At 38.0% G+C, this 59443-nt stretch overlaps 4 protein-coding genes and 3 long non-coding RNA genes across 14 annotated transcripts; 2 read left to right on the forward strand and 5 right to left on the reverse strand.

Annotated features, from left to right (window-relative positions):
- Positions 1–318: 318 nt before the first annotated feature.
- Positions 319–1715, reverse strand: LOC126610633 (uncharacterized). Its single transcript, XR_007618594.1, has 2 exons — positions 1158–1715; positions 319–1124 (listed from the first exon to the last, which is right to left on the reverse strand). It is a non-coding gene; the product is annotated as an uncharacterized LOC126610633 (long non-coding RNA).
- A 19209-nt stretch (positions 1716–20924) lies between these two features.
- On the forward strand, positions 20925–22127 carry LOC126585941 (transcription repressor OFP7-like). The gene has a single exon (XM_050250567.1). It carries the CDS (start codon positions 21079–21081, stop codon positions 22039–22041), a length of 963 nt encoding a protein of 320 aa, XP_050106524.1. The 5' UTR covers positions 20925–21078; the 3' UTR covers positions 22042–22127.
- Positions 22128–27079: 4952 nt separating this feature from the next.
- Positions 27080–28151, forward strand: LOC126610339 (uncharacterized). Its single transcript, XR_007618489.1, has 2 exons — positions 27080–27733; positions 27824–28151. It is a non-coding gene; the product is annotated as an uncharacterized LOC126610339 (long non-coding RNA).
- Positions 28152–31253: 3102 nt separating this feature from the next.
- LOC126590456 (uncharacterized) lies at positions 31254–32998 on the reverse strand. The gene is made up of 3 exons (XR_007612084.1): positions 32100–32998; positions 31727–31877; positions 31254–31587 (listed from the first exon to the last, which is right to left on the reverse strand). It is a non-coding gene; the product is annotated as an uncharacterized LOC126590456 (long non-coding RNA).
- A 581-nt stretch (positions 32999–33579) lies between these two features.
- Positions 33580–35293, reverse strand: LOC126590449 (pentatricopeptide repeat-containing protein At4g36680, mitochondrial-like). The gene has a single exon (XM_050255909.1). It carries the CDS (start codon positions 35199–35201, stop codon positions 33984–33986), a length of 1218 nt encoding a protein of 405 aa, XP_050111866.1. The 5' UTR covers positions 35202–35293; the 3' UTR covers positions 33580–33983.
- A 748-nt stretch (positions 35294–36041) lies between these two features.
- On the reverse strand, positions 36042–41275 carry LOC126590399 (splicing factor U2af large subunit A-like). Of its 8 annotated transcripts, none has more exons than XM_050255872.1 (13): positions 41004–41274; positions 40071–40384; positions 39740–39859; positions 39114–39187; positions 38395–38465; positions 38247–38291; positions 38074–38133; positions 37879–37939; positions 37679–37791; positions 37114–37560; positions 36826–36967; positions 36492–36559; positions 36042–36383 (listed from the first exon to the last, which is right to left on the reverse strand). In XM_050255872.1, exons 1-13 carry the CDS (start codon positions 41154–41156, stop codon positions 36246–36248), a joined length of 1806 nt encoding a protein of 601 aa, XP_050111829.1. In that variant the 5' UTR covers positions 41157–41274; the 3' UTR covers positions 36042–36245. The 8 variants fall into 8 exon arrangements, with proteins under 8 accessions (XP_050111829.1, XP_050111823.1, XP_050111861.1 ...); XM_050255866.1 differs by having other exon boundaries at positions 38247–38294; XM_050255904.1 differs by having other exon boundaries at positions 41022–41272.
- Positions 41276–43380: 2105 nt separating this feature from the next.
- LOC126611123 (uncharacterized) lies at positions 43381–50409 on the reverse strand. The gene is made up of 12 exons (XM_050279302.1): positions 49948–50409; positions 49687–49863; positions 49496–49564; positions 48297–48461; positions 48027–48074; positions 46584–46690; positions 46432–46485; positions 46128–46179; positions 45298–45950; positions 44437–44652; positions 44062–44182; positions 43381–43669 (listed from the first exon to the last, which is right to left on the reverse strand). The coding sequence occupies exons 1-12, from the start codon at positions 50302–50304 to the stop codon at positions 43601–43603; spliced, it is 2088 nt and encodes a 695-aa protein (XP_050135259.1). The 5' UTR covers positions 50305–50409; the 3' UTR covers positions 43381–43600.
- Between the last annotated feature and the right edge of the window lie 9034 nt (positions 50410–59443).

Here is a 59443-nt window from a genome sequence, read left to right on the forward strand (position 1 = left end):
CTGCCTTCTGTTTCATTCTTTCCCTTTTCTTCTAATCCGTCCTCCTTGGATCCTTTTAGCTGTCTCTCACTCATCTCTCCACCTCACGCTGCACAAGCACTTGTTATTTTCTTTTCTTCCAAAAGAAACAAATTTTAGTGCAGAAAATAATAAACATACATGAGTGGACAAGATGGCCACAACTTGGACGGCAATAGTAAAAGAAAAAAATCATAGAATTAATATTCTAAGGCACTACAACATAAACAGACCATACAATTAAAATTATAACAGCTAACTCATGACAGAATGAGAACGACTAAAGCAATTTTCGACGAATTTATTATTTAAAACTCATTTGTGCCATTTTTATTTTCTTTGCATGACAAATCCTATAAACACAAAAATAACGTAAATAGCTCAAAAATATAAGGAACTAACTAAGAAAAGACGAGTGAATTTGAAGTAAAAAATATATGTAAATATGATCCGATCAAATACCCCCACACTTAGCTTTTGCTAGTCCTCGAGCAAAACAAAGAAAACATGAAAAAGTACTAACATGAAAAACATTAGTTTCCCCCGATGTGACCCTCATAGAATTTCATTTGAGAACATAAATCATCAAGAACCATAGCTAGCACCAAAGAAGTTAATCCAAGTTCATCTTCCTGTTTCAAATATTAGCAGTAATCTTTGAATCATCCTTGAAGTGTAGTGTGTGAGATAGCCATGCTAATGCAATTTCAAGTTTTTATTTTTAAAATCATCATATGCAAACTAGCAACCTTCTCACGGGATATGCACTCAATCACACATGTGTTTAGTTTTAATGTGTTTCGCTCAAAGAATCAAATATGAAATTTCTACCATAAGCTTGCATAAAGATCTCATCTCCACAATCATAATTGCAAAACTTAAATCAAGAGGACTTTTATTGGACGTAATGAGGTTTAGGGAGAGGGTTATTGAAATGAAAGAATAGGTAAACACAAGTTCCAAGCTACATTGCAAGCAATTCTTTTCTTTAGATTTATAAGAACTCAACCTTTCCAACGATTCTTTTAGCACCTCCAACCACACTCTTAAACTGAAACTTGAACAACTTTTTATTTTCTTTGTGTACAATCTTTCTTTTTTCTTTTCTCTTTTTTTTTTTTTTTTTTTTTTTTTTATACAAACATGAAATACCCCCACACTTATTCTTTTGCCAAACACCTTCAAAGTACTTCACAAACATTTCTCATAAGACAATCTCACATTGCTCACTAGCTTGCTTGGAAAGGGTAAGGAAAAATGTTTCAGGTATAAGGGTAGACATATCTGGTGATAAGAAATAAAAGGCTCAACAAAGACGGCTCAAATTGGCAATCTAATGATATCATTTTTCTTTGGGAAACATGGTTATTTGGGCCATAGTGGTAAACCTAATGCCTCCATCATTTCCAAGTTCATGCAATCAATGACAAACATTTCGAAAGATCGTTACGCAAGTTCTAGAGATGTATCTCACATAAGTTCATCACACATGAAAGAATAGGAGTGTATGAAAAATGCACACACTTTCAATCGGCTCAAAAACTCACATAGGATGTATATGGTCACTAAATTCACATATGAAGCTTTAAGTCATGCTTTAGTTTCACATTAACAAGGCTATGTGCATTTGGTTTTTCAAAGATGATCAAACATGTACAAAACTAACAAGAGAATTAGGAATTTCACAAAACAAATGTTAACTAAGTTCTTGATGATCATGGTTCAAATTTTATCCAATTATATCATTGGGTCGGGAAACTAACAAAAATCTAATTCAAAACAATAAGGGAAACAAGACAATATTTTTGGATTTTTTTAAATTTTCCGATTTTTTTTTTTTTTTTTTTTTTTAAATTTAATTTTTTTTTTTTTTTTTTTTTTTTAAAAGAAAACAAAACTAATTAAGAACACAAAAAACAACAACACAGAAACAAATGAAATTCTGGAGAACACAAAAAACTAATTGATTTTTTTTTTTTTTTTTTTTTTTTAAAGAAAACAAAACTAATTAAGAACACAAAAAACAACAACACAGTTTTTTTTTTTTTATATAGTTTTGTTTTTTTTTTTTTTGTTTTTTTATTATTTTTTTTAAAAGAAAACAAAACTAATTAAGAACACAAAAAAAAACAAAACTAATTAAGAACACAAAAAACAACAACACAGAAACAAATGAAATTCTGGAGATTTCTACCCCCACACTTAAACTTGACATTGTCCCCAATGTCAGAAAACACTATAATGCAAATAAAAAAAAATAATAAATAAATAAATAAATAAATAAATAATAAGAAACAAAAGAACGCAATTGGACTGAAAACTTCCCTAATTTGCAGTAAAATAAAGCGATGACCCCCAAGCTAAAATTCTGCAATCAACTTCAAGGGTGGAAATAACCAAAAGTTCCTGCAAAGAAAAGAAATAATTCAGTTAAGTACGCAAGAAAATTAATTAAAAAAAAATTGCAAACGAAAAATTGAAAATTACGATAAAAGATAATGAATAAAACTAATAAGTAATCATTGGTCGTGCTTGTTGACTTTCCACAGCTTTCCTCTTGAACGGGGTGACACTTAGCTTTTTACTATTTGATGATATTGTACGGCGGAGCTTTGCTCTTTGGGAATATTGCAGTTCCTTATTTGTTCTCCAAGCAGATGTGGCAGCTTCTCTTGTTCTTCATCTCAGACTCCTTCTGCTGGGATGATTGTGCAAGCTGCATTCTTCTCTGCTTGTTTCCTCTGCATGGCGGGCAGGCACGAGGGAGAGGTGTTGGTTTGTTTCTTTCTTCAATCTTTCCAAGTGCCCACCTCTTGCTCTCTTTCTCCTTGTCCTTAGTTGAGGATGAATCAGCACGTTGTCTCCACATGCTTCGAGGTATCATCTTCACTTCCCTTATACGTAAGAGACGAAGAGGAAACACAAGATGATGAGTACTCGAGAGCAAGTGCTGGCTGGAGAAAGGACAGGGAGAAAGCATGATATGAGATACTCTTGCTTTCAACCTTTATGATATGAAATACTTTTGCTTTGAAATGGGTTGTTCACAAGAGTATCCCAAGGAATTATGAACACAGAGTAACTTAGGAGGATTCTTTGGGAATGCATTTTCAGAGATGAAGAAGTGCTGAGAGAGAAGTGCTGAGAGAGTGTGCCTTTGCTGTGGAAAGCGAAGGTAGAAACTTATAGGACTTCTCTTCACAACCGGAACTGTTATCTCACTCATTGTCGGCAGCCGGTAGATGGATGAATAGTACAAATTACGCGCTTTCTGACAAAGCTGCCCGTAATTTCCGCAAAGCAGATTCCTCATTGATATCTGGAATCGGCGCTTCGAGCTCTGAGCATCGTCGATTGTAGAGGTAGCATGTGACACGTGCGGATAAATCTGGAAAAGAAGATTTGCCCGTGGGTTGAAGCCCAGCTTTTGAGAAAGCTAGCGTGTCTTTGACTGTTGAATTTCCCTCTTCGATTTCTGAATTGGTGCTTCGACAAACTGCCCGAGAATTTCGCAAAGCAATTTACGTGTGACAAGTGACGACACGTCTGGACAAATTGATCTTTTGAAATCCGGGGTTCGGCTCGTGGTTTCTGAGCAAGCCCAGCCTTTAAGAAATGAAACGCCTCTTTTGAGAAAAGAATCCGGCTTTTGAGAAAGGAGCCCCGACTCTTCGATTTGCGAGAGGACGCTTCTCTGAGGAGCGCCTCTCCGATTTCTTCTTTTTATAGAGGCGTTAAGCTTGTTCCACAACACACTTGAGCACCCTCCTGTAAACACTCCCTTCTTGCACTTGTTTAATCTTGATCATTCCGACTCTCTTCTTTCTTCACCACCTCTGAAAAATGTCTGGCCCTTCTGATCGTCGTTTTGACTTGAACATTGGTGAAGAGGCAGCTCCGCCTTCACCAGACAACATATGGCGCCCATCTTTCATATCCCCTACCGGTCCTCTTACCGTGGGGGATTCGGTGATGAAAAATGACATGACTGCTGCGGTGGTGGCCCGGAATCTTGTCACCCCTAGAGATAACAGACTGCTCGCTAGGCGGTCTGATGAATTGGCGGTTAAGGAGTCTCTGGCTCTTAGCGTGCAGTGTGCCGGTTCCGTGTCCAACATGGCCCAACGCCTATTTGCCCGAACCCGTCATGTTGAATCGTTGGTGGCTGAAATACAGAGTCTCAAAGAGGAGATTAAAGGACTCAAGCATGAAAATAAACAATTGCACAAGCTTGCACACAATTATGCCACCAGCATGAAGAGAAAGATTGACCAGATGCAGGACACCGATGGTCAAATTTTACTTGATCATCGGAGGTTTGTGGGTTTGTTCCAACCACATCTGCCTTCGTCTTCTGGAGCGGCACCGCGTAGTGAAGCTCCAACTGATCAACCTCTGCCGCCTCCTCCTTCTGTGGCCCCGCCGACTGCTGAAGCCCCGCCTACTACTGAAGCACCACCCGACCAATGAATACTATTAGTTTACATTATTGTAAAATATTTGTACTTTTTTTTTTTTTTTTTTTTTAATTTTTATTTTTTTTTTAATTTTTTTTATGTATTTTTTTTTTATCATTAATTTTAAATTTTATCTTTTTTTTTTTTTTTTATGTAAATTAATGTAAAGAGACTTTGGTTAATCTTCCCCCACACTTAAACTAAATAACACAAACTCACAGAAATCAACCAAATAACACAACTAACTAAACAAAACAAAATGAAAGCAGTAAAGATAAGGTTGGAAGAATGCAAAGCTGATTGGGTTAGCGATTCCAAAGTCTCCCTTCGTTGAATGCTTGGGTTGCCTCCCAAGAAGCGCTTGATTTAACGTCTTTAGCCGGACGCATCTTTCCTTTAAATTTCCCTCGGCTCCATTTGAACCTAAAATCAAAGAAAGAAAAATAAATCAAATATCAAAAGTAAAATACACAAACACCAATATAAACATAAACAAAAACAAAAATAAAAGGATTAGCAAAGTTGCTAATCCCCGGCAACGGCGCCAAAATTTTGATGTGAAAATTTCTTGACACACAAATTAAACCCTCTTTTTGACAATTGTAGTATAGATGTAAGTAGGGTATCGTTCTAAGCCGGGGATTAGGAGGGATTGCTAATCTATTCTAAATTAATTTAAAAATATTAAACAAGACTCAAGGACACAAAACTAGGCTAAAAACTCTAATAACTCGAAACACACTTAAAATGACTCAAAATAATGAAAACAATTAAATTAAACACTAGGAACTGAAATGGATGGAAATTAAATTAAAAGACTAACAATAAAGAAAACTAAATAAATAATATAATTTAATAATGGATGGGTGTTTGGTTTTGATGAAAAGTAAATTAAACTTAATTAAATTACAGAATTTACAAAAACATGAAATTAAAATGAAAAGATAAATGACGGACTAGCTAGAGGGTTCTTCTCCACACATGACACATAAGCAACCTAAATTGATTTTCAGTTGTTCTTTCAATAAATTGTGAATTTCAACACTTCAGATTAACCGTGAACAGCACTTTTTTAATCTTCAAGTTTTCCTTAAGTTATTGAATTGGACGGGAAAACGCATACAACAATTCAAAACATTCTTCAAAAGTCCCCTACGTGAAAAGCACAATAGAGATACAATCAAAGATCATTAAACTTTGTGAAAACTATAAGCATTGACGAGGCATTCGTAACTATGAAAAGCATGATACTCTTGCCAAGAATTTACTTAACGTGATTGTGACTAGCAACCTTTACTACTTGTGAAAATAAGTTCATAACGATTAGGTGAAATTCACTTATATTCTAGCATCAAATTCATGCATGTAAATTAAGCGTGCACTCTCAACCAACATACACAAATCAGTTTTTATACGAACGGATAAGTAAATTGAATTCACAACTTATAACTCACAACTGAAGGTAATCAATTCATATTACAAATATATTCATGGTTTCGAATTAACCTCTAACCAACATAAATTTAATTACACATTATTAAAAACAGAAATAAAAGAGAAGTTTGGAAAAATTAAACCGAAAGAGAAGATCTGCCGTGCTTATGTGCTTCTGCCCTCTGTCTTCCTTAATTCCGTTTTTCCCTCTCCCTGCTCTGCACGTCAGCTCTCCTGCCTCATCTTTCTCTCCGCACAGTTTTCTGTGCTTCTGTCGCCTGGACAGTCTCTCTCACCCCTCTGACCTCGCTGCTCTCTCACTCCCGTCCCTTCTATATCTTTTTTTTTGTTTTTTTTTCTTTCCGCACAGTTTTTCCTGTGCTCCTATCTGCGTCTCTGCGAGCTGCCCAAAGGGCAGCCCCTTTCTCCCGCTCCCAGACCCCAATTATCCTCTCTGACCCCGTGCTGCCAAAGGCAGCTCCATCCCCCAGCTGCCAAGACAGCATTTCACGCCGCCAACTGGACGTCAACTCATGCTCAAGCTGCCAAATGGCAGCTTTCTTTCTTAACCTCTTTCTTCAGTCACGCTGCCAAGGCAGCGTCTCTTCTCCCGCCTCTGTCTCTCTTTCACGCCTTGGATTCTCCTTTTTCTTCTTCTTTCGTATATCTTTCTTTGGATCCCTCCTTTCCTGATTATTTCTCCCCCGTATGCCTTTGCTTTCCATACTTTTATTCCCCTTTTTTCTTGCTGCGCCCCACAGTCTCTTTTTTTTATATTTCCTGCACGCTGCCTTCTGTTTCATTCTTTCCCTTTTCTTCTAATCCGTCCTCCTTGGATCCTTTTAGCTGTCTCTCACTCATCTCTCCACCTCACGCTGCACAAGCACTTGTTATTTTCTTTTCTTCCAAAAGAAACAAATTTTAGTGCAGAAAATAATAAACATACATGAGTGGACAAGATGGCCACAACTTGGACGGCAATAGTAAAAGAAAAAAATCATAGAATTAATATTCTAAGGCACTACAACATAAACAGACCATACAATTAAAATTATAACAGCTAACTCATGACAGAATGAGAACGACTAAAGCAATTTTCGACGAATTTATTATTTAAAACTCATTTGTGCCATTTTTATTTTCTTTGCATGACAAATCCTATAAACACAAAAATAACGTAAATAGCTCAAAAATATAAGGAACTAACTAAGAAAAGACGAGTGAATTTGAAGTAAAAAATATATGTAAATATGATCCGATCAAATGTCTATGGGCATATCGCACCACTAAAAGACAAGCAACTGGTGAGATTCCTTTCTCTTTAGCATTTGGTTCAAAAGCAATCATTCTTTCCAACATAATCGTGCCGAGCATCAACACTTTACTGCCAAACATTAAGTAGAATAGTAAGGAGATAGCCACAAGTTTATATCTGGCAGAGGAGAAGTGCAAGTAGACCATTACCCGCATCATAGCCTATCAGCAGCAGCTCATCTCCAGCTACAACAAAAGGGCCAAGATCTGGCAGTTCCAACCCGAAGATCTAGTCCTAAGAAAAGCTTTCATCACTGCCCGCGCTCCAAGAAGATGGATCCCATTTAGGAAGGTCCGTAGAAGATCAGCAGAGTATGAGGTAATGGTAATTACACCCTTGCCACCATGAACGACAAAGAGATCGAGAAGTAATGGAACGCCTACAACCTGAAGAAGCACCATGTGTGACCTTCCACTATATTAAAACCCGAAGACTTAAGCAGCTCAACGGGCACCACCTCACAAGCCGATGACTATCCAGTTGTTATGTAGTCTTTATAATTAAGTTAGTCGTTCGTTTCACTCATTTTTCAATGAGGAATTCAAAAGTAATTTATAACTTGGCTCGACTACATGTCTACAACAACTTATATTTCCTGCACTTCAAAAGAAGATCGCGCCCTTCTTAAGGACTCACCACAGGAATTGCACCCCTCGAGGGACCAACCATACTCTTTAATGCGAGAGGATAAACTAATTTCCCGACACCCATATGGGTCTGCTCTCCAAAATGGGAGGATAAACTCTACACTTTGAATATCTAGACGTGGATGAGTCGGGCTACCTGTTATGCATTTAGCAACCTAAATATTAAGCTACTAATTGCACGTTTTAAACTCGCAAGTGCACAAGATCAAACACATAGTATTGTTTGTACCACACTTAGGGCCTCCGTATTTAGATCCAGTATAAATACTCAGGGGACTCAAATATAATTATGTAATAAATGAAGGGGCAAATATGTAAAAAGGGGATGAGCCCTTAGTCTACAAAAGGGCATCTTCACCCTCACAATCCTCTCACAAACAGAGAAATACAATATCAATGTGGATGTAGCCCAAACATTAGGGTGTACCACGATACATCTTGTGTTCTTTACTTTCTTGCAGATTCACGGTCGGATTTACGTTGTTCCAAGACCCCTCCGGTTTTGAGCATTAACATTTGGCGCCATCTGTAGAAACCAACACGAAAAGCTATGTCGGTCATCTCTCACTTTTTCATCTCACCACCATGAAACCTCACCACAATATCCACCGTGAATCTGCTCACCTAAAAACCACATATCCAAATTTCTCAATCCCAAAACCCAAACTCAAAATATCTCGCGCTCTCTCCGTCTCTTTTTCTTTCCTTCTCCTCCCATTCTTCTTCGTCTCCACTGTCACTGATTCTATGTTCCTCCCCTTCTTCTTCGTCTCCACTATCACTGATTCCGTGTTATTCACATTCCCGAAAGACCCAAGCTTTCAGTGGCTACACCAGAGAGCTCCTCGTTTGGATAGTGTCTGCGAAAGTGGCAATGAGGGCCTCCGGTACCAAGCGTGTAAGCCAGTGTTAGAGGTTGGCACGTGCGAACCAAACCATCAACTAAATACGGTTGCAAGAGGAGCTGAAGCAACTGGCGGAAGAGATAATAATCATGATCACCAGGGGATGAGTGAATGGGTTATGCTCGACTGCCTGGTTACTTCTCATGACCTTGGAAATTATCAAGATTCATCGTCCAAATGAGCAACCAGGTATGATGATGCGAATGCACCCTCTTCTGTCAACCAAATTAACCCACAGCACATCTCGTTGCTTGGAGAGATGGATTTTTGGGGCTATGCAAAATAATATGGATTAGAGCTTGGCTCGAGATCCGGGCCAAACACAGAAGAAACAGATTTACCGCCCTTCACAAGCTCGCTGTTTGCTGCCCTGGCTTCCTTCATTCCAGCGTCCTCTTCGAATCCTCCGACCGAGGCTTCCACGAGCCAAATTGAAGCGAATCAGGAGGTGTGTTCTTCTGGAAATGATTGTTGGTCAGGGCATCCTCTTCGAGTACTCTTCAAATTGACGCAGTCCAGAGCATTAACATCTGGTACAACAAACATATTTGAGAAAGTAGTACAGTTATCGAAGCGATCCCTCAACATTGCTTTTGTGCCATCCAAGGCACAGTGAATAAAGAGAAAGCAAAAGCAAAAAACGAAAAGAAAGGAAGTGGGAAATTATGCTCTAACATGTGAAAAGCCACAAACAAAAAAGGATGTCGACCACTGGAAGAAGATAACTTTATTATCTTTATTATCAGTGCATCAACATTTTGTCGACCACCAAAGAAGATGCCTACCAACAATGAAATTTTCATCATGAAAGGGAATGCATGTTCCCTGCCCATTCCCTGAGAAAGCTACGGGAAGACCCAGGAGGAAGATAAGGGTTCCTTACTTTAAATGATGTAATTTATTTTTCTTATCTTTCGGAAACATCTGTATAACCCCATCAGATAAAAATAAATAAATAAATAAAGGCAAGCCCAAAATAATGGGCTGGAACATTATGTGGAAGGCGAATGCCCATATGCCCAAAAGAGCCAGGCCCTCTATTATCACCAACCAGGTGATCAAAAGTAAGCTCGGTACTCCAAAATTATTCGGCAACCTGCCGCTATTATCACCAACCAGGTGATCAAAAGTACGTCCAGTACTCTAAAAATTATTCGGCAGCCTGCCGCTATTATCACCAACCATGTGATAAAAAGTACGCCCAGTACTCCAAAATTATTCGGCAGCCTGCCGCTATTATCACCAACCAGGTGATCAAAAGTACGTCCAGTACTCCAAAATTATACATGAACATCACTCATGTCAAACATAAATAAACAATCATGAGCATCACACATGTCAATCATACATAAACATTCATAAGCATCACTCATGTTAACATTCATGAGCATCACTCATGTCAACATCCATGAGCATCACTCATGTCAATCAACATAAACATTCATGAGCATCACTCATGTCAATCAGCTTCGAAAGCTTCATTTACAGAGCTCCCGCTTCAAAAGCTTCATTTACAAAAGCTCCAACTTCAAAGCTTCACTTGTAAAGCTTTACCTACAAAGCTTCAGTGCAGAGTATACAAATACTGCCTCCGAACAACCGCCACTTCAGCCCATACATGGATTCAATTTGAAGTCTCCAGCGAACATACTCTATTGACTGAAGACTTGGGGGACTACATTATGTACCATATATTGGGCCTCAATTGGGCCTCATGAAAAATACTTGGGGGACTTAGCCCATTATTTATGTATTGAGGAGCGAGCCCTTATCTATAAAATGGACTCCCTCACTTTCATTAGAGAGCACCCATTCTTCATGTATTGATGAGCAAGCCCTTATTTTATAAAAGGGACTCCCTCATTTTCATTGGAGAACATCGACGCCTGCTGAGCAACCGTCTCGTCGCGAGCATCACTCTTAACCCATCACTTATGTATTGAAGAGCGAGCCCTTATTCTATAAAAGGGACTCCCTCACCATCATTAGAGAGCATCAACTCTAACCCATCATTCATGTATTGAGGAATGAGCCCTTATTCTATAAAAGGGACTCCCTCACCTTCAACACCACAAGTTGAGCCAACCAAGGCAACATAAGCCATAAGCCGAGCAGCCTCGCAACATGTGCTACTTCTAGTTGAGCATCGTTTCAGATTAAGCACCACCTCATATCGAGTATCAGTTCTAGACGACATCTAGTTACTTCGGCCCATGCATGGACTGAATTTCAAGTCTCCAGCCAAAAGACTCTTTTGACTGAAGACTTGAGGGACTACTGTTTGTACCATACTTAGGGCCTCCGTATTTAGATCTCGTATAAATACTCAGGGGACTTAAATATAATTATGTAATAAATGAAGGGGCAAATATGTAAAAAGGGAGGAGCCCTTAGTCTATAAAAGGGCCTCCTCACCCTCACAATCCTCAAGCCTCACTCCCATATTCAAAAGCCTCACTCTCACATTACAAGGCTCTCACCCTCACAATCCTCTCACAAATAGAAAAATACAATATCAGTGTGGACGTAGCCCAAACATTGGGGTGAACCCCGATACATTTTGTGTTCTTTACTTTCTTGAAGATTCACGGTCGAATTTACGTTGTTTCAAGACCCCTCCAGTTTTGAGCATCAACAAGTATAGAAAGTAAGTACGAAATCATTCCCATGAGGATTGCACTAATATGTATCTAGAGTATGATTCCTAACAATTTAAATTAATTAATTCACAAAACTAACAAATATGCAAGTAAAGGTTTAACAAAATAGTTTGAGATGTCTTAAGTTTAAGTATAAAAGCACAATATAAAGAACGTAGGCAAATAAAAGTAATTAGCAATAAGAATTTTGAAAACAATGTTTGAACGGTTAGGACTTTGACTTCCATCTCTAACCATTTTTGCCTAAGCCTATGATACAAAACAGATTTTTTATGCTTTATGTTTGTCAACCTAAAGGCATGGTATCTACTCTTTAAGCTATTGATTTCCATAAACAACGAATTAGGCATGGGTGTCTACATTAACTCTTTTCATTCTCAAAGTATTTAGCATGGTATCTACTAAGTTGCACTCCGAAAAAGCATAATACAATGGAAATTGACAAACACACGAATCCTAGAATATGGTATCTATTCCGGTTATTCGTGATAATTAATTCCAAGAACCATTACTAGTTCTCTTGTTACTCGGCATAGGTACAAGATTCGATCATCCAAATTTACCCATGTAACAATTTCAATTACAAAGCTTTTCTACGGTGATCAATTACAAACTCAATTACAAAGTCTCATTATATTAAAAAGACTTTTAATTTACTTTCTCTCTAACTTTTTGGCTTTCTTCAATTGGTTAAAACTCCTAATAAATAGGAATTTTAATCTTCTTTTAATCTGCCACATTGATACACGTTTCTAGAAAACTTTGTATTCGCATGTAGCCCGACCTTCATGTACTAAAACTGCCATAACTCCCTCTAGAAAAATGATATTCACGAACTGTAAAATTCTACGAAAAATAGACATACGTGGCTTTCCAAGCATATATGACAAATCTCCTGGCTCTTCCTGAGTAAATACTGTTTAACCCATGAACTCAGCTGATCTGCACAGGCTGTGCTGAAGACATAGGATTGTAAAAGCTTTTTTAGCTCCTTTTGCACTCTTTGCTTGTTACAACCTACAAAAACACAAATATAATGTAAAACCTATATAGAAGTGTAAGACAAAGGTGTAAACAAGGAGAATTATTATATATATAATAGCGAATTTACGAGCATAACACTGCCCTAGTATAACTAGATGCACGATGGCTTGCACCAAGATTCCTAGAAATGGCCACAATGGTTTTTTTCAAGGCTTAACTAACTAAAGGATTTTGGGTCTCTTGGCCTAATCCGCAGGGAACAGGGCCCTAGAGACGGAGAGGGCACATTACGCAGTACGCCCTATGGACGGCTGCCCTGGAAACCTAAAGCTGCTACCGAGTGCACTAAGGTAGCTTACGGTTTCTAGAAAACTACCTACGGCTTGCCCTTCGAGTAGTAAAGTCGCGCTAGACTTATACAACTACACATTCTTATGAAAGATTAAACAAGCTAGCGTGCATATATGAAGCCTTATCCATTGCCAACATGCTACGTAGTCGATAAGCTTCACTACTGCCGAGCACAGAACAACCTACACCAAGTCCTAAAGTGTTGTGCTACTTGCTACCCAACCTACAAAATTGGAGAAAGCCAAGGTTAATAGCCTAGTGGTTACGCAGACTTATCTGCTTCTATAAGTAAGGCATCCGGCTGCCAACCCTATGGCTAACAACTTTGCAAAGTTCTACACCAACACCTACGGCTGCGTAGGCTACGCAGGCCTGTCTACTTCTAGAAAAACAGCACGTCCACCACTGGCCTATAAAGTCTAAAGGTTAAGGCATGAACAAAAGAAGCGAAAATGGAGAAAAGCGAAGGAAACAAGTTTATTAAATTCTCTAGCAAATTTGATAAACAACTAGCAAAGTTCGAAGGAGTTCAAGTAAAGCAAAAGCAAACAAGGAAAAACAAAGAAAATCCTAAATGATACCTAGAAGACTACATTTCAGCAGCTTAAACATTCCACGACTACTCGGTCACCATACCTTCAGCAGCCGCGACGCCCTCAGTAGTGGCATTATCCGGTGCTTCACCCCCAGCTGCCCTAGCCTGGGCACCAACCTCTCTAACTACTTCACCAATAGAATATTCGAAAGTGAAGGTGAGCAAGTCTTCCGAAAAAATATAGAAGGTCTCGAAGTCTTACCAGAAAACTCAAAGTCAGACGGCCGCCCTAAGAGATGGTCTACATAATCTAGCTTGTAGAAATTAGCCTGACTCTGAGTAAGCGAAGCCTCGATTTCGTGCAGCTCTTCCATTTCTTTCTTCAAATCGTCATTGATCTTCAAAGCACCTTGGAGTTCCAACACTTGAGGCTCAATCCTATCAACAACCTTCTTGAAGTGGATCACTTGGTTGTAAGCAGTGATCAATTCTTCATCCTTTGCGTAAGCAGTGGAGCGAAGTTCAAAGACAGCACGCTTAAGGTCTTGAATCTGAGGTATGTAACACCCGATCTCCTTCTTTTCACTTTCATACTTTACTTGGATTGCATCAAGCCTAGTCTTTAAATTCATGATCTCTTGGCGAGCGGTCTCAAGCTGCAGAGAAGTGGAGGTAGAGATATTAAACCCCTTCAAAGCAGCAAGCTCATATTCCAACTTCTTGACTTTCTCGGCCGAGGAGTAAGCTTCGGTTGCCACAATTTTTGCCACCTCATTGGCAGTCTTGGTATCCTCTCGATCCAGAAGCATACACTTGGCTGCCAGAATCGTCATTTTCTGCATCATGGCTAGCAGAGCAGTCATCCTATACTTGGTCGTGTGTTTCGGAAAAGAACTTGGGCTAACAACCCCTTTGACACCATTAACAAACTTGGCACATACATCCATGTCCTCAAGCAGATCTGGTTTCAAAACCGCACAAATCTCAGCAACTTCTCCAGAAACAAACTTGGTGGATTTCTCACGAATGCCTGCATGAGCAATCTCATTCTTCTCAGCAGATAAATCGGTCTTAGCAGTAAAGGGAACGGGTTTCGACGCCACTTTAGCAGGTAGGGGCACCTTGTCACTCTTCATAGTAGCAAGCATCTCCAAAGGTGAACCAAACTTAGCCCCAGACAAATGGTTTTGCAAGAATTTCGGTACCGGAAGCACGAAGGAACTTCTACGCTAGGCAATCCTATCGGCAATCGAACTAGCAGTCTTCGGAACGGCAAACACCACTAGCACAGATCTAGCAGCCTCCTCTTTTTTGCCCTTGGATGAGATCAACTCAATCACAAACTTGGGAGCAGCCGCTGAACCCTCGCGAGCAATGGAAGAAGTCTTCAGCTTCTTCTTAGCGGGTGGGGGAGGTCTCTTTTTCCCACCTTCATTTACGGCAAGCTCCACCACAGTGATAGGACGAGCCAACGCCTCAGCCTTGATTTGTTTTATCTTATCTCTCGGGGGTTGCCCATATCTCTCCTTACGAAGAGGACTAAGCAACTAATGCCACTCGTAGTACTCGGAGGGGATACCTAGAACGACATGCACTTTCTTCATGTCCGGAGAAGTCTTAGGAGTGGAACCGAATTTCAAATCTACAGAAGCAGCGGGAGATAATCAGAAAATTAAAGAGCACCTTAACACAAATACAAAGCATCTGAGAGATTAAGCAACTTACTTACCGGATATGAAGACCGTTGGAACATGCAGCTCGGGGGAAGAATCAGACTCATATTCTCCACTTATCTCCAAAGTCTTCTTAGCTCAGTCATGATCTCCCTTGCTCAAGTTATCAAAAAGCTTATGGCGAGATCGCAACTGCCCAACTCCCTCAATATGACCTATGTCAAAGAAGTACCAAAATTCTTTGGCGGTTAGATCTAAGTCAAAGAATTGGCTTAGATTGTGGAATCCTACCATCACGCAGACCGCATTCGGAGAACATTGGGCGGGGGCACATCTTATGGAGCAGAGCACTTCTTGGAAGAAATGTAAAATAGGAAAAGTAAACCCCAACACAAAATAGTAGGGGTGGAACTTGATGGCTCTCTTAGCCCCATCTCATGGCTCATGGCTGCTACCATCCTTAACACGCTTCACACGCACTCCCGATGAAATGGTGTGCCAATATACCTCAAGGAAGTCTCTAAACAAGTCATCAGAGATAATCTTGAAGTAAGCAGCCTTGAAGTAACCAACCTTGCTCAAAGACCTGCCTTGACGATACAAGGGGGCACACCATCGTCATTCTTATGGCTCGAGGAAGACATGCTTGAAGAAATTCTACAAAGATGCAAAGAAAATTCGTTAGACAGCTGCACAACTTGAGAAAAGGCACAACGCAACAGGCCCCAAGGCCCAAGAGGGCTCTCGGCCTCTCTCTCTCTCTCTCTCTCTCTCTCCTCTTTCAAACACGGGCTCAAGTTAAAAAAAAAAACGAAAGCAGCTCTCGACCCTATGGCCCAATAGGGCACTCGGCTCATCTTTCTCTTCTCCCTGGCACGGGCTCGAGCCCAGCCTAAAAAAAAACTGAATAAAAAATAAAAAGCCCAAGCCGCAAAAGCCGAGTAGCCATGCCAGGCCCTACAGCCTGGCCTAGTCTCTCTCGCCCCCGTGCCAGCTGCACCAACACTCGGCCCAAGCCAAGCCGAGCCGCCAACATACCACATCTCACCACCCACGACAACAATGTCGTGGCCTCCTCCCACCTATTCTTTGCACATCCTTAACCCCTGTCGAGCCAAGTTTCAAGCCCCGAGGCTCCCAAAAATTAAGAAGACAAGAAAATTAATTTTTTTCTTACCTAGAAGTAATGAGAAGACAAAGTAAGCAACGAAAGACGATCATTTGCACGGGCAAGATGTAGAAGATTGCTGGAGGAGAGGGAACAAATATCATCTAAGCTCTTTCTCTTGTAGGGTAGAATAAATCGCTCTCCAAAGTTGATTTAATAACCCACTTAAGGTGGACTTAAATAAGCTTTGAGAGAAATTTATTTCTCTTTCCTAGAAGGATCTAAATTCCTATTAAAGAGGGAATCTACATCAAAATAGGAAACAATCCTAAGTTTCCTAAAGCAAGAAAAGTTTTGTACCTGTTGCCCTTTTCTACGAGCAACCCAACAGGTGTGGGGGCATTTGTGGAGCAAAAAATAATCAAGAGGCGATACGTGGATTTTTGGATAAAAATGACAAGATTACTCTTGAGGCACACCGAGACTTCTACATGTGAGCAGCGGGCAATCATCCCTCAACCAAGTCAAAAGTGCCCAAAATAAGTATTAATCCAAAACCTATTTCATCCTTCCTCATCAAATCCTCTCCACAAGGTAACCCCCAAATCATTCCTTTTTAATTATATTAATTAGCTAATTAATTGATTTATTATTCAATTAATTTACTAATTAGCTACAAATCAAGAATCTAACCCAAAAAGCCATCCAAGTGGCCAGTCCATCTCTCCTCCCAAGGGGGCCGACCACACCCCTATATAAACACCCCCATTCTCTCTAAAACTCAATTCCAATTCTCTTGCTAAATTCTCCAAACACTTTTCTCTTAAAATTCTAACTTTGGCATTGGAGGTTCTTCGGCCAAGCCACCCCCCTCCATTCATCGTGGGCGCATGAGGCTCTTGGCCTTGACCTAAGGTATTATTTGTTTTGTAGGTGCAATTTTATCGAAGAATAAGGAGGAAGAAATTTGCCTCCACAATGACAATATATATAGCATAGCAATTATCAAAAAGCACGACAAAAGATATATGGTAATTAGGTAAGATGTCATTTTAACTGATCAAACCAGGAAATTAGTCGCAAACTTGACCCATAATCTTGTTCCAGTTTTATGTAGCAGCATTATGGAATACTACTTAACCTTTCTGTTCAAAGTTTCTGACGGAGCAAATGATATGCAATATAGAAGAGAATAGCTCAAAATTGCTATAGGCTTTCCACAATATTTTGAATGAGTATGATCCTTATATCTAGTAATTAAGCAAGTAACACTACTACATTAGTGTGAGTGCAATATATTGATATCATACTTATGATTTTAATACATCACACTTATGAGTTTAATATATTGAACTTATGAGTCCACACTCAAATTTTTTAGCCCATTGTATAAGTGTATTCTTATATGATTTAATTTATAGGAAAACTAATGAAAATGGCTTGAAAACTTTGAGTTTTAATGATAAGGACAAAATAAAGGGTAAAGTGAATAGTACCAGGATTGACTTTTTAATGTAAAAATGTGGTTTTTCGTTAAAGTGAACAGTACCAGGTGCTTTTCGTTAAAGTTCCCTTAATTTATTGGTATCACACTCACTTTTTTCGACCTATTGTGGAAGGCCTAAGTAGAGTTAAGTTTGGGCCAAGAGACAGCGATTCTTAGTAGAATTGGTCTGCCATGTAATTTTGAAGAGAACAACCCAAATGTAGAAGAGACAAAAATTCAAGTAAGCACAAGTTTTTTACTACGAGAAGTTTTTGAGTGTGAATATTAATTGCACAATCATGCAGTATTATCCATATAGTCATGTTATAGAACATATATTTATTTATGATTAATTTTCCGTTTTGTTCATAAACTTTTAACTTTGCATCAAATTGGGACTTTGAACCTTTTTTTTTTACTCAAATGGTGGCCACACGACACTTTGGACAGCATATGGAAGAAATGCTAAAAACTTAACAGTAAATCCCGACTTAACTTAGTTCCAAAATTGATTGAATAAAGAAGCTTATGCCCCAACACTAAGAAAAAATTCATGGAGAAAAAAATGAAAAATCAGCCTGTATTTGTTAATGTTATACTTTAGTTTCACTAAATATAAATTATGCGATGCACCATTATTATAGCATGCAAATAAGTACTTATTGGGTGTGACTCATACACAGAATAATTTCTTTTAGGACATATAGTTAGTGTATGGAGAAATTTTCGCATGTGAGGTGTAATATGTGATTCAAATGGTTTCTTTAATTAGCGGTTTAGCAATGAAGAACAATCTTACTGCCTTTCCCACTTCAAGAAGAAGCCGTAGAGATGCTACAAGGTTTGCTAATGGTGACAAAGAAGGGGGTATCAACAATTTACGAGTGGAGGGCGATTAACTCATGATGGCACTGCAGGATTCGTCACCAAGCATGTCTAATATTGGGCAGTTGGTAAGGATGCAAGGCTTTGGCATTAGAGATCACTGGAGTTAGTATCACCCATATTCGTTGTCGAGCTAATCAAGTGGATCAGAGACTTGCATGCTATGGACTACTTAATGGTTTTACAAGCACGTGTTTGAAGAGCTCCTAGACTTAACTCTTTATATTTTAATTGAAGAAGGTAATTTATGATTTGGACTGGATAAGCCGCTTGAGAGGAGGGGATCTTGATTGGGAGGTTGGTACTTTCTAATTGCTATGAGTGTGAAGGAAGTAACCTACAATAATTGTTGACAACCAAATTACATGGTCTTGGCTCTTTCTAATCGTCTGGTGTGCGGGATAAGAGTACGGTCCGTAGGGCTACGTTAGTAGTGCAATGCCTAACTTTCATCTCTTAGCAACTACTCTTTGCTTCCAGTTTTTCTCTTTTGTAATGGAGTGCTAAATGTCTTCCATAATATCATATCGATCTTTCCTTCAAAAATATAAAACTGTCCCACAAAAATTATAACAGGGTATTCAAATTTCAAATTCAGAAAGACAAAAAAAGTACAAGCAAGCTGAATAAAAAGAGAAACAAAGGTCATTAGTTTAAGCATGCATGCAAAGCAAAATGAATCGAGCTCCACGAGTCACGACTGGGATGTGCTCAGAGCGCGCCATGCTGATTGCTGCTGTGCTTGGGGGACATCTGAGATACGGAGAGACTACTGTATACTCAAAAAGGAGCATTAACTTTGCTTGCCAAAGAGCATTGAGCCAAATTTAGGACAGAGAAAAAAAAAAATAGGGAAACAGGAAGAGACACTTGCATGCAAATATGATTTTATTTCCTTCGATCCCCACCACGTGTATGATGAAATACTTTAAATATGAGAGGGTTGACTTTTCTTTGACTTTACAGTCTGCCTACACATTCAATCTCAAGCATTAAAATGCTTAGGCTCCTTTATGTTTCACAATTTGGTAACGTTGTACGTAAATTCAATTTCAATGCTAGCAATAGTAAGTTTGCATGGAGGGACAAGACTAGCTTGCTTTTACTAGTCTTTTTGACTATGAATCCACCACCAGCTGCAGTAGTGCTGGGGCCTAGCAGCCTGGAAGTGAACATTTTCACCCATCTGGGTTATAAAATTTGAAGTTTGTCTCTTAAGATGGCTCCTGGGTCCTAATCTGGACACACACTGCTCACAGACTCTAACCTTGTTTGTTAGTTAGTCCCCGAACTTTGAACCCTACTTAACTGCGAATCCACCCCAGGTTCAATATCTCTTGTGATAGATAACATAGGAAAAAAGTAAATTATTTTTAATTAATCCAATTCAATCTCCATTTAACTAACCAAATTTAAGAATGCATCAGTAGGTGTGTGTATTAACTTTGTGTGTCTACATGGTGTCCTTGAACCAAAATAGTCCACTCCAACTTCTTATTCCGTACAAAAAAAGGGGGTGCCATAGCCTTTTTCCATTCACATAGCAAGATAATTAGAAGCATGGCCTCATGAGCTTATTATAAAACTCAATGGCGATTAAGGGTAGGGGCTGGGGCAGATCGGCTATTGATCCACCGTACAATTTTACAGTATGCAAGCTCTGCAAGGTGCAAAATGGGACTCTATAGATATGAACTTTGTCATGACTCTATTGACTCTTCTCACCAAAGAGAATATAATGTAGAATATAATACTATTAATTTATCTAATAATACTAATATCAACATTTTTGTAATCCATGATATCATCTGCCAAGAATCCATCATCGTACGGCGGGATACTACTGCATGCATACTGCACTGGTTACATTACATGCACCCAGCTCTTTGGTCTCGTGTAATTATGACTGTGTCTTACTCTCTTGGAAGTCGGCTCCCTTGGGCCTCAGCCTTTTATGTAAGATCAGATGATCGTCTCCCGAAAATAATACAAGAAGAGAGAAATGCCAGCAACACAGCAATCCGCAGAGAAAAAGAGAGGCACCCACCCCTTTACTTTGAGTATAAGGCCTAAGAGAATATACAGGCTACCCTGTTAACATATCCTACCATATAGATTCTCCTTTAAAGCATACTTTATTTTTTTATTTTAGTATCAACACTCTTATAACGTCTCGATTTGAAAAGTTTTCAACATATATTTCAACTGTTAATTATCATGCCTCTTATGATTCTAATATATGTTTATGTAAACAACAGACTTATGTTGTCAAACAAAGTAACATTTTTCAAACATTAGATTAGAACTTGCATAAGAAAAAATTAGAAGGATTTATAGTATTATATGAGTGACATTGAAACAGTGAATTGATATAACTTATCAAAATTAACGGTACTGCTTTCTTTTTCTTTGTCCTTCCTTTTATGGTCGGAATTGTAAAGAAGTTGTGATAAATGGGCACACAACCTTTCTTTATATATACTAGCCCCACCACCTCCTGATCTCACACACAAACAGTTCAATGTTTTGTTCACATTGCTGCACTTCATCCCCAACTCTCTCCAATTCCAACACAAAACACAGAGCTTATTGCTACTAAGAAACGTCCAATCATTCATTCATGGCGAAACGTTTCAAGCTCCGATTCTCCCGAGTCATCCCCTCCTTCCATTCCTGCCGTTCAAAAGACCCCTCCACTCTCCCCTCAAATCCTGTCCCTTCCTTAGCCACCGCCCCAACACCACCTCTACCCTCCAAAACCCACCACCACTCTTCATCCATCAAACGCCACGTTTTACTCTGCGGTTGCCGACCAAGACCAACACTCTCCGACGACGATCGCAGGGAATCAACCCCCGATCTTCATAAGTTTGAGTGGGACCGAGAGGACAAGTGGCACGTGGTCGGAAAAGTCTACGACATCAACCCCCGACGCAAAATCTACACTTCCTCCGCCTCGCCCGACTCCAACGCAAACGACAGCGTTTCTCCTCCTCCCTCCTCCGCCATAGAGAAGGAACAAAAGAAGAAAACGCGACGAGTCAACAGAAAGAAGAAAAGAACGACGAGTCGCATCCGGATCAGCACGTCCTCGTTCGAAGCCGGACTTTCCAGCAGCGAAGGCGGCGGCGGCGGCTTCGACGACGGCGAAGAAACCAAAACCCTAGTCTCCACCAGATCATCCTCCAGAAGCTTGTCCACCGACTCCTCGCCGCTGACAGGGCGAAGAAAGAAGAAGCGGAGCAGCAGCGCCGCCAGGCGCAGTGTTTCAAGGAAGTCGGCGGCGGGGGAGAGCGAAGCCGTGCCGGCGAGGCTGTCGATGTTTCAGAGACTGATACCGTGCAGGGTGGAGGGAAAAGTAAGGGAGAGCTTCGCGGTGGTGAAGAAGTCGGAGGATCCGTACGAGGATTTTAAGAGGTCGATGATGGAGATGGTTTTGGAAAAGCAGATGTTTGAGGAGAGGGAACTGGAGCAACTGCTGCATTGCTTCTTGTCGTTGAATTCGAGAGAGCATCATAGGGTTATTGTTGAAGCTTTCACTGAGATTTGGGAGGGTTTGTTCTGTTGTAGTGCAAGATCCTAAAGAGCTAGGGTTTCTAGGGCTCATTGAAATATGATTAACTAGTGTTTTAACTTTTAATCAATGAAATGGACAATAAAGTTAATATCTCTTTACTTTCTTCACAATGTATTTGTGTATTATTGTCATGCAATTTTCCTCTACGTAAAAGTTGATGATCACTTGTCGTAGTACTTGGTAGTTGGTTAGCATGATAAAGCACGGAAACACATGTTAATTAGTTAGAAGTTAAATACAAAATTAGGCTGCCTTATTGTGTCGCTTAACTAAATTTCATCTATTTTTAATGTAAAATATTGATGTACTAAAAAAAACCAAAACAAAAGAAGGAAAAAAATTGCTCGACAGTCATAGTTTTGTCCTTCGCAGGGATATATGTGAACTAGCTTAACTTATATTCCGTTTATAATCTATAAGCTAGTTTGACATACATGTTAACCCCAAATAGTTATGTTTTTTTCTTTCATTAATCTTCATCTCGATGTTCAAATTTGATCCCATGCTTGACTACATACCTTAGATGCATTTACAGTAAATGGGAGAAGACTGGGATTGTGAGATTTGGAGCTTCACTAATTGTCGCGCTTGATTGGCAATTTTTGGCTTTGCGACTGACTACTCAAAAAGAAGAATCAGGTTCAATTATTGTGTAACACCTCGAAGAGTTACTTAATATAATCTTGTTAAACCCTTTGACATAATGAGTATTTTCATTGAAAGAGTTGATGTTTCATCAAAAAATCAATCGACAATATGGGGACTAGCTTAATTACTTTTAAGCACATGCAAGGTCCATTCTTTCTCAGATTTGAGATTCATACTATGTAAGATTTATTTTGTCCCCAAGTAAAATTCATACTCTCAAGACAGATGGTCATTATAAAGCAAATAGTAGGTAATGAAAGCCGTGTTGAACGGAGGCATTGGAAACCCCATGGACCTATGGAGTATATGGAGGATGCAAAGTTGCAACAGCTAATGAACGAGTTTGCACTTTTGGTCGACAAGATATGATATTGAAGCCCTCCTCGTTTGACAGGAACAGGAGATAGACCGGTAAACGCAGGCGGATTAGTAATCAATAAAAATATTGACGACGAGCAATTAACCATTTGGACCAACCAATGATTAAAAGCCAGCCTTCTCTTCTGGACTGTAATGATTATGTTGTAACTTGCAACTTGGAATATGAATGAATAAAGCTAAACGCTCTTCTCCGTGATGCACGCTGGTGCATATGGAGATTATCCCGCTCGGGTCCATGGAGATGAAAGTGAATAACATTATATAAGGCTTATTAATTGATTTGTTCCAACTATTTAGTTTCATCTTATCTTTTAAAATTGATTTTGTCTCATTTTATTTTTTTGAAATTGTAAATTTCGTCTCATTTGATCTTAGTTCGTCATGTTTTTATCAATTCCGTAAACAAGATGTGAAATCAAAGATCAATATTGACATTTTATTTTTTGACATGTACAAATCTTTGCCTCTAACATGCCTGATAAAACAATCTCAATTCTATTTTTTATAACTCTAATTCAAACCTTTATCCGTTTCTCTTGTGAATTGGTGCAAAGCTGTAGATCTAGCCGTATGATTCAATGAGTGGTTTGAATTATATTTTCAAACACAATCTATTATTTGGTTTTGAAACATAACCCATTATTTGCTTTTAGCCAATGGTTGCAGCTACATCTCGGCACCGATCCGCAAGAATGATGGATGTGAATTTAAATTAGAGTTGTGAGATTGTTTTAGCAAGCATGTTCGAGGCAAAAAGTTGTGTACAAAATGAAATGTTCATACTACTCTTTAATTTAATGCCATTTTGACGAAATAGACGAAAGGTGAACTGAGATTAAATGAATGAAAATGACAATTTGATGGGCAAATCAATTAACAAGCCTTTATAAAATTGTAAAAATTAAAAATGATCTTCTTAATCAAGGAGACAATTTTTTTGTAAGAAGCCGTGGAGGAGTTGTCATTAATCCTTTTTGAAATGCTCATTACTAAGGTTCTTTTGGTATATCACTACAAGACATCAACTTATCCACGACGACAATTTTACCACGGACTTTATAAACTCGTTATAAAAAGTACAAATTTACCACAAGTATAATAAGCATGTGGTGAATAACATTTTTTACCACGAACAAATTTTAGTCCGTTATAAATTAAAAGTGAATGACCACGTGCAAAGTTCCATGTTGTTAATATAATAAGCCACCACAGGCAAAGCTCGTGGTCATTATTGTTAGTATCCACATCGTAATTAAAATAAAATTGGAGGGACACCAAAATGTTTCAAAATTTCAAACATATATGCAATTTGGAATTTTCACAGCACTACTCAAAATCTGTAAATATTAGTTGAAAAAAAAATCTGTAAATATTATTAATGAAACACTACTTATCAACTAAAATCCCATAAATTTACGGTTATAACTCTCTACAAATAACAAATATAAATATAAATTATTAAACCCTGGATAAACATGTCAAACACTAAAAAGTGAAAAACACAACTTAAAAAAAAAAAAAAAGATAAACACAAAAAAGTTGAAAAACACAAATTAAAAAAAAAGAAAGAAAGAAAAGATAAACACAAACCCACGTTTATCCTCTTAATCTTCTCTTTGCAGTAGACGTGGGATTCAAATTCAAACCTAAAATCTACACGTTTCTACGGTGTTTTCCCTCGCCCAGTAACTTCCCACTCAATAAACCCGAGTCAGTTGTGATTATTTGCATATGAAAAAGAAAACTAAAATCTCCAAGCTCCAACCATTCCAAAAGTTAAAAAAGTCGACAATATGAAGTGAAGAACCGAGGTGATCTTTTCTCTAATTTCTTTTCATTTTATTGATGAATGTTCTGTATGAATTTTTTTTGCGCTTTGTTGTTTTTTTTTTTTTTGTATCAGTAACTTCTAACTTTTCCCCTGCACCGGTTACGGTGATCCTCTAACTGGTGTTCAGGTAATTTCTGTTCTTAAATTTATTCTGAAAAAAAATAAAATTGTAGACGCCATGAAAAAGAAAGAAGGCTTACATGTTTATATGAATTTGCACTATCATAATTTTGTGTATATTTGAGTGTATCCACTTGGTTTATACCACATGATTATCTTTTATTTCCGTATTTACTTCTCTTACTTGAGATCAAATTAGTATATTCCCACCCAAGAAGTACAAGATTTTATTTTATTTCTCTTTGTGCTTATGTCTATGCAGATAGAAGTAGACATATAGAAGATGCAGTTAGTGAGGTTCGAGCATTAAGGGCAGGATGTCACTCGTGAAGGACTTGTTTTTGGAGGTGTTCAAGGAAAAGTAAACTTCTAAGCTGACTATTTCCCAGTAAATGGAGGTGTACTTCATACTTGATACACAGTTTCGTGTTTCTTTATTTTTTTCCTTTTTTTTGTCAAAATAGTTTCATATTTCTTACTATAGGACATTGGCTTTATACCTGATTTTGTTGTAGTTTAGTGTAATGCTTGTAATTTTTTTTAATAATTGATTAATTAAGAAATTATTGTATTACAGTAAATTTGCAATTGTGTGATTATATATATATATATATATATATATATATTTTTTTTTTTTAATTATATATATATATTTTTTATTTTATTTTTGAAAATCTTATTACAACGGGCATTGACCGTGGTCAATTAGTGATCCACAATGGTCATAGTGCATGATGCTAGATTCCAATTTATCACGAGTTAGATCCGTGATTATTATTTAATTGATAACACGCTTTGACCGTGGTAGAAGTTCAAACCTTTCATCACGTTCAGATTACTAACGGACACAATGTCCGTGGTAAATTGCAATTAACCACGGACACAATGTCCGTGGTAAATTGCAATTAACCACGGACATTTACCGTGATAGATGTGGGTTTTTCTTCTAGTGTATAAAACATGAAAAGTATGGTTCTATCGATGCATGGCTTAATTGCAAACAATTTTTTCATACATCAACGTCTGCTAATCATTACTAATCCGAGTGTAGATGATTGTTGCTCTCATAACTTGTACCCTTAATAAAGATTTTAATTGTTTGTTAATCAATTGGATATACCTTGTTTGATTGTGCCATTACATGTAGCTAATAGGACATTCTCCATGAGAGACATTTCCAAAAACATTTTCCACCCACTAATATTCTAGAACATTTGTCGCGCTTAATGGGATTATAGAATTTTGTTAGTATGAGTAGTCCACAAGCATGTATGCATGATCTAACTATTACAAACAATGTAAATTCTACATGTATCAATCATTCAAAACTGCTCACATGCACATGGGCAACTAACCGTAACCTACCTCATGGACCAACGTGCAGTGTGCTTGTTCATTCCACTACCTCGTTCTTTTTTGGGTCTACCAGTTGCTTCTATTCCTTTCACCTTTTCTTTTAACGCACAAACGGAAAGAAAGAAAACTCCCCATCGATATGTAATGTACAGACTTGACGTAGCGTAATGTACCACAAACACAATGTAATCGAATCCCACCATCCATCCACGACGATATGACCAAGTGATGACTGACTCCCTCTCTCTCACCAGTCGTGATCAGTCAGGTGGTGAGAGCCTTCTCTTTAATTGTGACCCAGCACTGCAGTAAAAAGTAAGACTTCACTAATACTGTTAATGGTAAGTTTGCATGGGACAGGCAAGTGATAAGACTGTCTTTAATTTAATCTGTCTCGGCCAAAGAGAATGAATCTTTTCTGGAAATGGGTAGGTTTCAGTGGGGGGAAGGCACACACGGCATCAGAGAATCTTTACCAACCTCAGAAATTAAATTTTAATTTTATCTGGCTCAAAGTTGAAAGAGTTAATTACAAGTTTATCCATGAACTTTACTTTGGTCTTAAACTTTTTTTTTCTTCTAAATTGGTGCAGAAAGTTTTAAAAATGTGTTAAATGATGAAAATAGTGACACCAGTTATAAAAGTTTGACATAATTATTGGTGGTTCTTTTATTTTTCACCCCCACCCCACCCCAGCAGGTTTTGAACCTGTGACCCAAGTTACCGTTTGGTACGTGAGACCCGACATAACGTAATAGAATGAAACATTCCGTCCCACATTTAGTGCGTCAAAAATAGTAGAACAAACCCTCTTAAAACGACTGGTTCCACATCCGTAAAACACAAAAATGCCCCTTACCTTTTTCAATATTTACACCATTTAAAACAAACCCTAATCCATTATTTGCCGCTGCCTTTCTTTTCGCGTAGCCTTCCTCCTCATCCTCATCCTCTCCTGTAGCCGCCGACTGCACCCAGCCAGCAAGCAGCAGTCGCGCTGCAGATTGACCTAGGTATGCGATTGATAGTTTGTTGAATCTCAATTTTTGACTTTAATCGATTGATAGCTTGGAATTCACCGTCTCCCACCACCACAACCTTCTCTTTCTCTTCCTCGCGCGCCCTCACCCTCCGCTGTCTCCTCTCTCCTTCTCCTCCCACCACTTCCACCCGTCCCCGCCGCCTCTCGTTCGCTGCATCGCGTCCTCAACAACTCATCTCCCTCACCGCCATACGACTTTTCACCGCCCCCCCCCCCCCCCGAGGCCGCTTCATCCTTATCACGAAACCCTGGCGCCGCCTCCAAGACTAGAACTTACGCTAATGAAATTCTCTTGTTCTTGTTTGGATTGTGAGAAAATGTAGGAAAATCTGGTTTGGGCTGGTGGGAAAATTGAATTTTGATGGATAAATGTTTTTGCTTTTTTTAATTAATGGTGATTAATGTACAGGGAGCAGGATGATTACGAGTTGGTGAATTGCATTGCTTTTACCTTCTTATGTGAAAAAGATTGACATTTTGTTGTTCTTATCAGTTGGGTAATTCTATTTGTTTCATTCTTGTTATCATGTATGCCAGACTAATATTTCATGTAATCGCGGATTCTGTACTTGTATACGGCCGGTGTTTTCATAGTTGTTGTAATTGTCTTTTAGTGTTTGATGACAGTTTGCTGAGATGATTGTTGTAATTGTTTTTTATTGTTTGAAGACTACTAAGATGTAGACATGTATGGAAGCCTACTTCCGGAAAATAGAGACTCATAATTTTTACACTTATACTTTACATATTGTTTGAATGTTGCCTCTTCACATCATTGATCCGATATCATGGTATTGTTATAAAAGATAGAATTCATGGCATAACATATCTTCAGCCATGTGCTAGTGTAAAAAATATATCATAGATAAGCATAAATGTGTCTTCAGCCATGTGCTAATGTAAAAAAAAGTCTCATCCTGTCCCACACATAAACATTGTACCAAACAACAGACGAAACATGGGTAAGTTAGTCATTTAATCTTTTGGTTCCGTTCCGTCCATTGCATACCAAACACAAAACGAAACAACCGTCCCTTTCTGTCCTACACATACCAAACATAACACGGAACCTCCATTCCATCATATTCCGTCCCATTTGCGTACCAAACAATATCTAAATCCAGAGCCGGCCCTAAGAATTTGGGGGCCCTGGGCGAGCCTTCGAAGTGGGGCCCTAAAATTCTCTGATCTCCGGTTCTTGGTAGATTGATTTGTATAAAAAAGAATTCGCTAAATACATAAAAAAGTTCTATTTTCACATCAAATTTCATTAAAATTAATATCAAAATAAGATAAATATACAAACATTATTTAAACATTACACGATTCACATTTTTAGACACAAATGTACTAAATATTTGCAGTCAAAAGTTTAAGATTGAGAGTGAAGAACAATAAAACTTTATGATCAAGAGAGTAAATAACAATAAAACTTGATTGAGGAGTATAATTAATTCAACGCCAATTGTTTCTCTTGTATTTTTTTTCTTCTAAAATCAAAATCACACTAACGAATTGAATATTAAAATAATCCATTGAATAAAAAGTTATTGAAAAGAAAAATATATAATTCAAAGTTTTGATTACCTTAAAGTACAATATATAAGACCATATGATAGTTGATTTAAACATTCGATAGAAATTGAGAGAATGGGAAGTTGAAAGAAAAAAGATTGTAAAGAGACTTGAGTTTTATAACTTTATATGCATTTGGGCAGATGGATTGGCAGTAAATTTGAAAAACAAGAAAAATCTAGTGAATGAAAGGCAGTTTTGTGTTTCGAACTCAACACCCCAAAGAAATATAAAGCCAACATTTTCCACTGCACTAACAAATGAATTATGATATTTTTTATTTTTTTTTGTATTTATATGTTAATTACAGAATATAAAATTTTTTTGGGACCCTTCCGAAGTAGGGGCCTGAGGCGGGCACCTACTTGGGCTACCCTCAGGGGCGACCCTGCCTAAATCTACCCCTACCCCTTACCCACATCCTCACCACTAGGCTATTCCTAGTGACTTTCATAATTATTAGTGGTTACTTGTTTCTTGGTTCACAAACCACAATGCGAAGTTTGTTAACAAATAATTCTTTCGCACTAACACCAAACCGTCACAACTTCTGCATACAACAAAGAGAGAGGATCAGACATAGAGAATGTTGTTAACGAGAGTTTTTCTCATACGACTAATTGATGGAAGTGTGGGTCATGGTTGGTGAGCCTTGGCGATTATAAAAGATTAATTAAATACAAAAAATTATAAATAAAAAATTATCTGAAATAATTAAACAAAAAATTATAAGTATCTAACCATATTCTTTCACCTTACACCACATTTTAATATTTTTAACCAATCTTTTATTTTTTTCTGAAATAAAATTATTTTTTATTAGTTTATAAAAAATAATATTTTAATACAAATTGTTTGGACTATTTAGTTTAGGGATGAATATGGACTTGTATAGTTACTGTTTATTAATGGTAATACTATTTACTTGAGGAGATTGAATTACCTATTGCCACGAAACTTTTTAGGGATTGAAGTGCTATAATGGTGGAAGTGTGATTTGGGTTGGATTTGGAACTTAGCCTTGTCAAAAAAGCATGGGTGTAAATGCTATAAGAGCATTTTTAGTGCAGAAAGTAAGGCAGAGCTTCCTTTTAGCGCATGAGAGCTGCTGATGGGGCTCAGTACCTACATCTATGTATGATGTATCAATCCCCAATCTTGTTTTCAGTTAGGCTTGGCTTGCAACAGCAACAACATGCAGAATCCCTATGTTTTCATCAGAGTACCATTAGACGGATTTGCATCCTCGCCGGATCCCTTCATCAATGCACACGAATCATTGATAAAAAATCGTACGGTCCATATTAAATACTTTTTATATTTTTAAAAGTAAAATAGTTTCATTTTACGTGAAAAATATAAAAAACAAAAAAATTACGACCGCACAATTTTTTAGTCCGTATGCGTAGATATCTAAGATCCTAGGAGATCCGGCGAGGATCCAATTCCCCATTAGACAGACTCATCAGTCAGTCACAGTTGTAGAAGCAGCTCAGGACTCATAACCCTAACCCTATCCTTATGTCCAATCCACCCTTGGATTCTTATCCTTGGACTATTATTGCCACCTGCATTGGGATATGGGCTACTAAATCTCTAGGGCTTCTAGCTAGGCTACTCTTGTTTAGTCCTTTCTAGAGTTCTTGTCCAAGAATTGTGAACCTAACTAGGGGTAGAGCCTACTATCACCGATGCCCGGGTATTAGGACAAACCTAATTTTTAGGAGATTTTCTTGTGCAGGGGATTTCGTGTCATGATCTAACCCGTGCATCCAAGACACACACGAGTAATACCCTTGCATTCAGTCCATCAAAAGAGGTTTGTTTAAGACCCGAATGCATGAGACTACCTTTGTGTGTGTTTGAACTAACATGTTACATGGCACGAAAGACCATTGCCAAAGATTCTCTTGATTTTAAGTTCATCATTTTCATATAAATTTCCCATTAAAGTTTTTGGGGATACAAGTTGGTTCTTGGTTGAGTTTGGATTTAACAATTATGAGTTGGTTCTACTTCCTATTCAGTAGCTAGGAATTTTTTATGATGCCAGTGTTTTAACCGTTAGATCTTTAGCTAAAAACACGTGAAATTTTTAGGGTTTTTGAGGTGAAGGCAATGTAATGCTGATGAAAGTATGAATATGTTTGGTATGTCTCTGTTCTGTAGTAGGAATTCTTTATAATTAAAACAATGGCATTTGTTCAAATATTTCAGAGGAAAGAGTAATCTGCAAACAAGACGATGTTAATGAAAATTGACAATGGCTAAGCAAATTATTCGATTTACGCTCATCAGTCTCATGTGTAGAAACTGGAGTTGCAGCAATTGTTTACACGGTTGCATTACGCAGGCTTCGTCGAAAGAGAAAACAAGAAGCAAAATGTTTTCTGTGCTATATTAGATATTACAGAAGCTCCTATAGTATGGCAGAAATGAAACAAGAAGCATTAAGACTTAAAACAAACCTTTAGATTAAATTCACAAACTAGTTCGTGTCCCGCCAACCAGGTGCTAGTGAAAGGTTGCTACAACGGGGAGGTGGGGCGTTGTATGGCGTTGCAGCTGTTTGTCCTAGCACGAATCAAATTCTGTTCCCTGCTTGATTTAAACACAAAATTTTAGTTGTCTGCTAAATTCAACAATAATCTGTCTTATACACCAGAAGCATTCAGGTGGCAAAGAGATGAATTACAATGTAACACAAACAAAGCAGCAGCTAAGTAAGAAGGCTAACCTGCCAGAATCCCATGAGGCTCCCATTTTAGTATCCCTATATGCATATTACACTGTTATTTGATTATTGTCGATTGCATGGATACTGTCATGTTTGCTAGTCGTCGCCCAAATGAAATGGAGGAAGAAGAAGAATCCAAATTGTGAATCAACTGCACATGAAAAGGCACCATTTCAGCAAGCAATATGACAATAAGGAAACGCCAATATACACATGAACAACGCAACTGAAACAAAATCCTTTGCACTTTGACAATATAGGGGTAGAAAGACAAAAGACTCCCAAGAAAACTAAAACGAAATAAGTTCTCTTAGGTTGTGAAAACCCTGAGCAAACAATGCTTTTGGAAATGAAAGACATGCCCAGGCATTACCTTTTGGGTTCATAAGTACGACTCCTAGTTCACTACAAGAGAGCTTCTCATCCCCATCCTACAAAAGATATCGGGTTTAAATTATGACATTAAAGCTGATGTCATAGTGTATCTGTTTTCCCCAACGTCCAAGCTCTTTCCGTTTTGGGATGCCTGCAACTGAAGAATTCACACAAACCATCAAAATTATATTACATACGTCAAAAATGATAAGCTATGAAAACACAGTTCAATACCTCGTTTGGTTTCCCATAAAGTTTTATCATATGAAGTACCTTGACTGCCTCAATAGCAGTCAAATAAATACAAATAGTAAGAATCAGAAAACCACAACAGGGAAAGAGTAGCAAGAGTATCTTGAGAGAAGGGCAATTGTGACATGCATAAGGTTTAGACCAGACTATAAAATTCAATTCATGTCCTTGACAAGAGGTTTCCTTTCGCACTCTTTCTTTGGGAACATACACAGTAACTGGTAGAGGAAGAAGGACGCTCGTACTGCAATACAACAACAAAGCCTTTTCCCACTAAGTAACTGCAATATATCTTAAAAAATCATATTCGTATAGTTTCATTATGAGTAACACACAGGTTACAACCATCTAAATCAAACACAAACAAAGGGTTTAATCTGCTCTGCATACAAAGGCTATTACTGTGGATACAGCTTCAACAAAAAATGAGTGCAGACAAACGAAAATAGGGGCATAGCCAATTTGAACGAAAGGTTCCCAAATAATTCTTGGAAAAGCAGAGCAACCAACAACTCAACCAAAAGATAGAACAACTCAACTACTCGACCACAAAACATTAGCTACTAAACCTCATGTTCCTGCAGAGAGACAGTTGGGAAAACCTTAAAAGTTGATAGGAAAACAATTATACAAGTACAAGAATGAAGAAGAGAACCTGAGGGTCCAGATTTCAGGTACAAGCAGTGGAACTTCGTTTTCGCTTGGCAGTGCGTCAAGCTGGCCAAGTCAACTCCTACTCCCGGAGGAGATATTTGAGTCTTCATTCCCCCACTCCTCCTTCAAGAGAACTGACCCTATATACCAAAAAAACTTTGTAAGCAGTTGACGGGTTTAGATTCTCAGCTTAAACTTTTGACCACAAATTTTTTATATTGGTGATTTGGACCTTGTTTTTTTTCATGGACTTTCAATTTCTCAATCGTGTATAACAGAATAGGTTTTGGTTGACAACTCCTCTCCTCTCCCCTCTGCATTCCAGTTTCCAGCGACTCTCCATAATCTGGTCACTCTCTCCTTTAAAACATGACAACTTCATATGCAATTTGGCGACTCTCTCCTAAGTCATATGGCGGCTTTCTTTCCTCTATAATCTGGCAACTCCCGCGAACAATTGTTTCAGTTTTGAATCAAGACATATTTGTGAAACTCATTCTGGTGTGAGTTGCAATATTGAAATTTTCGCCGCTAAACTCAGAAACATCCACAAGCCAAAGCACAACACAGAATTCAGGGGCCAAATGTGGCAGGATAAGTTTCATACATATATGACATGTTATTAAAAACACAATTACAAACTACAACGGCCATGGCATATGCAGGATGCTAAGGTCCCAAAGGGTATGTAAATAAAATGGGCCTGCTTCCATTTCTGAATAAAAGACGGCAAGAGCAAGAACGCATAAACCTTACCAACTGCCAAATTGCAGACAACGAAAAGAAAACCAACATAAAAATATTCAAAATTGAAGCTCATACAGTATTACAATTTCAAAAAGCTTCGAACTTGCTTCTTTATGCGGCCAATTGACATCCTTGCTCGCCTTTTAATCAGATGGGCTCACCAGCCGCAGCCGAAGATGCAATAATACCGGATTGAACTCAGACCAACGAGCCGGAATCCCATCAATACTTATGCTGTAGCCTCTTTAGCCTCCTCATCTGCGACTGAAGACGCACCAGTATCAGAAGAAGCCAAACCTAGACCCTGCTCCAATTTCTTCCAGGCAACCAAAACATTAGGAGGGAACTTCTTCTTGATCGTGCGTATCAATCCCTTGGCCTCCTTCATCTTCTTCTTTTTCACCAATCCTTCAGCCAAATACTTCATTGTATTGAAATCGGGGATCTTATGCACCTCCACACTTCTCTTGTAAACTTTATACGCCTTGTCATAATCCCCACTTTCACACAAATAAAATATCAAAGTTCGAAAAGTTGCAGCATTTGGATTACAAGCATTTCCCTCCAACCCCTCATAAACCTTGACAGCTTCTTCCATCATCCCATTCCTGCAATAGCAAGTCATCAAGTAATTGTAACTAATAGTATCCGGTTTCAGCCCGGCATTCGCCATTTCCTCTATCAAAGCTTTCACATTGTCCGCGCTCCCGCCATGGACATACATAATCTTCACATTATAAGCCGCAGCATCAACCTCAACGCCCTTCTTCACCATCTCATCCCACAACTTCTCTGCCTCTTCGCCATTGCCCTTCTTGTACAAAGCATTGAAAATTGTAGTGAACGTCACCGCAGTGATCTCAATACCCTTCTCCTCCATCAACCTCAGCGTCTCCATCGCCTTCTCGGGCTTATCCGCAGCACAATACGACTTAATCAGTATACCATACGACACTTTATCAGGGGAGACCCCATGCTTGTTGGGAATTTCGTCGAAAAGCTGGGGGACTCTGTCGAAATGCTTAGAATCGTTGCAGGCAGACAACAGAGTGTTGAAGGAAATGGCGGTTCTAGGAGTACCCAGCTGGTCCATCTGATCAAAGGTCCTCAATGCCTGGTCAAACATGCCGGCGCGGCCGTAGGATCGGATGAGGGTGGACAGGAACGGCTCCTGGGTGATTTTGGGGTCATTTTTGTGGGATTCAATGAAGGATTCGATGTCAGCAAAGCGGTGGGACTTGGCGAGGCGGCGGACGGTGAGATCCTGGGTGTAGCGAGACGAGGTGGGAGAAGAGTAGTGTTCGGAGACGGAGGAATAAATCTGGAGGGCTTTGTCAGGGTCGTACTCGGTTCGGAGCTTTGATTTCGCTTTTGAGATGGAAAGGGTAGACTTGGCGGTGGTGGTGGATAGATGGCGGAGGTGGCGGAGGGGAATTGAAGATGACATTTTTAGGGTTTTTGCAGCTTTTTGGGGGTTTTGGGTGGATGCTCTTGCTCTGTTCTTTCGAAATGTTTAGGGTTTTAGGAGTGCTGTTATTTGTCCTGTTGCTGCGCAACGTATGGGATTAGGATTTCCAGGGTAAAATTTTCCGACTTTTCACCCTCTAATTTTCAACTTTTTTATGAATAACTTGAGTGGAAAAAAATTAGTGACATTTTTGCATAATATTTTGGCTTATTTTTAGCTAGCTATTGCACATGTTCTTCATCAAATCTTGTTTTACCCCTTTGCATTTTATACTCTCATTTTACCATTCTTTCCTCGTGCCCCACTTCACCCTCCACGCTTGTATTGTCACACTTTACCACCTATAATCTTCTTCCATATCCTACTCTAACCTATATCTTCAAATAAGTTACAAGACTCGTTGTTTGTGTTGACATGGCATGAGCAGTCTAGTCTTTTCAACTAAGCTGTTTGTGTGGCCTATATCATGTCATGTTAGTGGAATCCATGGATTAACAGATGTGGGTTAAACTCAAATTAGTGTTCGATTTCACCTATATTAAGAGAAGAAAGGAAGAAGAAAACGTTGAATTTCAAGATTCGGGAGTAAATTCGAAGTTTTCGCATCCCAATGCAACACTAAACTCACCAACATAATTGAAAAGACTAGATTGTCCATGCCACGTTAACACGACGACTATTTTAACTTATTTGACGAAATAGCGTAGTGTGTAACATATTCAAAATGAGTGCAGATGTTAAAAGGAGCTCTAGATTCTCCCCGCGGAGATGCGGTCGGATGCCAAAAACAGACCAAATACGTAATGCAATAAATAGAAAGACAGGAAATACCACAACTTATATTCAAGTTCTTAACTTCAGTCCTTCCACTAACTGAAAAAAAAAAAAAAATACGCGTCAAATTATTCCTAGTCATACATACCAGGATACACGATACAACTCTAATGAAAAAATGCAAACTCAAAAGTTCTAATTAAGAGAGAATCTCAATAGATCACTTAGTAGTACACTTAAGACGAACAACTAGCCCTCGTAGTCGCGCTGGCCGAACTTGTCCTCCGGATAAAACACTGCTACCACCTGATTGCCGCCAAATTTCCGGCCATTCAACCCCGTGCGGGCTTTTGTGGAGCCATCAGTATCTGCGTACTCCAAAAACACCTGCCAATACAAGAATATTTTCAGCATGTAGAAGAGCAAAAACCTGAAAAATCAGATATTCGAAACAAAATGTATTAATAACTAGATTTCAGACACGAAGACACAAACCTTCCCAACACCGGGGGCAAGTTCACCATCTGGTCTTGGACGCGGGATGATGACGTTCACTAATGCACCTGCAGATCAGTCAAAATCAAATAACTATTAAAAATAGACGACAACACAAGTCTTAGATGAATTTAGAAGGTTATGGAGGCTTCTGTCTGAATGTTAACGCCTGATTCTTTATAGCAGAATGTGGGACTACAAAAAAGGCTGTAAAACAGAAAGATAACGACAAAAAGAAAAGAGAAAATCAATACCGCAATAAACTTTGTAGGTTAATCAGAAAAAACCAACAAAAAAAGAATAGTGAAATTAACAGCAAGTGATGGTAACTTACCAAACTTTTCGCCTTCAAGCCTCATGTCTTCCAAGATATCATCATACTCAGTATCGTCCCTAAGCTCATCTGCAGTTACTACCTGAGTTAAACATACAACCTTGGTGGCAACAGAACTAGGCGGTTGCAACAGCATGAACCTCTGCAAAAGAAACAAACACCACAAGACGTTAAACCAAACCCAGATTAACTAAACTTTCTGAAAAATATTAATTTAAGCCAATTTAAAAGTATAGTTTAGTCTAACTTAACACCTACTAGGGGAAAAATTAGCACTTTCACTCTTACCTGCAATGCAATTTGCTGCTGTGCGTGCAACAGAACGCTCTCTTGCTCAGGTTTGGGCTGGTTGGCACCTTGGTTAGCACGCCTAACTGTGAGCGTCTTGTCACCCATTTTAATACCATTCAGCGCTGCACAAGCTATGTCTGTAACAGAAAGGTCTTGGTAAACACAAAAGGCATAGCCTTTTGAGTTTCCTGTTTCCCTGTCTTTCACTAAATCAAAACCACGAAGGGGTCCAAAGGATTCGAGTAACTCCTTGATCTGTGCTTCTGTGAAGTAATATGGCAGCCCACCAACAAATATGCGGTCAGGGCCCTCAAGCCCACCAGCAGAACCCGGTGTAAGCCCCACAGCGGCCAGGTTCAGGTTGGGATTGGGCTGGCTTGGACCGAGTGTTGCAGCCAGAGATGGGTTGTAATCACTAGGTCTCCGCACCTTAACAGGGGCTCCCTGTAGCAATTGTCCAAAAACAAAATAAGGGAATTGTCAATACTATGAACGTGAAGTTAATCCAAAATGCTTAAGTCAATCATACATGGATATAAATGAAAGGAAAGATTAGAAATACCTCAAAAATAATTCCATCCAGAGCCATTGCATTGCTAGCCTCTTCAACCGATCTCATCTCCACAAAAGCAAATTTCTTTTCATGGTTTATGTAGACATTGACAACAGCATCTCCTGCATGAAACAAGTAAAACAACAATTAGGTGATCAACTAAAGGGAAGGACTTTATTATACCAATTTGAGTGCAAACGTCAATATACCTGGGCCAGCAGTGTTCCCTCCAATTGCAGCCATAACTTGGCTGAAAAATGTAGCAACAGACTGCATATGACAGGAAAAACCACATTATCGATAGGAAAGTGTAAGCTTGAGTACACATTAAAAACTTAGTGTTCATGTTGAACAAAAGGTAGATAAGCAAAAATAATAAATGGTAAAGGTGAGTTTGAGTAAACCTGTTCATTTGCTGTGGGAGGAAGCCCTCCAACATACACTCGTCGGGCATGCCTAGTAGCCTGATAAGTATAAATAAAGAACAATTAATGTCAGCACATGTTACAATTAGGGAGTAGAGGGATGTACTGAATACTGATACAAACTAAAAAAAATTAATCTCAATCATGGCAACCTGTTGAGTCATTGCCTGAACAGGCATAACTGGAAGGGGTGCAAACTGCTGTGCGCACAAATAAAACATAATATTAGTGAAACTCAAGCATGCTGAGATGTATGGATCGCAAGGGGAAAGTGAGAAGAAGATAGAGAGCGAGAGATACCTGACCGGTCGACAGAGGGAACATGTTTGGGAACATTCCCGGAATGGTAGGACTAGTCCCAGGAATTTGCCCTGCAAAGAAAATCGGATCACATGCAGTCATCAAAGAACTACCAGATTAAACTTCTAAAACTACTTAAATGTTACTGCCAAATGACTCCTCCGCCACTTCATTTCCATGCAAACTCATTGGGTTAAGCAATACCCGGACCTTCAATTTATATAGTTTATCAGAGGAGGTGAAAGAAATATATCATTTATGAATTATGGGGGAAATATTTGTAAGACTACCAAAAAAGGCAATAGTTGCCGGTTGACGACGAACAAGATCCATCAAACCGGTGCACTGATTCCTCCTTGTACATAAAAGCTACAGAAGTCGGCTCACACCCATTGTCATCACAGTGGGGCAAGTAGTCCAACATTGCCTTCTTACAACAAAGGACAAGACAGAGAAACAAAACAACAAAAACACCAAAAACAAAAAAAACCAAAAGATCTCTCAGTCCCATAATTATTTCACCAAGTAAACAATAAAAATGTTGTAACCTTTCCAGAGACCACAGCTTTATAAAGGTTATATGCACAAGGGAAGGAACAAAATATACCTTACCAAAATAACACCATGCAATTGGATATGAACTTTCCACACTAGTCCAACAAAGAGAAAAAACAGTTAAACAAAATATAACAATCCCAAGTCTAGAAGAATAAATGTACCTGCTGCAGCAACAGCAGCACCAGCTAACATTGCAGAAGCAGGAGGTGCCATGTCAAAACCGCTAATCCTTTTGCTGCAAGCCGTTAGTGTCAGGATACCAAAAACAAAGTCAACATAAAAGAGACAACTTAAAGGCATGAGACTAGAAAACCTACATTCTACAAAACGTTATTATCACAGTTCCACAGAAAAAATAATATCACAAAATTATTGTCTTACCCCCAACTTAAACCTACATGAAACTCATACACAAGAAATCACGACTATAAATTTCATAGAAGTTGATAGTTCACTACCTACCTAAAATGGTATCTGTAGGTATAAATTTTGGGAGAGACAGGCATTCATTATCCAGGTGTGGTGGTGAAAAGCGGGGTTCGGATTTGATTATCTACATCCCAAGAAAAATGAAACAGAACCACATCTTTCACCACTAGCTAATGGATAGTCAAGTATTAGGAATAAAGATGCCAAACAAACAAAATTACAAACAAGAAGACCCAAACCCAAATAAGGAAAATATTTAATGAAAAGAACTCATCAACCAAGTGTTTATTCCAAAAATACTTAGGATTTGCCGCAAAAGTTAGGAGTCCTTTGCTAACCTCTCATAAAGAAAAGATACCTTTTTGAGCGTGAACGAGAGCGTGACCTCGATCTGGATTTGTGCTCAGATCTAGCTCTTGAACGAGACCGGGACTTGCGCCTATGCCTATCCTCCCTGTCTCTGTCATAATCCCTCCGTCTGTAAAATCAATGCATAAATTATAATAGTAAATGGACAAAAAAAATCTCAAAGCTTCACCAGATTAATTAGTATAATAGTTATATAGCAGTTTAAAATTCCAAATTGCACGAATTGCATCATACTCGGTTGATATTTACACAACCAAGTTCCTCATCTCCTAACAGAATATTCATTTAAAGGTAGACAATGGAATCAAAATTGGTCACACCTATCAGAGTCCCGGGTACGGTAGTGACCATCATCATCGTCGTCCTTGTCTCTCCGTCGCTCACTTCTCTCGCGATCCCTGTGGCGGTCTCTGTGATGACGATCGCGATCCCTGTCCCGGTCTCTTTCTCTTTCTCTATCACGATCCCTATCCCTAACCCTATCTCTATCCCTATCCCTTTCCCTATCCTTGTCCTTGCTTCTCCCCCTGTCTCTATCTCTGTCCCGGTCCCTGTCCCTCTCCTTATCACGCCCTTTATCTCTATCCTTTTCTCTGCTCTTTGAAGATTCTCTCTCGTAATCACGAGACTCATGCTGCAAAAGAGACAATTCAATCAGTGTATTGTAAATTAAACGATGAAATCAAGCTAATATACACCCTTTCAGCAAAGATACTTCAATATAATTATTTTCCAGATGAAATATGTACATTTTAGTGTTATTAAATATCAAAGTGTCCTCCCACTTATAACAGAACACATAACTGCGACAGTTGCGTATAAGTATAAGAGAATTGTCTACAGCACAATCCTGACACAGCCAAAGCAAGAACATCTTTCACAATGTACATCATCATATCTATACTAAAATGCATAACTGCGACAAGTGTGCACAAGTATAAGAGAATTGTACACAACTATAAGCATTAAACATCTATAACCAAATATGCAAGAGACATAAACCAGTTTAACAAACCCTGATTAACAGATAATTCTATGCAGAAACCTTGTCCAAGAAAACCCCAAACCCCCAAATTCACTAGCTAAACACAAATTCAAAACAGAAAACGAGTAGATCATACAAAGGCAGAAATTCGGATGAAACAAAAAACACACAGAATTCAATATATTCAAAGAACCCTAATTTAACAACCAATCCAACCCACCCAAACTAAACCCTAAAACACTCTCGTAAACGCGACCCTTTCGTGTACCCGCAATACTACGTGTACCTGAGATTTGGAATCGCTGTAATCGTCGGCACCGCCGTGGACGGCAGCACGAGGTTGGGGAGAGGAACCGCCGTCGGCGTAGGTGCCAGCGTCCTCTCCGTTACCATCGTACCTCCCTTCGTATTCCGTCATCATAGGTTTCCGCTATCTCGCAGTTGAAGTCTCGATGTTGCAATCTTACTTGGTGTTTGTTTCTCGGGAAAATTGTCTGCGGTAAGTGACTCTGAGCGAGGCTGAGAAATCTAGGGCTCGATAATTTGGGCTTTTTCTCCCTTTTATAGACCTCCAAGTTAAAGTGGTCGCTAGTGGTTGGGACTGAAGGCGGTAAAAAAAAAATTTATTCTATTTTTATATAATTTTATTCATTTTTAAATGTTTTTTACAACATGTTATAGCCTTATAGGCAGTAATATTTAAGTGAATTTTTCGCAATATTTGAAGAGCTGTTTTATAAAACTAATAATTATGAATTTCTTTGCTAAATTTGGCTATAAATGATCATTTCACTTAATTTTAATTAATTTTTTAATTGAAAAATAATATTTAATGTGAAAGTTATTTAGAGTTAGGTGAGAATATACATGACAAATGATAACTAGCATACACCATAGTTACGGTGATAAGCAAAAATGTTCCCTAAATACTCATTTTCAATCACTTATCTAACGTGGTAAGTGATATGTACACCATAGTTACGGTGATAAGCAAAAATGTTCCCTAAATACTCATTTTCAATCACTTATCTAACGTGGTAAGTGATATGTACACGTCATGTCAATTAATGAATCTAATGATTGAATGTTGATTGTACCATTTCTTTTCACATGACTCAAAGTAAACTCTTCATGGACTATCCGCCACCTTGTGTATTTTGCACAAGGTTTTACAATGTTGGAACAAAAATTGCGCCAAAAACCTAAAGTGGTAGAGAGTTCATGGAAAGCCCCACTTTTAAAAGAGTCTCCTTAGCATTTCCCGTTATACCAAATCACCAATATGGTTTAAAATATGAACTCCCTAACATTTGCTCTTAATGTAATCTCTCTAACATTTACTCTTAATCAAATAAATGTTTATACCTTAAGGGGCATTTGTTACAACTCCTTAGGAGGAACTGGCTTGGACTAGCTTAAATAGAACTATAATCCTGTGTTTGGTGGCTGGCGGGACTAACATTAATGGCACTAGTGGGACTCGCTTTCATAAACGCCTTAACTGGCCGGTCTTAGCGAGAGACCCCGACACCCATAGGACTAGCTAATACCTTCCATCGTCCTCTCTTGCCTTCGTCCACTCTCGCTGCATCTTTATCTCCTTCGTCTGCTTCGCTGCCCTGGGTTCATCGACCTCGATTTTCTATGGCATGGGATTCAATGAAAGCTGGAAGTTGGAGAGGCGTAGGGACAAGTAAGTTTACAGAGATTGGAGAAAAGGGAAATAGGAGGGAGAGGCGGAGAGACATGGGGAAAAAAGGGAAAGGAGGATGGAGAGGCGGGTGGAGAAATAAGGTTACAGAGAGATTGGAGAAGGGGAAAAAGGGAAAGGGGATGGAGAAAAGGGAAATAGGAGGGAGAGGCGAAGGGACAAAAATGGGGTGAAAGGGAAAGGGGGGTGGAGAGGTGTAGTAAAAGGGAAAGGGGGATGGAAAGGTGTAGGGACAAGTTAACAGAGATCGGAGAAGGGGAAAAAGGGAAAGGAAGATTGGAGAGGATGATGATTATAGAAGAAGGAAAAAACAAGATAAAGTAATAATAAAATATTAATCAATATATATTAAATTAATATAAAATAATATAATATTGTAATCCTGCTTCTTAGTCCGACACTGCACCAAACGCTTCACTAAACTAATCTAGCTTAGTCTAGTCTAAGCCAGTCCAGCTTAGTCCCTGAAGCTAGTCCAGTCCGAGACAGTCCGGTACAACAAACACACCCTAAGATTAATCAAATAAAAAAACTTAACGGAGTGGGATGACAAGAACAACTTAGATGATCATAGTAAGAGATGACAGACTAAATTGATAAGTTTGGAACATATAGAACCTAACTGATGAGTTGATAAAACATAAGAGACCATACGTGGTTCCTCTTTTGGCCACCATAACTATCATTTCAAAACACAAGCTCGCACACACAAAGTTAGATTTAACGCAATTGTCCTACCGTTTAAAACATCACACGCGCAAGCGCGCGCATACACCATGCAATCTTCAGTATTGATCGTGGGATTCGCCATCCGATCACATGTACGGTGGTGTGGCTTCAAGACTGCCATATTTTGAATGGCGTTACTTGAAATTCTTGCACAGGTAGGAGGAAGCATAAGAAAAATTCCAATACAGCGGCAGATGAACGTGGATTTAAATTGTAATCTTTTCTTCTTTCATTGATAATAGAACGACGATTTACGACGACAAAATTTCATGTCAAGTATGTGTCTGCACAAAACTATCATTCTACGATTCTAGTATTATACTACGAGTCTACGACCATATACTCACTGGAAAAGGAAAGAACAAATCAATCTGGTAGCTTGCTTTCCGTGAAACCGTGAATAAATTTCATCACGTTTCCAAAATTCAGTTCCCGCCATCACCCTTTTTTAAGACCCATGAAGAACCGCTGGACACGCAGAACTCATTAATGACCTGCACAAGAAAGCAACTTGTATTAAGAAATGATCACGAGAAATTGTATTACAGGCCAATGCTGCATTCATCACTGATACACCATTTACACCATTCACTAAACATCGCGATAACCTGGAGTACTTAATGAAACCATGATTCTGAAAAGAAACCGATGTGTTTGCAGGCTGCTGATACATAAGAACCATCGAGTGGTTCAAGAACAGAGTTGGAAACGTAGGGCAGCAACAAGAAGACGACAATGGTCAGGTTTAGGGTTTTTAGAGCCTAGGGTCTTCTAAATTTTAATTTGTTTGAGGAACATGTCGCAAGATTGGAGAAAGAAATTGTGTTAGGTAACCTGACAACCAATGTAAAACTTTGTCGAATCACAAACATGAAATAAAACTGACCTTGCTGAATTCGTTAGCAGTGAATTCCTTCCCAAGAGAAATCTTAGTTGCTTCAGAAACCTCACCCCTTTTAAGCTTAGCATTAGGTCCTTTTGCACATAGAAGATCCATAACAACCTTCCTGCAAGATCAAACTCAAACTTAAGTTAAATAAGAGTAGAACTTATTACTTTACGACAATTTTAATGAAGGGAATCTTGCTTATTCTGAAATCACACAGGAACATGCACAGCACAACATCATCATAGTTGCTATTAAGTATTCAAGTGATTCTCAAAACCTCTTCTGGTAATATGTCAAAGCCCCAGTGAAGGTGAACAACGTCGTATGCTTTTGGGACTAAATAATTTAAAAATAGAAGAAAACGGGAACAACCTCAATTTGTCATGCTCTGGGTGATCTGGTGATGATTTCAAGACATACGAACCATGTATGTCTATCGCAATTTCACTTATTACTTTCTGCAGCTCATGTGGAGGAGCCTGAACTCCATATTGTGCAGCCGTCACTTTTTTACTTCTAGGATCAACCTTTGGAAGAGTAGATGTTCTGACTGCCAGATCACTTAATCCTCTACGTATCAATTGAAAGCTGCCCACAAAATGACAAAACTCAGGACGACAAGAATGAGAGAGATACTTCCAATTTTAATGATAGCATTCTGGCATTAAGAACAAAGAGCATTAGTAATGTAAAGTCTACACTCGCTGTGTAGGGCAATAAAAACACTTCTTAAGATGATTCAATTAATAAGAAAGTACTGTATGATTATTATTAAACCTTCAAAATAGAGCAACACTAGGGAACCACCATTATGCAGGATGAGGATCCTCTCCGGATCCTCTTTGTGGGGATCCTAGGGATCCTCACATCATTATTATTAAACCTTCAAAATAGAGCAACACTAGGGAACCACCATTATGCAGGATGAGGATCCTCTCCGGATCCTCTTTGTGGGGATCCTAGGGATCCTCACATCCTAGCCGTTCATCGTACATCGTGCGGCCAATTTTCATTAGGTACTATTTGTGTTTAATTTTAAATAAAAATTATTCAAAATGATTTCTGACCACACGATGTACGATGAACGACTTAGATGTGAGGATCCCTAGGATCCCCACAATTTAGATCCTGATGCGATCCAAATCCCATTATGCAGTCATATTACGCAGAACTAAAAATTTCAAAACAAAACAAAAGATGAAAAAGATAGTCTTGAAAACTTTGAAAACTTACTTGCAAACCTTGTGTTCTTGAAAAACCTCCTTTATAGCCTCTTGCAGAGCTGCTCGAGTTTCATCTGACATGGTTCTTCCCCCAGTGTGAACTTCACTTGTAGCTTTTGTCGTACCTTTATCAGAATTCAGTGGTTTGCCACGCGTGGTAGTCATACTAGCACTCTTCAAATAACGGTCAGTATTAGATTTAAAGGCTATCCTCAACTTTTCTTCAATCCTGTCCCAGTTCTGTTCTTGGGTTTTAACAATGTCCGGGTAGCGTTCCATGAATGACATATCTGGTTGCTCTTTGAATTTCCAATCTTGAGTGGAAGGTCTTGAGACAGCTAACATTCTAAGGGATTCATACACATGAGTTCTAATGCCCTCTTGGAGGTCTAGCTGTGAATTACTGATTACAGGATTCTTCCGAAATAAATTCAGGATGTAATTTCTAGCTGTCTGCCGATCTTTATGATCTTTAGTTGATATATGATTTGTATCCAAGCCTTTATCATCTTTATTTGGATATAATAATAAGGTTTTTGGAACCCAAAGACCAGAGGACAGCAACAACTGAGCATGCTTCTGAAGAACATCCAGAAGTTCTTCCGCGGTGTGATCGGGAGCAAAGTACTTCTTAAGATCACTGAACCGGCGTGCTACAGGTTCCTGTTGTGGGACAATTATGGTTTCATTGTCACAACTTCAAGAAATTTTGAACTATAATAGAAAAATTAGCTATTTTCCATATGATGGAAACAATGCTGATAAGTTCGAAAAATTAGCTTCAAATTTACCAGTATATCATCAAAACATTAATTTGTGGCTTTGGTAATTGCAACAAACCTCAACAATCAACTTCTTGATACGCTCTTCCAGAGGCAGGGAAAGCAGAGACCTAAAATGACAAGCAGAATGGGATTAACATAGTATATACTTCCATCATTGTTTATCTGGCCAGCAACCAGGTGGTATTTGTGCAAATTTCTCTTTTTTAAAGGGGGGATAAATTGATAATCATCATACCTCTTTGAAAATTAAAGGTAATGTCTCCAAAAAGAACTTAATAAAAGGAAATAACATATTATAATTTCCACAATGTTAAAGTGAAATCAAATGAAAGAACTAAATAATATAAAAATGACCGCACCTTCTTGAAGAACCTTTGCACGTTCTAGGACATAAGGAGTCAACATAGTCATGCCTTCAAATAACAAAATTCAAACATTATAATTAGCATATCTAAAGCTTTTAAAGAACGGGGGGACAGGTAAGTACTAGTAAGGAAAAATAAGAACATACGGGCTCATTGTAAATTGTATAGGTGAACTTTCTTGCCCCACCATCTTCCGTAAATATCTGGCCGAGAAGTCACTTTCTGAGCTATGATACCGAAGTGGAACCCAACTCTGGAAGATACAGTGGAGAAAATAGATATCATACATTATTTATTCATATAAATTATCACAACCAATCTAATAAAATCAACCGCTGTAGCTCCTCCTGGACCATTACAGATACTTAAACATTCACAAAACTAAGCACATATTTGCCTTCTGGTATAAACAAAAACAAAATCCACAGCATTAATTCCTAGGAATAGCAGAAAAAGATAAAAAAAGCATTAAGAATAAAAAATCCTGTCAATGTCAAATAAGCAATCAACAAAGTCAACCACAGTTGTCAATGTTTCAAAATCACATGTTTAATGATCGCTAATGTGGCATGTTTAATGATCCTGACATGTTTATAATGTCAGGGAGAACAAATGTCCAGTTTTTCCACCTGTGACATTAAGAAGATTTGTACCTATGTCAGGCAAATAAAGAATGACCACCGGAATACTTTTTTTTTTTTTTTTTTGAACAAACGATATTATCTACACTTAGGGGGAGGGGATGGGCTAAGCCTCACAATGGGCTAGTGATAATGTGGTTCAAATTCACCTTTGTCGAGAATCGAACCTAAGACCTCTCACTTATAAGTGAAGAAGAATACCACTAGGTCATACATGATTTTCTATTGTTCCAATTTAATTCACCAACAATAAATTTCTCCAGTTTCATGACCAAAAACATAAACCACGAAAGATCTCATACATATCCTTTCACATGATTTATTACGATTTGAAATGAAAACACAAGTTAAATGTTTGTTCTAAAGCCAACTAATGTATAAGAAGATAAAGGACGTGGAGTACCCAATGCACTACACAAATCTTAAAGGGAAGATAAAGGACATGGAATAAACCATAAATAGCCAAAGGATTCAACAGAAATGAAAACGAAAGACTACCACATATGCAATTGTCTTAGGATAAATGAAACTTCTAACTTATAAGCCGCACTTACAAATAAAACTTGATAATGTCATACTCAACTCAACAATCAAAATAACAATTTCTCATCTGACAGGAAAACAAGAAGGGAAGAATCATTTTTCCCATTGATTGAGTTACCTAAAAGATATTAACTTTTTCACATGTAAACCGAAACAAAAAAGCAGAATAATAAAGACTCCACATCAAAAACAATAGAAAGAAACAATAATCAAAAGAGAACACTTGTAATGGCTGATGACATCAAACATTATTATGTTAACACATAGTAACATTTTCTCCTAAGGAACCCAAAATGCACAAAAAACCACACTGGAACTGCTCATAAATAGCTTATATTTGTTCATAGCCACCAGTTCAGAATATTAAACAAAGTTTGCAGATTATAAATAGTAACTTTCCCATACCTCTTCATCTTCAATTTTTTTCTCAGTTGAAGACTCCATCCGCTTGTTCTGAAACAAAATAGTCTCATGACATAAATCAAGTCCTGTTCTGTAAACAGTCATGACTAAAAAAAGTGCCTGGTTATTGTAAATCTTAAAGTAAATCCTGGGTAGATTTGATAAGTTCCAATAATACACAGAATCAGTCTAAATGCTAAAAAATTTCTTCACTAAAGAGCCATAATTCTGTAACACAATATCAAATTGGATAGAGAGAAATATAGAGAGAACCTGCATCTTTGATGGACCAATGGATTTTTCTTGTCCAGAGTCTTCCAACTTAACTGTAACTTCTGCATCCCCTTTGACACTGTTCTTCCTTTTAGAGCCACCAGAGTTCAAATGATCCAATGAGGGTCGAAGCTGTACAACCGCGTGAACAGGATTCAAGTGTAACTGCAAAATGAAGAAAAAAACCAACAGTCTCACAAAGTAAGATACTATAAATATAAAACTGAATTACTCTCATAGGAGATACTAAAAAGTTACTAATTATATGTAGCATGTGAGAGTAAGTTTAATTGGAATTAATAAATATATATTCTCAAACTACCAATAAAAAAGAGAGAACAGAAAGACAACTTTGTTTGCACTTGTCTAGACTCTGAACATTTCATTTCTGAGCAGAATTAAAGTTCTCATTTTCCATGTGTGAGAGAGGGCAGCCATGTCAGAGTCATATAATGGATTAGAAAAACAAATTTGATCATACATCAATAAAAAACCAAATGCATAATTTGCATCTATCAAGCAAGCCACATATTCATGATTTCACAACCACTCTTGTTAACGAACTGCCTTGGTGACACAATGACATTGTGTTAGATTTGTGCTCTTAGATGTTCAATCCAATCCCAAACAACAAAACTCATTCTTTGTGACCAACCACATTTGGAACAGAGAGATAACATACGGAGGAGCAGCACTTAGCATCTAAAATTTACACAGAATCCTTTGCAAGAAGAAGCTATATGGAAGCTTGGAATTGAACTTTGTTTGGGTCTGAAGGCCGTTCAGTAATTATTTAAACCTAGCCAGCTTTCAATAAATTAACACCACTCAGAGTAAACACCAAAACACTTCCAAGGTACGTATTTCAACACTACTTGATCAAAAATAAATAACACCCTATTTGCTTTGCAAGTTCAATGACTGCACTCTCTTAAAAAAAAAATTTGGAAGTGACCAGAAACTCAACTGCCCCACAAACTCAGGAACCCTCCATAACGTTTTACTTACTAAAACTTTACTTTGAGGGTAACAAGGGATGTGGTCTCGTCAAATGATCTTAATGACAAACAACCTTCATTAGAAGTGCTTGAGATCAGAAATTGGCTAAAAACTAAACCGTTTACAAACCTACAGTTGTTAATGTAAATCCAGCAACATTCAAGATGCAACATAAAACCCATGGATGTTAAAGTTGATACCTTATTGCCCATCAAAACACCAACAGCATAGCCACTTGTGCCAGGCGGCTTCCATGTTGTAGACAAAGTCTGAAAATAAACACAACACAAATCCCCAACCCGCTTTACATTACATAACAGTGTAGGCAACAATGTCACAACATCCAAAACATACTCAAGCTATTGCTACAATGTTTATGCACAAAATTGACCTGCTTTGTCATTTTCAATCTACTAGCGCAATCTTCATCGAAATTCTTCGGGTCCCGATCGAGAGACAAATCAATCTCCATTTCTGAAGTGGCGGGGTTCAGCCTCACCTCCTCGCACCGGCTCTCCAACTCGTAAGGCCGCCACCACGGCCTCAGAGGATATTGCAATACATACAACTAATAACGAAAAAGATCAAAATTTTAGGCAAATCCTTTCCAAAAAAACAAGAAATTAGAGCAACAGAGAGAAGAATGACAGACCTTAGAGTTGTCATCGATTTTCGGATTGAAGAAGACGTCGATTTCCCGCACGACCTCGTCTTCCAGTTCGTCTTCTTCCATAGGATCATCCTCTTTCGATACGTCGCCGTTTTCGGTTTTCAAACCGCCATTTGAGTCTTCGGCCTTCGGCGCGCTTCCTTCTTCGTCTTTCTTCTTCACAATCCGGGCGTCCAGTTCTTTTCGTGAAGGTTTGAGCTCTGGCTCGGACTTCGGGACCGGTTCTTGTTTGGCGACGGGTTCGGATTTGGGTTTAGGCTTGGCCTTGGAGGACCGGGGCACGAACCGGTTGGGCCGGGAAGGGGCCTGGCTGGTCGCATCGAGGTCTTCGAGGTTCATCGTCGGCTACTCTGTGGTTTCTGTTTGTTCCGGTGAGAGGTGGTGGAGAACGGAGCTGTGAGAGTGGGGGCTTTCGTGCGCGGTTCTTTTTAGGGGTTTTCAGGGGTGAAGTTTGCGTGGGGTTTTTATAAGTTTCGGACTCTTTAAATTCAATAATTACATTTTTGGTCCACGTAATTTAAATTGTTTGTCACTTTGGTCCGTGTTATTTTAAGGGGTCTTTTAATTACATTTATTTGAAAATATAAGTTTGTATAAAAAGATACTAGATGAGGTGGTATAAAAAGATGGTAGCGGAGGGAAGTTGAAATGCCTCTATAATTTGGTTTACGGAAGGATGGACTGTTGTGATGAAGCCATCAGCTAGTCCCCTTTTTAAAAATTAAAAATTAAAAAGATGCTAAAGGCACACACACTGTATGTAAATATGAAAGATTTAAAATGATAAATATATGTTATTTAGTATTATGGTCTAGTGGCAATCTAAAGTCTTATGTCAAATTTTGTACCTTTCCAACCGGGTCAAATATTATTTTATTATTTAAATAGTTGTAATTATTTATAAAAAAAAAAGTTGAAACAAATTTTTTTATTGGTTGAAATGTTAGACCATCTTCAACCCTTGCCTAAAACCTTAAATTTTTAGCCCATAAAATTTAGAGTATGTTTGGTACTCTACTTGAATCCAACTTTTTAAACTCAAAAATAATTTTCAAGTTTTAGGCCTTGAAAACTTGGGTGGGAATCGATTGGGGGGGGGGGAATAGAAGGGAAATTATAGGTTTTAGGCCATGAGTTGGAGTTGGCCTTTAGCAGAATAAGAGGCCCACCATTAAAATGAATTAAAAATAAATTTGACATTGATGTTAAATTTGACTCTAAATCACAAAGACTTCAAATCCAGTCAGCAAATAGCACTTTGGTTGGAGAGGCTTTTGATGTCAAATATGGACAGTGACATTCCACCTGGGATTTTGACATCTTCTTTGAAGATGCTCTAATATTATTTTCTTTAGTTTTTGGTTGATAAAGAATATTCTCTTAATAGGTATTACCGATTATACGCATTGTTGGGAATAATTGAATTCAACCGATTACGCAGAATTGATTCTAATCCATTTTTTGTTACGTTTCCTTTCTTAAGATCAAAATTATTGCCAAATATCAAGGAATGGCGGGAAGCGAAAATCAAATCCCCTTCATGGTGCCTATTCTCGCTAAACAAACGCGGCACAAGTGGAAGAATGATCAAATCCCCTTCCTAGTTGTGGAGCTATTGTTGGCAATCCGAGAAGACCATTCTGCACTTTTCTAAATTTATATTGATCGTTGTGTTTTATACAATTACCTTTCAAAGTGTCAACGACAAGTAATTTCTCTCCTTTGTGAGAGTCCTCTCGCCGGAGTGAGAGTATCTCTCTCTGGCGTGAGAGGCCCTTTTCACCTCACGAATAGCCAGCCCCCACCAATCACTAGCTGCTGTACCTATTTTGTGCGTCTGATCTTTAGATGTATTGGCTCCGCTCCCTAGCGCTGCTTCGTCTGCCAGTTTGAGAGTCGATCGGGATAGTACTCCTCTTATATTTTCCTCCTCGTTCTTTTAGTTTTAGCCTCCTTTTCAAACCTTAATCCCAAAATGGAAGCCCCTTTTCCTCATCCCCTTACGTTTCCGTCCACATCACTTTCCCTCCACCCCAACAAAAAAACTAGTAGTGTTTTGGACCCGATTGGGGATCTGGATTGCTTTCCCACTACGGCACTACCCACTTCTCTACCGGCATGCCGGAATATATGGGCGAAGTGTTCTACGACTTTCGTCGTGGTAAGAGTGTTTTACTTATCCTCTTGGTCCTCTCCACCCCTTTGTTATTGTACTGTTTTGATACTCTTCTTGCAAGTGTGGTAGCTGTTCGTATGAAACTAGATGGTTCGGTCGGTTGCGGCACTTTAAGAATATGATTTTTGCTTCTGGTGTGCTCGTTTTTGTGGCGTTATTTTGCTTGTGCTTGGCTTTTTGCGTGTCCACCTTCGATTTGGTTCCTACACGGCGGCTACTTTGGTGGTTGCTAGCGAGAGACATCCAGTGGCGTGATGTGTCCTTTGAATGGGAATTAGGGTTTTCTAGGTTTTGTTTAGCGTTTGAGCCTCTCTCTAAGTGATCTAGGCTGCTGCTTTTGTTGTTATGGTGACCTATGTTTTTCTTAAGCATTGGGTTTGTAATATTTAAATGGGCTAATATTTAAAGTTTGTGGATTTTGGCTATGTATATACTCTCTCTTTGAAAGTATGTGATCAGTATTCCTCAAACCTATTTATTATACCATTTTCTCTAAAAATGTTTTCAATTATTTTAAAAGTACATCCAAATAAGCCTGTAAATGATCTTTACCAAAAAAAAAATTTCAACAACTCCTAAATATTATTTGGCCTAATTACATATGTAATTTCATTAATTTATTTGTTATAGGAAAAACATGGACATTGTCGCACCTAATTAAACCTCACCTATGAAAAAATCGATCACACTTTTTTTTTTTTTTTGAGTTGAGTGATATCATTAGTAATTAGATGTTAGATTAGCCACTGATGGGATTCAAACTTGCACCGTCATGTAAGGGTGTCACTCCTCTCCATCACTATGGTAGAGGGCCACCTGCCACTCTTCTTATTATAACCTAATGCTTCTCTCTGTTTGATAATTTTAGGGCGGTTTATTGAAAGACTAAAAGCGCTTTTAAGTGAGGTTAACAAAAGGAGTTAGAAGTATTTACGAGTTATAAAAGTATTTTCTAAATAATTAGTTTAAGGAAGCTTTTTTTAAGTGTTGAAAATGTATTCAGCCCTTGCATGACGGTGTGAGTTCGAACTCTGTCGGTGGCTAATCTAACAAAATCTATTGTTTGACAAAAAAAAAAATATTTTTAGGAAGCTCTTTTTAAGTACTTTTTTTTTATTAAGGACTGGCTTAAATTTTAAGTAACTAATAAAAACACTTTCAACATAAGCGCTTATAAACATAAATGTTTTGTGAATAAACAATCCCAAAAAAACATTTCATATTTGCTTTCACAAAATTTGTATGGTAAAAGAAATATAAAGACCAACTTTTGGTTAGAATACCCAAAAGCCCCAATAACAGGATTTGGATCCTCTCCGAGGCAACTGGTCGGGATCCTCCTGACCAATATTCGTGAACCGTTGGATTTTTATCCAACAGCTACAAACAGGGGGACTCTCTAAAAGTTATAATAATTGTAGTCGTTGGATAAAAATCCAACGGTCCACGAACACTGGTCAGGAGGATCCTGATCAGTTGCCTCAGAGATGATCCAAATCCCCAATAACACGAGTATGTTTTAGTGAAAGGTGCAGTGCATGGATAATTGTAACATCTCACATCGCCCAGGGGAGTGGATCATGTAAGCCTTATATGTATATTCTCATATCTACTCAGTACGAAGCCTTTTAGGAGCTCATTGGCTTCGGAGTTCATCGGAACTCCGAAGTTAAGCGAGTTCGGACGAGAGCAATTCCATGATGGGTGACCCACTGGGGAAGTTCTCGTGTGAGTTCCCAGAAACAAAACCGTGAGGGTGTGGTCAGGGCTCAAAGCGGACAATATCGTGTTACGGTGAAGTCGAGCCCAGGATGTGGTGGGGGCCCGGGCAGGGATGTGACAACAAAGCTTGACAAATATGTAAAATAGGTATTTTAGCCAAAATTATTCATGAGGTTGTCAATAATGCTTCACTTTGGTCATCGATATTTAAAATTGATAAAAATTGTCCCTAAAATTGTCCACCGTAAATCATTTTGGTTATGCCGTAATTTTTTTTTGTTAAATTGAAGGAACCACAATTTCAAGGGGAGGGGTTCATTTGATAAAAATACCCTCAATTTAACGAAAATTTCTCACAAAGGGGGCCAAAATGATTGACGGTGGACAATCTTAATGATCACTTATATCGATTCTACATATTAGAAACCAAAATGAGGAGTTATGTTAATCTTAGAGACTATTTTGGATAACAAGCCTATAAAATATTAAGTCGATAAAAACATATATTTGCAATCTAAGGAGGAGGTGGTCTTAAACCGAAATCTTGTTTTATGTTGAGACGATTGAATTGTATGACATGTTCGTGTGTAGATACCAAAACAAATATTTACATAATTAAAAGCTTAGATTAAGAATATGAAAATATAACATATCAAATTGTCTGACAATAAATTATCGTCTAATATATGCGCATATTACTCAACGCACTTTGTACGGCTGTACATTTCTTCTTCTCAATACTCAGTAGATTCCTATGCATGTTACTCAACGCACTTTTTTATGACGAACAGTAAGTAAATGCTTGAACTCTCATAAATTAGATTTTGGCATACATAATACATGAACTCTCAATGATGATCTTGATCTACGAATGTCCTGCATCATCCAAGCATAAGAATGTAACATGTAAATTGTAATTCTCTATTAGTGTGAAACAGCAAATAATTGTCGACTTGAGTTGAGCTGAGTTGAGGGAGCCACGTATGTTCATACGTATATATTTTATTTGAATAGTAGATTTTAGGGTTTGGTTTTACTACTGTTCAATCTATACATTATTGGCACAAACAGTATATTGCCATAGATATTTTGTGTCTCTTGAGAGATACTCGTCATTTAATATCATTATCTAGTGGTACTCCTCTTTATTAAGTGAGAGATTTTACATTTGAATATTTTTTGTAAGTGAAAGATTTTACGTTTGAATATTGTGAATGGTAAATTCAATATCGATTTTTTCTTGGATATAATAACATAGGTAGAAGTATTGACATTGTTTTCATATTTATGCAGAGGTCTATTTTTGTTTTTCCTTTTCTTAGGGATGCAACATCATTACTCTTTTTCTAGGGTTTCTTCTTTTTTCTTGGTTAATTGTTTTGTTTGGTTGGGGGTGTGGGATTGAAAATGCGGGATTCGGATCTCATCCGGATCCAAATTGTGCAGATCCTAGAGATTCTTACATCTTAGTCATTCATCGTGCAACATGCGATAAAAAATCATTTGATTTTTTTGTTTAAAATTAAACACAAATAGTATCTGACGAAAAATGACCGCACGATGTACGATGAACGGTTAGAATGTGAGGATCCCCACAAAGTGAATCCGGAGAGGATCCTCCTCCGAAAATGTGGCCACCAGTCAGCCACCTCTTGTCAGTTGTCCCTATCGCAATTGCAAAAGAGATGGAATCCTATCATTTTATAGTGAAGGTGCAAAAGGAGATGGTAACCAGTGAAAATGCAGAAGAAGATGGGTACCTAACGAGGGTTGGTTGAGTTCGTAAAGATCATTCTCTTTACTAGACAAAGGCTTGGGTTTGAGTTTCATTGTTGACAATACCTTTTGGCGAACGATCTATAAAAACAAAAAAAATGAGAATAAGACCCCTTTTGTAAGTCTTCAAAAAAAAAAAAACATATACAAGGCTGAAGGTGCAAAAGGAGATGGGAACCAGTGAAGGTGCAAAGGAAGATGGGTAACCACCTAAGGATTGGTTGAGTTTATAAAGATCATTCTCTTCGCTAGACAAATGTTTTTAGTTCAAGTCTCGCTGCCGATAATCCCTCTCGATGGACGACCTGTAAAAATTCAAAAGGGACTAAGACCCATTCTATAAGTCCTCAAAAAAATTTAAAAAAATTATACCCTGACCGTGAGATGTATAGCCACCCCGCTCCTAAACTTTTTAAAACCCAAAAGGAGGTGGGAACCTATTAGAAAAGTGTGAGATATCCATCTCCTATAGTAAGCTTAGCTAGGCGGCCAGTCCTGCCATTCCCATCTCTCTTTCAAACCAATAAAAAGAGATATTATAGGTAGGAGGGAAAAAATGGGTTATTACATTAGTCAATGACTCGTAGTTTTCCACTATGCAACAACTGATCTGGCAAAACTCCATCATGAAAGGAACATAAGAGTGAAAAAGGAGAAGGGTTGTGATAAGCACACACATGCATGGTCCATGCATGGATGAGTAAATATTGAATCGACTTAAAATTAAAAGGGTTTTTGGACTTTAATCTTTAGACTCGGTTGAACTTGTGCATTGTATCTGAAGGTTTTGCATCTTTTTGATAAGCAAAAAGGCACATCTTTCTTATTGTGGGGATATATAACTTTTAATACACCTTTTCGTATATACAAATTCGAGAGGGTGCATAATATCACGTTGTGTAGATTTTTCATCATTTGAATGAAGGAAATAAAAGTCATGTCATGTAATTAATAAGAGAAAAACCCAAGGTATTTCTTAGAATTTATATAGCATGTGATTTTGATTAAGTGTTGAATAATGCCAAACAATAAATAAGAAACCACATCCTTAATTTTTCATGTGGAGATGTTTTTATTTTGATGTAAGAGTTTTAGAAGCTCAAGAAATGAATGTTTTTAATCAACTGAGTTACAAGTAAAGGTAACAAATTAACTCATTGGGTTGTCATGAATATCCGTTAAGACTCGTTTAATTTGATATCACCATAATATAGAGGTGAGATTAGTGTAGTGGTAATTAATAATGGTGTAAGGTAAAATCAAACTAAATTGATCTTAATACGTACCCATTAACAACCTAATGGATTAATTTGCCACTTCTAGTTACAAACTTTGAATGGATGCTATTTTAATATAAAGCACCAAAAAGAAAAGGAGGTGATGGAACAGTTCCAACTTCCGAGCTTATACAGGAAACAAATTATGTAGAACCTTAGGTTTGGTAGGGGAAAGGTGTCTAATATTTTCGGAGTAGGATTTTGTCCCCTTCTATTCTCAACCTCTTCCCTCCCCTCCTCTCACATATTGCTTTTTGTCTTATTGTCTCTATAAAAAAAATCAATACAAGATGTTGACGCGGCTAAACCGTAACCGTTCAAATAAGAGGAGATGGAAAAAGAGAGAGATTAGGAGGGGAGAGAATTCTCCTCCAATATTTTCACCTTACGCGTAGATTTCAGTCATTACATAAGATATAGTAGCATATTATTTTATGTTATCAATAATATCGTTAAAACATTCATTACAGGATGGCCAAGAGATTCAATATTTTACCAGCAAATCCTCTTCCGAGAGCCAGATTGCACTAATATCATAAGATAAGATATGGACCCAATAAGGTTTAATAGCAACTGGATTACAGGGAGCAAATGTCACCATGTTAAGGAACAGAAGCTCAATTTGGACAAAAGCAAAGCACTGCACGTAGGGTCATTCCTGCCATGACTCATAATCAGCACAACAACTATAATATAAAGGATTCACAAGAGTTTTCTTTAATCTTATTCTGTGATCTTTAGCTAGTTTATGATTTATTATTTTTTTTCTTCTGAAAAGCTAATTGATTTAATTACCTATATATTTGCTAAAGTAGTTTGTGTGAATTTTTGGATTGTATATTTTTCTCCATATGGAGGCTACTATATATAAATTAATTACAAGGGAATATTAAACTACAGAATTGTAGAAAACCCTAACTACGAAGGTCAACTAATCCCACAACAACTCACTAATGTTTTACCACTAAAGCTAGAAACTATATATTAATCTAGAAAATATATATTTCTCTTTGCAATGTGAAGATGTCATTTTAAATTCTCTTTTATTTTTTGGTAGACGGTAAATTAAGACAGATGTCTATTGATCATTGATTATTGTGTAACCAATGCCACATTACCTTAAGTTGTTAGAATGTTTGTTATGTGGTTAAATGAGTTGTTAGTTGGTTAATTAGTTATTTTATGGTTATTGCTCAGTATATAATGTACTTCAACTTACAAATGTAATCAGTTGTCATTTTTACTAATTATTTTTTATTCAGTGGTGAATACTATTTACTTGTTCATTCATTGTTTTCCCTGTGTGCATGCCTGCATGGTATATTCTATACGTAAGAGAGAGCTGAATACAATTCATTAGGAAACTTGATTCTAATCCTTGATAAATATGACTTTTAGACTAAAACTGTGAGTAAGATCAAAATCTAATTTTAGTCAAGTGATATATTAATCACCTCATTTATTAATTATATTTGATGTTTAAATTATTTCTCTTTTTCTTCCTAATTTTAATGTATTGATTATATTTCATTAAAATTTTCATTTCATTCATCATAATATATTTTGTTGTAAACATTTAGATAAACTAATTTTTGTTATACAATATATATTGATATACTTTGTGACAGCCCATCCCGAAATATGGAATAATTTATTCTTGAGAGCGTGGAAATTACTATATTGCCCTTGAACGTTGTGTGGTGTTGTGTGGAGTGAGCTTAGTATTTGGACCAATTAATTTCTTCCCTAAGTTTTGGACCCAATTAGAACTTAAGCTTGTTTTAGTTTTTGGTTGTTTTGTTTTGTTGCCCAAATTTTGAACACACTTATCCTGTTGACCTCTCTCTCTCTCCCTCCCCCCTCAAAATCTCTCTCTTTGTCCATACAATCGTACGAGTTGCGAATATTTTTATTTATTTAACAAGTTGCAAATATTTTTATTTATTTAACCTTGTTGTCTTTTACTTAGAGCACTTCCACCGGGGGTGGGATAGGCCGGCACACAGCCAAAAAAATGGCCCGGCACTTAGGGAAGTCTCTCCAGGCCAGCCCAAAATTAACAAACATTGGGACTGGCCCGTATGATGCCATGCTGACGTCAGGGATGGAAGGAGCCACAGAGGGAGAAGGCAAATGGCCTGAAAGTGATGGCCCGAGTTCGTCGAAAAATCTGAAGAAAAAAAAAGCACCGACAACATGTTTGCATCAACACAAAGGTTTCCAACATGATTTATATGTTAGAAACCATAAGAATAGGATTGAGAACTTAACCAGGTGAAATGCAAGAGATTTCACTGAGATTGGACCTTGAACTCATCGGAGTTGTCCGTTTTCCTTTGTTGGAATCACATGCAGGGAATTAAGCCCTCAAATTAACCACAAAAATTGCAACACAACAGGATTTAAAGCTCAAGAACACAATACAGTGATAGAAACATCACATGGGTTAGAGATTGAGAGCTCAAGCTCTCGGCTTTAATGGTAGGACCTCGCACCATGCATCGATGCCGCATGCAAGGCCATGTTG

The sequence above is a fragment of the Malus sylvestris genome, chromosome 2 (genome assembly GCF_916048215.2).
Source record: "Malus sylvestris chromosome 2, drMalSylv7.2, whole genome shotgun sequence".
Taxonomy (NCBI): domain Eukaryota; kingdom Viridiplantae; phylum Streptophyta; class Magnoliopsida; order Rosales; family Rosaceae; genus Malus; species Malus sylvestris.

Bases quoted from the DNA above. Each gene is read 5' to 3' on its own strand.
- LOC126585941 (XM_050250567.1), top strand. From the start codon at position 21,079: ATGGCGAAACGTTTCAAGCTCCGATTCTCCCGAGTCATCCCCTCCTTC.
- LOC126590449 (XM_050255909.1), bottom strand. From the start codon at position 35,201: ATGTCATCTTCAATTCCCCTCCGCCACCTCCGCCATCTATCCACCACC.
- LOC126590399 (XM_050255866.1), bottom strand. From the start codon at position 41,156: ATGATGACGGAATACGAAGGGAGGTACGATGGTAACGGAGAGGACGCT. The intron at 40,385-41,003 runs GTACACGAAAGG...TCTCTTTTGCAG, and splicing joins AGGTACACGTAGTATTGCGG to CATGAGTCTCGTGATTACGA. The intron at 37,940-38,073 runs GTTTACTCAAAC...TGTCATATGCAG, and splicing joins CTCCCACAGCAAATGAACAG to TCTGTTGCTACATTTTTCAG.
- LOC126611123 (XM_050279302.1), bottom strand. From the start codon at position 50,304: ATGAACCTCGAAGACCTCGATGCGACCAGCCAGGCCCCTTCCCGGCCC. The intron at 49,864-49,947 runs GTCTGTCATTCT...TTTCGTTATTAG, and splicing joins AAATCGATGACAACTCTAAG to TTGTATGTATTGCAATATCC. The intron at 48,075-48,296 runs GTTCTCTCTATA...ATTTTGTTTCAG, and splicing joins TTGGTCCATCAAAGATGCAG to AACAAGCGGATGGAGTCTTC.